Source organism: Schistocerca cancellata, chromosome 5 (genome assembly GCF_023864275.1).
Source record: "Schistocerca cancellata isolate TAMUIC-IGC-003103 chromosome 5, iqSchCanc2.1, whole genome shotgun sequence".
Classification (NCBI taxonomy): Eukaryota; Metazoa; Arthropoda; class Insecta; order Orthoptera; family Acrididae; genus Schistocerca; species Schistocerca cancellata.
In genome coordinates, this window is record NC_064630.1 from 234940196 (window position 1) to 235012284 (window position 72089).

Sequence of the window (72089 nt, forward strand, 5' to 3'; positions counted from 1 at the left end):
CAACATTCTGCCTCCATATCTGCCTAAGACTACGACTATCTGGTGCCAGTGGTAAACATCTGCTACATGTCTCGTCCATCCACAATTATCGCTTTTACTGTGTTGAGCAGTGAACACGACACCAGACGTTGGGGGAGGGGGGGGGGGTGGAATTAAAGCCCAACCTGTCTTTTGATTTGCTATATGGCCCCTACAGTACTATAGAAGAATGCAGCCTGCTTCACTGTATGAGACGATATCTAACGCCTGTGGTGTGATTGTAACTGCCTAGGCACATTTTCTATTTTGAGAATACTCGGTGTTGTCTAACAACATCTAGAGGCAGTTGAAAACAGGAGTAGTGGACCAGAGAGAGAGTGAGCACATTTTGTTAGTGCATGTTGCCTACATCAGGGGCAGGAATGCACTCAGGGGCAACCTATTGTTCGCCTTTGACCAACAGGTCCTTAACCTATTGTTCTCCTTTGATTGGCAGGTCCTTAACCTATTGTTCTGCTAAAATGATCCTTACTTTTGATTGACTTAACCTATTGTTCCCCATACCTCCCACTCCCCTCCCCCCTCAGGATATCACCCCTCACGCTGCTACTGGTACACTTTCAGGTCTGAGTTATTGGATATCCCCTCTCACACTTATCAATTTGATTGATTACTCATTTAAATTGATAAATTAATTAACTTCTCCCCCTATGGTGAACCCCCTCCCCTCGCCCCCCCCCCCGCCCCTCCCTCCCGGAAATTAGCGGGAAAAAGAGTCTGTTGATCGGAAATTTGGAGGGAATTCGATTGCATTGTATATAATATTGTTTAGTTATTTATGGCAGTGTATGGAATGTAGTTTATTTATTTACTTAAAGAAATTTTCAGGAAATCGATCACCACCCCCACCACCCCATCCCTGCACACCTCGACCCCTCCACTATTTTGAAATTGGCGGCTCTGTGGTGGAGAGGAAGGATCTCACAAAGGGAAATTGTAGGGTATATTATTCTTTTTTAACAAAAATCAATCTGTGGGTTCAAAAATGGTTCAAATGGCTCTGAGCACTATGGGACTCAACTGCTGTGGTTATAAGTCCCCTAGAACTTAGAACTACTTAAACCTAACTAACCTAAGGACATCACACACATCCATGCCCGAGGCAGGATTCGAACCTGCGACCGTAGCGGTCGTGCGGTTCCAGACTGTAGCGCCTTTAACCGCTCGGCCACTCCGGCCGGCCCAATCTGTGGGGCTTGGGTTTTACTTGTTCATCATTCTCCGCTGTTTGTAGAGATGCAGGTCTTGTGGGAAGTAATTACATCGATTGCATTTCTTTTTTTATTCTGACAGCGAAAGAAATACCGTCACGAAACACACATCACATGTATTTACAAACAGTTAAAAAGCTTTCGATCAAGAAACACGGACCGCCTCCCGTCTCCAGTCCGCTGGACCACACAGGACGCTACCGCACACGCTCCTAGGAGTAGGGAGGCACCCTGCGTGGCCGCTACGGTCGCAGGTTCGAATCCTGCCTCGGGCATGAATGTGTGTGATGTCCTTAGGTTAGTTAGGTTTATGTAGTTCTAAGTTCTAGGGGACTGATGACCACAGATGTTAAGTCCCATAGTGCTCAGAGCCATTTGCGCCATTTTTGGGGAGGCACCGGCGGCCCCAGCGAAGATACGACTCGGCCGTAAGGTGCCAAACCACGTGCAAGTCCTAGTTCAGGTCCTGCAAGGATGAGGCGGCGACATCACTTTGATACATGACACCTGAGAAATACCTGTCGAAATACGTGTTCACCTAGGCACCATTTCTGACGTGATGATGCAGAGCTGAGGGTCCAGCCCCGAGGGAGATGTAAAGGGCAGCCTACCCAGTCAGTCCCTTCCCAGAATTCGTAAAGCGCTGCAGAAATATTTAACCGTCGCCTTTGGAGGAGCTTTCGTGATGTCTCAGCTTGCCTGCATTGAAACTCTTGCCATAACAGGACCTGTTTACGAAAATAGCCCAGAATAACACCGAATGCATTCTTCCTGATGGCACTAACGAGACACCACGTGTTCCCTTCCTGAAAATCCTGACGTCCTGGTTTCAACATACGTCTCAGAAACGGTAAACGCTCTGAACGCTAAAAGCCCTCATCTTGTCTGTGCACGCTCGCGGAAACACCGTTAATCACACAAGCATTTATGTGATTTCAGTCTTTCTCGGCGTTTTCCGCTGATGAATTGTTCTCTGGTTATAAGCTGAGTGGTGGCGTCCTCTTGTCGTAACGTTTCAGTGAGTTTCGTACCCATCATCTTCTGGCGAAGCATTGTTGTTGTTTGGAAAGAGAGCACTGTCTAAGGACAGACGGGAAAATCGGAACAATTACGCAAACAGCAATCGAAGCCCTGTCCTACAGAAGAGGAAAATGGCTGGAATTTTCGGTGTCCTATAGCTACTGGTCTGGAGATGTCCTAATGGCACAGTGGCGGATGAGTGACGGCTTATCCACCAGGAATGGATGGTTTGCTTCAGCTTGTCTTTGAACACTTGGTTTCTCAGAACTTTCCATAGATACGCAGCATACATCTTCTTCGAATCAGTTTGGTGTAACTTCAATAAAATATTAGGAAAACTGCCACAGTCAGACACCTTGCAATGTACTGGAGAAAATACCATATGAAATTACACTTTAGAGACAGGAAAAAAAACCAAGTTTCTTGGTATGGTCCAAATTATGTCAGGGACGGCAAAGGGGGATCACAGATTAGTTTAACGGTGTGAATAGCATTTTGAAAAGAGATTACAAAACAGACAAAAATGCGAAACTAGCGTAATAAAATGTAGTCAAATCACATCAAGAGATGCTGAGGAGATCCTATCAGAAATAGTAAAGTGGTAGATGAGCTTTGCTAAATACATAATGAAGGGCGATGCAGAGAGGAAATCAAATGCAGAGTGGCATGGGCGAGGAAAGAGCTTCTGTTGCAATAGTCCGTGGTGTGTGACCCTGTGAAACCAATCAGAGTAATGGTTCTACCCAACTCTGTCATACTCCCATAGGACTCCATATTATGTATAAATTACACAAAGGAATCCATATCTTCAAATACACTAAGACAGTATCACAAGGGGGGGGGGGTGAAAATCTGAATTACTGTATAACTACTTATTCGGCTAATAGAGTAAATCGGTGAAATGAAAGGAACTACGTGCTTCTTCAAATAATGGAAATGAAAAATAAACAGATTATTTATTAGGTTAACCAGTCACAAGTTACTGGCATCAACATTCTACGAAAAAACAACGTTAACTACTGACAAAAATTAACAAGATAGGCAAACAGAGGGGTGGCTACCGTATCCTAGGTGCAAATTAAATCCTTACTCCAATACAACTCAACGATTAATATAGGAAGTCCAGTGGTGGACTGAATACCACAACATGCGATACTAAAGCATCAGGCGGGTATAGGGGAGTTATGGCACTGGTACGCTTTCTATGGGCCTATAGACATTAATCCCCATCTAGTGAGATGTGCTAATGTATGCATTCACCAACCTGCTCTGGCCGTAATTTGGGGGATCCTGGTGGTGTTGGAGGATCAGAATCTCGATCGTAAGGGTTTGGACACCTCCAAGCAGCACGACGTCTTCATCCACAATGTAGCCAAGAGTGTCCCTTTATCTTCGACCAGCTCCCGGCTCTGCAGCCTGAGCCAGTCTGGTCGCAAATGTCAATCAGGAAAAGTGTTATTCTTACCCGCCAATAGTGTGTCTATGCCACATTTAACAAATCCCCACCCCAGAATATCGTCAGACATGGGCCAGTAAGAGCACATGTGTTTAGCTAGTTTGTCCTAGAAATTCTTCTCTGACATCAGCCGACGATCGACGAATCAGAGCGTAGGAATTTTCTGTGGCGAAACCACATTCCAAGAGTTATACTTTCGCCATAAATTATGGTGTCCCAGCAATCACTCGAAACTGTTGTCCTCTGCCATCTCAAGAGGGAGTCGAACGATAAACCAGCAACCAGAACTTAGTCATAAACAGAGGAAAGAATGAAGCCATTTGTTCTGTACGTTGCTACTCAAGGAATATATAAAAGTGAAAACTCGGTGGAAGTGCGGCAGGATACTTGTAAAAAGTCATTTGGGATCATCTGAGCGCAAGATGCGGACCGGTAGGGTCCACAAGCTTCCGTTTGAGCGCCAATGACACACCTGCCGCATTCAGAGCCGTGTGCGGCCCCTGCATTTCTCACGTATCCGTAAACTGGAACTATTAGCCCCTTTAGTTACCACCACTGAAATTTTATAAAATACTTTTCCCCGCAATAAATCAACATAATGAGACTTTAAGTATATGCAACTGAAGTACCCTACCTATCGCCAGTCGTGACAAGAGGCACATAAATTATGAATGGAAGAAGGGAAGCCAGACAGCTTGTAACCTTCCACTATAAATGAGAAACGTTTTGAAACATAATACATACTTAAGAGTTCAGAAGTAACGTAAAACAAATTTGTCTTGAGTGCTGCATTGTACAGAAGTGCAACGTGGATGATAAACAGATCTACCAAGATGCTGCAGAACAATGCTGAAGACCAGACGGGTAAATCGGATAACTAATGAAGAGATACTAAAGTGAGGTTGAAGGAAAGAAATTTGTAGCACAACTAAACTAGAAGAAGTAATAGTTGATACGAGCCGTCCTGATGCGTCAAGGAATAATTTGATGGGTAATGTAGCAACATGTGCAAGGTTAAACGTTTTTGAGGGAAACTACGGCTTGATTACAGCAACAAGGTTCAAATGGCTGTTGATTGTAGAAGTTAATTAGAGATGACAGGACTTATTCAGAATAGAGTGTAGAGCAGCAGCAGATCAGTCTTCTTACTAAATAGCACAACAACGGCAACAACAAAAACAACGACTTTCATTCGTTTTGTTTCAGTGCCATTTGATTTACGTTACTCATTTGCTGCTTCTAGCTGCACCTGTGCATGTGCGAGTGTACGTAATTGTGGTCAAGGTAACATCGGCCGACTGTACATTTTGTATGACGAAGACAGGCTCAGGCTGCAGTGTTTGCAACCTATCTCCAACACTCGGCAGCCCTTTTCAGTAGCACCACTCGCGCTGTGGCTCCCTGGAGGGCACTCAAAGCTCTTTCTGCCCTTCCACAGGGAGTTTCCTCCCTCCATGTCCCGGACCGGCAGGCAGCTGATGCCGCCAAAAATACCGTGTAGCATCGTGTCATGTTGGCGATCGTGCAAGGAAGGCTCGTGTACCCGTTTCTGCTAGCTTGCCAGATAGTCCGATTTAATAGTTGATTTTCAGGCTTAACAGGTCGATTGCACGCATGACACCATAACTGATTGACGTGTGAAAACTGGAATCTCCTTCTGACGCAATCTAAACCAGCGTATTTTTACATTAGGTACACTGCATACATTTACACTTACATACATGTGAGTGTACCCAAAAGGCACCTCCAGTTTAAAGTGTTGTGCACGAATCATTTAACACAAACATTTATCGGAAGACACACAGAGATACAATAAACTTTTAGGAGATTACTTCGTTTCACTGACCCATCATCCATGATATATGGGGATTTTCATAAATTTTATTTGTATAAAATACAGTAAATGTGAGAGTGGTTATACTAGTGCAAACAACACAAGGTGCCAAAGCGTTTTATTACAGGCAACTGAATGCAAATTAAAAGTTGCCATTAAATTAATACTAATTAAATTAATGTATCTATATTAAATCATGAGACAGCTCACAAACATAATGACACATCAAGAGTCTAATACTAGAAGCAACCTTTACAAACGAAATGCAAATAGATAACAAGTATCAGCAAATTACATTTGCTGTTTTTCATTTTATGGAAATAAACTGCCTTTAAATGTTCCTTGCTGCAAACCCAAGTCAATCAAACAATCGAACTAATGATTCCAAAACAGACGTACTGACATGAAACATATTTTAAAATAGTATTCTATTTACTTTTGTTTTAGTCCAGTTTCACTCGAAATGTATTTCAATTCTTAACCGATCACGTAGTCAGTGCTGTCTTCATATAGAAGCGCTTCAGACGGAAGTGGCAGCTGTTGATGAACTCTCGAAAGAACCAGAACTATGTCTTCTGTCGATGGCGATAGGTTGTTTTTCTTATTGTTTTAGGTAAACAACATGTTAGTCATGCTGGCGTATGTTGTAGAAACAACGCTCTTATCTTTACGAAACAAGCATTTATGGACTTGATAGAGCTTCATCGTACAGATGACCACACAGTCAGATTGAGGACATTCCACTTTGAATAACATGAAATGTGTGTACGTATTGTCATTAATGTACAAACGTACACTACTGCTTTATAGTTGGAGCGATTGTTAGATATATTCCGGCATAAAAGTATTTCGGAACTGACAAAGCACTTCGACAGTCAGAAAAATGTAAATATCGGATACTCTCCTGACTACAGAGTCTTATTGCTGCCTGTTTACAGCAGCAAAATGCAGCAAGATCTGTACAGTATCGGCAGGTGGTGCGTGGATGGGCAGTTGATGCTCACTGTAAACAAATGTACTCTCGACGTACTACTGTCCCATTACACGAATGGCGACCAAATACAAGAAAACGTTACAACGTAAAATCCATACAATATCTAGCCAAACGAATTCAGAGTGTCCGAAGGAGAAATGAGACATAAAATTGGTTGTAAATAAAGATGAAATTCTTTGAATGATTCCTTAGGGAATGTAAATGATCCTCTTAGTCGAGGACTTCACAAGCAGGATTTGTCGACTAAGGAAAAATGTTCGACAGTGTAAAGTTGTGTAACATTTGGACTTCTCTGGAAAACAGGAGCACGTTGCACGTAAAGACGGTTAAATACGAGAAAGTAGAAGAGCCAAGATTGAACAGTAAAGATAGAAGAACAAGGAATAACGTAACAAGTTTTATGATTACAAAAGGCGTAGGGAAGGTATGCGGACTGTCTCTTCCACTGTTCAACTTTTACATCGAAAAAGTAACTAAAAGTAAAACAACGTTTCAGAAGAAGGATTCAAGTACGGAGTGAAAGAATCACATGACGTGTTGAATAAATGAACAGCCTGCACAGTTCGTAAAATGGCTCGTCAGGCTATCGAAGAAGGACAGAAATGTGGATGGGCAGGAGAAATGATACTAGCGTCCAGCTCGAGGCGCAATTTCGAAATAATGTCACCGATCAATTGAAGGTATAGTGTTCTGAGATGTGGCGTTGCAAAAGCATGTCGACAGTTAAATGGACTGACAGCAAAAGAAATGAATATGTGGAAAACAATGAATAGAAGAAGGGACTAAGTGATATGATATGTGTTAAAGCATAAGGAAATAACTGCCATGGCAGTAAATGGAGCCACGTATGGCAAAAACTCTAAGTGAATACAGAAAGCGAAATATATACAGAAAATAATCTAGGACATAATGTGTAAGAGCTACACTTACAGGTTCGTACAGGAGAGGAAGTCGTGAAGTGTGGCATCGAACCAGTCGGATAATTGGTAACACACAAAAAACAATCACATATTTAAAGCAACCCATCAGTTACAGACGTATGTTTAATTCATTTTAATTGATTCATCTGTGGGCTCTTCGTGAACACTGCACACTGTGTAAACTGAGAGTGCTGTACTGGAAAATGGGCTTACAAGCCATAAAAGTAGGTCATTCCAAAATAAAGTTTTGTAGAACAAGGCAAAAAAGTGTTTCGTTTAATGTATACATATGTATTGTTTACAGTTTTAGCTTTTCTTCAAGCCAAATATCTTCAACCCTAAAGCTAGAGTTTAATCAACTAAGCAATATCACATAACTATACGAAAGTCAGCATGCCGAAACGGTCTGAACACAACCGCAGCGTGACTTCATCTTTTTCTATTTTAATACCGTCGTACTTCAAAGAGATTTAGCGGAAAAGAAATATCCTTCCGATGCATTACACTTGCCACTTCTTTCCTCCTTGTTTAGATCCCTTGAATATCTTCTCGAAAGGCTTCTTTCAGAGCCAGTGAAGGCTTTGCGTTATCCGAAAACTTTCTGCTGGCGTGGCGAAAGAATGGAGGGCTTTCTTTCTTTCGTTTCTAACTTCAAGTGTCACAGGAATTTCTGTCGACCCCCCACATAGAGGTCTAATGCACCAATTTTCTGGAAATGTCATTCATACATTAATGCATGAACATCCTCAACACGAGACGGAGAGGAGGAGGTTTACGGGGGAGTATATGCACACCACCCCCTAAAACTTGAAGTATGGCCTTTTAATTATTTACAGAACTCTAGAAATGACTGACTATGATTCCTCTAAACCGCAGGTTTAGTCGATTTAAGGAGTACCATCACGTAGGTGACGACAATACTACGGCTTGGTCAGTAGCTGCACAGCTTACGTTTCTTCGTTTGTCACGCTGATCACGGCAAAACTACGCCGTTTCTTCAGGCGCAGAAGAGGTTTTGTTTTCAGCTACACTCTTGGCAAACGTGAACCTTTGCAAAACAATGCTGTAGCTAGACACACACTCTGCGCGTGGAAAACTTTAGTTTTACAAAGCACATGGTTGGACTTGTCCCCAAGGATGTTAAACAATAAGTGGATTTCTTTCAGCGCAAAATCGTCACTCGCATGAAAGCTATGTTTTTTTTCTGAAATACATGTTTTTACACAGCCGATAGGCCACACTGTGTGTGACACTGTCGATTTTTATGAAATCTTTTTCGAAGTTTACAGAAAATTACGTTAACTGAACTTTTTTGTCAACTGTTTATTACAATTTTCTAGCTTTTTCCAAGAGCAGTACCAATTGTTTTTTGCATTTCATTTAGCCATTAACACAAGCCAGTGAGAGAACCAGGATGGTTAAAAAATGTTCAAATGTGTGTGAAATCTTATGGGACTTAACTGCTAAGGTCGTAAGTCCCTAAGCTTACACACTACTTAACCTAAATTATCCTAAGGACGAACACACACACCCATGCCCGAGGGAGGACTCGAACCTCCGCCGGGACCAGCTGCACAGTCCGTGACTGCAGCGCCAGGATGGCCCCTGGGGTTAGATTTCCCTGTTATTTTTCACTTACGTACCAAATGAACATTTATTCCTTAATCTCATTTTAAGAACAATAAATGGGACTGAGACAATTTCGACAAAAAAGTGTTTCTTGGACAGTATGTGGCATCTGCAAAGAAAATCGTACACTCGGCGCTACTGACACCATTTCTAGAAATCGTTTTCAGCATTTGGAGTCTTTGTGAAGAATACGCGACCGTAGGTGGCGAACGGATTCAGGGAAGCGTTACTAGGATCGTCACAGGCTGGTATAGGGCATGCAAAGTGTAACGAAAATGGCCACGGAACACAGAAGTCGTTGGAAGAAAGCAAAATATAGTTAACGAGAATCTCTTTAGGTAAATGTAGATTATAATTATTCGAGGAAGATGGTGTGACAGTTTTTCTACCACTATAGTATGTCTTGCGGAGATAATCATTATCATAGGACAAGTGAGGCCGCATATAGTGACATACTGATCGTCATTTTTCTCTCAGTAATAACTGGGGCGAACGACATTCTGCCACACAGTCAACAGTGGCTTGCAGAGTGTACAGTGTGGATCGTTATTAACAGTGAGCACTGAGCTGGTGAAAGAATACTCTGGTAGAGACAGAAACATTTCAATACACATGGCTCCGCAAACGAACAGTTTCTGAAATAATGGATTGGATTGGATTTGACTGTTTGGGGGAAGAGACCAAACAACGAGGTCATCGGTCTCATCGGATTAGGGAAGGACGGGGAAGGAAGTCGGCCGTGCCCTTTCAAAGGAACCATCCCAGCATTCGCCTGGAGCGATTTAGGGAATCAGACGCGGGATTGAACAGTCGTCCTCCCGAATGCGAGTCCAGTGTGCTAACCACTGCGCCACATCGCTCGGTCCTGAAATAATGCTGCGAGCTGCCGCTCATCAGAATGTATATTATTATCCTAGTTAGTACACATGTATTTGAAACGTAAAGTTTTCGAATATATCCTCATGTAACTGAGCTGAAACTTCATTTTAAACGCATGACTGGCGAATGTATTTCACGCAATTGCGGCACCGGCACATATTGCTGCTTATGTAAGACGTTATCTAATGCGTCATTTTGCTCCACCGTGGAAGGATCTTGTGGGGCCTGTAAGTTGGCCCCCAAGATAACCTGATGTCAGTCCCCTGGATATTTGTGTCTGGAGTCGTCTTTGACAGTGTACTGCACTCCCGTCGATACTGTTGAAAAGCTGGAGCACCAAACTGTACGGACTTGCCAAGACGTATGAAATGATGCGGGCGGCGTTTGAAATAATTCGTCACTTACTGCATAGGCGAGGTCAGTATTTCATCCAAAAGCGAAGACAGCACTTCCCTCGTTTGACGGGTTCCGGTACGTAGGTAATCGTAATATCTAACGTGCTGAACAAGTGGTGAACTTCAGGTTAAGGTAGGCCATGTGTGAAATTTGAACCTTTACATGGAGACTTAATAGAAACGTTTACATTTAATGTGTTTTTGTACAAAGTGAACAACATAATAGAGTCGTGTTGTCGCTCGCGTTGGTGCTGTTTGTAGGTTTCCACCCTCTGTTGGAGGTCAGACGGTATCGTTTAGTTGGCATGGTTGCGGTTGTTTGTCTTGTTCTCGTGTTGACTGGCACCACTCGGTTTCGAAGCGTTGCCTGTCCTCTAGTGGCAGCAGCGGCGGTTATCGATATGTAGTAACAGTTGCCCTATCTTTGTGGCGACGTCGTTGTTTTTCCTGATCGTGTGAGTGGGTCAGTTCGGTTAAGGACTCAGGACAAGGTCCGCACTGTGCCAGAACACGCCGGGACCGCTGGCGGCACGTATGGACAGCCAGATGGAAGGGCTGTGGTCACGAGTGTGCACGACCTCGTCGTAAATCGGATCCAGCAAGCTTTATGATGAGTGTATTTCAATTGAAGTAGAGAAACCTCCACCATTGTGATATCTCGCTATTTTCCTGTGACTTAGGTTCGTGTTCCTGCTCGTAGTGTCAGCGAGGCGAAGAGCAGCGAGTGGAGTGCTTTCTACTCTGGTCGTAGTGGTTTCTATCTCGTTCCGGGCGCCCTAAATATAGTATTTTGGGGACGTAGTGCAGACCGCCGGTTCCAGCTTTGGTGTATTGTTCCATAGTTGCATTTGGTTTACCGGACGTCAGGTAGCTTCAGCATGGTTATCATTAGTCATCTGTTGGACTGCCACTAGTCTGAGTTACTATCTTGTGAAGTGAATTCAACTCTTGGCTGCCTATGTCATCGCTCGCGAAAGTGTTTGTTGCCGGACGTTCTCACAGGTCGATTTTTGGAGCACCGTCTGTGGCCCCTTGTGTTACAAAGTTTACCATCATCTTATTTCACCCGTTTGGTTATCAGTTGCTTGTTTTTTTAATTAACTTTTGCTACTGTATTTGCTGTTTTACCGCAGGTTTCTCAATTTTTGACAGTATTGCCGTTCCTGGAGTGTAAGGCCTTCAGCCGTGACTGTGGTCATTTGCCTTAATATTCTAATTTGGTATTTGTATTTTAGCAGTAAGCCTTAAAACCTTATTTACTGCCATTCCTGGCGTCTGGTGCCTTCTGCTGTGTTTGTGGTAACTTACATTTACTATTTAAATGCCTGTAAGTTGTAAATTGCAGCGAGTGCTTAAACAATTCTTAATTTATTGCCATTCTTGGCGTGTAAGGCCTTCAGCCGTGATTGTGGTAACTTGCCTTAAAATCCTAATTTGGTATTTGTATTTACGCAGTAAGCCTTTAAAATCTTATTTGTTGCCATTCCTGGCGTGAATGGCCTTCTGCCCAGATCACAGTGGCTTGTTTTTAAGACATTATCTGTTGCATCTGTATTTGATGGTGATTTGCTAAATTGTACCTCATTGAAAACACTATTATTTATACAGTTGTTTATTCCTTCATTAATAACGTGTGGTATGTTATTTATTGTTGATTTTGGAATTACTAGTTTAAAATAAATTGTGTGTAGCTGTAAAAGGCAACCAATAGTAACTGATTACGGCCCCCTCCACAATCGTAGCCGAATCCTGCCATCCCTTGACTACCAGGTCTCAATAATATTTTATATTGACGTCAGTGACGCCACGTAACCACACATTAACAGTTACCTCGCAAACGACTCGCTTATGGAACTGCTGCTTACACTTAAATATTACACTCTCCAGTCACATTAATGGAACCATGTGTCAAAAGCCTGAATAACCACCTTTTAGAGCCCGAGACGAGCAGGAAGACAGTCAATGATGTTCTGTAAGCTACTAACAGGGATGCATCCATGCTGACCCCAGTGTCGTAGCCGGCAGTGCTTTGTTCCTCGGTTGAGGATCCATGGCACGTACAGCCCAGTCGAGGTTGTCTCAAAGATTGTCCACTATGTTTAAATGCAGGGAGTTTGGTGGCCAGAAGAGTACAGTAAAATCAACTTGGTGGTCTTCGAATCAAGCATGTACAATGCGAGCTGTGCTGAGGGAGCAAATTCCATCGTTCCTCACCGAAGGAAAGCAATCAGCGTGAGTGCAGAGGCCCATACTCACCAAAGTTACCTGAATGGTCGCTGAGGAGACTCTGTTCGTAGCTTCTTGGTTCACCTTGGCGGTCAGTTGCTCGAACGTTGCACGACTGTTCGCCCTACACATGTCTGCAGTCGTCGTTAACCCCTGTTATCTATGGCCGGTCGTGTACCACTGTCGCCCCGGCGCCGGTTTTGGATACAATCCTTTTGCCATCACGGCAGCACGCGAACAGTTAACAGATTTTGCCGTTTCTGACATGTTTCCATCCCTGCCCTGAAAGCCAATCATGACGGACTTTTTGACGTCAGATAAATCTCTCCGTTTTCGCTTTACGCAACGACTGCATTGCGTCCCACGACATGCCTCCTACAGTGAAGCGCCAAAGAAACTGGTATAGGCATGTGCATTTAAGTACAGAGATATGTAAACAGGCAGAATACAGCACTGCGGTCGGCAACATATGTATAAGACAAACAAGTGCCTGACGCAGTTGTTAGACCAGTTACTGTTGCTACAATGGCAGCTTATCAAGACTGAGTCTGAATGTGATACTACGATCGGCGCAAGAGCGATGGCACACAGCATTTCGATGCACCGATGAAGTGGTAATTTTCCCTTATGACCGTTTCGTGAGTGTACTGTGAATATCAGGAATCCGGTAAAACATCAAATCTCGGACATCGCCGCGGCCGGGAAAGATCCTGCAAGAGCGAGACGCCGGCCGAGGTGGCCGAGCGGTTCTAGGCGCTACATTCTGGAACCGCGCGACCGCTACGGTCGCCGGTTCGAATCCTGCCTCGGGCATGGATGTGTGTGATGTCATTAGGTTAGTTAGGTTTAATTACTTCTAAGTTCTAGGGGACTGATGACCTTAGAAGTTAAGTCCCATAGTGCTCAGAGCCATTTGAACCACTTGAAGAGAGTGGGACCAACTACAACTGAACAGAGTTGTCCAACTTGACAGAAGTGCAACCCTTCCGCAAATTGTTGCAGATTTCACTGATGGACCATCAACAAGTGTCACTGTGTGAACAATTCAACGAAACATCATCGGTATGGGCTTCGAAGCCGAAGGCCCACTCTTGTATCCTTGATGACTACATGACACAATGCGTTACGCCTTGCCTGGGCCTGGCAACATCGGCAGTGGACTGTTGGTGACTGGAAACACGTTGCATGGTCGGACGGGTCTCGTTTCAAATTGTATCGAGCAGATTAACGTGTACGAGTATGGAGATCGCCTCACGAATCCGTGGACCCTGCATGTCAGCAGGGGACTTTTCAAGTTGGTGGAGGCTCTGCAATGATTTGGGGCGTGTGCAGTTGAAGTAATACGGGCCCCTGATGCGTCTAGATACAACTCTGACCGGTTACACGTATGTAAGCATTCACTATGATCATCTGTATTCATTCATCTCCATTATGCATTCCGACGGACTTGGGAAATTCCAGCAGGACATTGCGACACCTCACACATCCATAATCGCTACAGAGTGGCGCGAGGAACACTCTTCTGAGGTTAAACACTTCCGCAGGCCACCAAACTTTCCAGACATGAACATTATTGAGCATAACTGGGATGCCTTGCCCCGTGCTTTGCAGACGACATCTCCACCCCCTCGATCTCTTATGGATTTATGGACAGCCCTGCAGTGTTCGTGGTGTCAATTCCCTCCAGCACTACTTCAGACGTTAGTCGAGTCCATGCCACGTCGTGTTGCGGCACTTCTGCGGGCTCACGGAAGCCCTACACGATATTAGGCTGTTGTTTCATTTTCTTTTGCTCTTCAGTGTATACCCTCCACTGTTAATGCTGCCACCAGCAGTCTGGGCGCGCTTATTGTATGTCATGGCCGGTTGTCACATTAATGTGACTGAAGCGTGTGCCACCAAACAACTGAAGCCTGACTCAAATTCCACGACAATGTCGACCTACGACAATTTACACGTACTACAAGTTCTAACGTATAAAATTTAGCTCACACAATACGTATCAGTTCGTGTCATCACTTCTGATTGAGCTATCATAAAAGTCCTATATGCAAGCACATCACATAATTTTAGCGATATCAACATTAATATTGTACGGCAGCTTCACATCTAAAAACAGTCTTGTAAACAGTGGGACGCCAGCGAAACACACAATGGACATGGTGGCGAGGCATGTCGTCGAACGAATAGACAGTGCTACTAATTATATGGCTACGCGCCGACTAAATGAAATCAGTTATTGGTAATATTAGAGATGTTGCTAAAATCACTGATGCTTTATGTGGTCAGACTGTTTTTCATAGTGAACGATGGGATCAGCATTAACTGATTTTCAAGTTGTTCCTGGTCAAGCACGGCTGCAATTAATTTTGCTCGTGTTGTTTCTGCTCTACGATCTTTGGCTACAAGTCTGAAAAGTTTCCCACCTCGTAATATGTTACCGTGTAGGACTTTAATAATAGCTCAATCATCACTGATGACACAAACCTTTTACCGTAGCATGCACTGTTATTTTACAAATTCGATGAATTATTACGAAACATACGTTCTTACGTTGAAATACAGGGAATCAGGTGCGCAAGTGACGGGTCGGAGCGGATACAGCCAGCGAGCGAGCGAGCGGAATGGATAGATGAAAGTGCAAAGCTCCTCCAACAGTCGTAGATAATATGACGAGATAGACGCTGATCACCGCAATGAATTCTCTGACAAGATAATTACTCTTTTGAATTAAATGTAATATGTGTACTTGTAAATTTTAAGATGGTGTGAAGCTGTGTAATAGAAAGACGTGTACTGAATTTTTGGAGGTTTAGGCGCATTATTGGGCACTATTAGAAAAGAATTTCTAATTTGATGGAATAGCTAATACATAATGAAATTATTGTCAAGTGTATCCTGTTTAGGGATCACTAAATGAAGACCGAAATTATCCTCAATCTAAGACGGTTGGTGAAAATAAATATTTTCATGCATTTTACCAGATTGTATTAGATACTGTGATTTTATAGTAGAGATACAGTCATGTGTGCTTTCATTGGACGGAAAAGCCTGCATATATTTACGCAGTATGAAGTTAAATGTTCAGTTCGATAATTTGTGAAAATTTTACTTTCACGCGACTCCGCCGCAGCGAAATCCTACATAGCAGGTCGTCATTGCATCACAATGACCTCCAGTGTCATGAATCCCGTAAGAATAATTATAACAAAATAAAATAAACAATAGAACATTACAGGACTCGCCGAAGGTCATAAAAGGAGAAGTAAGGTGATTGATCTACCACAAGTAAGTGATTGTCAGTTTGTTTATATGAAAGGGAGAGGATCTTCCTGGTGGTAAAACCTTGGAAGTGAGTGTGTAATTACTGGTGTGAAGCGAGTGTTTCAATCTATACAGTTTAAATTAATCTCTTGAAGGTTACTTAAATTGCTGGTGTATACTTTATTGCATCAACAGCCACGATATTTACTAACGACGACATTCTAAAATTTATTTTGTGGGGAAATTGAAAGTATCATTTCAGATCAAGCGAACTATGACTGTGTATATGAGTGTGTGGATTGGAGATGTATCAACGTTATGCACAACGTACAACAAAATTATTCACTACAATTGTCTACTGGAGAGACCTTCTGTGCACCGTTTGATGACCAAAACTACGCGGCCGTGTAGTAATTATACATGGACACACAACTAATAACTTAATGCTAATACATTAGATGTAGATGTCGTGTGACTAGGGCATCCCGCCGGGTAGACCGTCCGCCGGGTGCAAGTCTTTCGATTTGACGCCACTTCAGCGACTTGCGCGTCAATGGGGATGAAATGATGATGATTAGGACAACACAGCACCCAGTCCCTGAGCGGAGTACATCTCCGTTGCAGTCGGGAATCGAGCCCGGGCCCTTGGGATTGGCATTCTGTCGCGCTGACCAATCAGCTACCAGGGGCGGACGCTTATACATTACAACGTACACATTGAATACCATTTTGTATACAAATCTTCATACACTATAGCTTGTCATACGTGTAAATAGTCGAAAGATGACTTTGTATAATAGTATTTAATCGTAGTACAACTGTGACCTGTAGAAGTAAGGGATGTAACATATTTTTAAATAAACTACACGCTGACGTCGTCGAAAGCCCAGAAGCGATTTCTTCTTTACGTTAGTAGCCCACCTGGGCTCTGACCCCAGTGTCCTGTCCTCCGTGTTTCTCCATCAATACGGAGTTTCAGTTGGTAGGTATCATGCCTTTGTATAATAGTATTTAAGTTTAGTGCAACCGTGAAAATAGGGTGTAATAAATTTTTCAATAAATCTCACACTGATCTCATCTACCGCCGAAAACAGACTTCTTCTTTTCTTTAGTGGCCCTCCTGATATCTCACCCTATAACACTCCTACCTGCTGCCACTGTACCATAACCTCAATGCTAGAAGCAGGTTGTAACATAAAACAATTTTGTAAAAGCAACTATGGCACAAAGCAACAGAGCAGTGTTACCCTCTGAGAGGAATTTTGTTAGTTTGACCGTGTTGTTCCTAACGGAAGTGGCTTATCGGATATGAAAGTCAGAATTACGTAAATATTGGAATAGTGACAAACAAAATTTTGCCTAGCTATACTGTTTATAGAATAAGGGAAACGGTCGCCAGCCTAATTAGGCAAGAGAAAGATTAACATTCTCGTTTATGAAAGTAGGTATAAGTAACTATAATGGACAAACACAACTTAGACTTAGCCACACTCGAGTGCAATGAACTCTGACACACATATGTTTTAAGATTGAAGCTAACAGTTAGAGCAGCAGGAACTATTTTCAAAATTATAACAGATACCGAAACACAATATTACTTTCAGGGTTTACACAAAGTGAATGGTCTTTATAACATTATTATTAATGTGCACTTCTAATACACAAGAGAGACAAACACTTAGCAAACATGAATATATACTGTTTCACAACTGCAGCTTTCTCACTTTTACTACAGCGAAACACAATACTGACCAAATTGCAAGAAACTGACTCACCTTTTAGAATTTAACAACAGGCAGTAGTGTGATTATTTACTAAGCAAAACTCTATAAGCCACTGTCTTGAGAAATTTTAATTTGAAGTTGGCAGTAGCACTTTAATAAGCAGTTTTACTAGGAAAATTATTTCAGCAAGCATCATTAACTTTAACTTTCTCTTTACTATGTTCAAAGGCATTAATTAAAAAAAGAAAACACTGGTTTTTAATGTTCTTTCAGTAGGGTCACTCGGTAATCACTTTAGTTCAAAAGGAGAGGAACCTGAGAGGTGTTATGATAAGGAAAAAATTAAGGTAGGTACATAAATTCCGATATAAATTACCTTATATTTGAGCACACTAACACATCCATTAGGCTGATCCTTCACTGTACATCAATGTAGTATTCCGATACAATGATTGCGCAATGTGGTGGCAACTGCATGTTGGTAGGTGGAATTGCAGGTAGAATTGCTGAACTCTGTCATTTCTTGGTGGCGATGATAGATACAAACTCCTGAATAGTTCCAGCTATTTATCCACCCATCCGAGGCATTGGAAAGTAGCAGAAAAAGCCTCCCTCGGAATCATCACAATATGCCTCTGTTACTTGGCAGTCCCCGACTGCTGGCTCCTCTCCGACTGCTGGCTCGTCCCCGACTGATTATCAGTTCCACCTTTTCCACCTAGGCCAACCACAATTTGCGCGCGCTACACAGTTCCGTTCCTGAGGGGAACCACTACACCTTTTACATACGAATTAACTAAGAACCCTAAGTGAAGGTCAGCAGTTTACATAACAGCAAACAAATGCATTAAATAAAACAGAACATTTTCACATATTGACACTTCTACAAAAAAATTATTCACACAAAATTACAATCATATACATAAGTTTTGTTCTCTCCAAATGGGACAAAGAATATAAATTGCAGATACACTACTTTACATAGTATCAAATCACGACATCAAAGGTTTGACAAAGAAAAGAGTACACAATTTTATGTTACCGATTCAAACACATTCACAGACGATCAACAATGTAACATTAAATAAAGCAAAAGCAAAATAAATCCATACAGCATAAGAGCTGTGGTGTTACAACCCTAGTATCGTGTCCTCCGTGTTTCTCTGCGAACTCAATGCTACATTTTCACCCGTGTAAGTTTTCGCTGTTGTTTGTGTACAGTATATACCGATATGTGTGGATGTGGTCGTGCACGACTGAGTGTCAGCTACGTGACTTCTGCAGGCGGGGCGTGTCACTGTGTCTGGTTCTCGTTAAGCCCGCAGAGCGCCGCCGGCTGCCGGCGCGGCCCTGCCAGCCTGTGACGCGGCCGCCGGTGTTTTTACGGGCGCGTGGCCGCGGGCACTCCTCGCGTGGGCTAATGACCAGCCAGCGTACTGGCCACCCCCAGAAAAACCCACGGCTGGACTCGGCTGCCCTGGTCTGCTGCGGTGGCGGCGGGGGTGAGGCACTGCCCCCTGGAGGCGGCCGCCCCCATCAATCACTGCCGCCCCCGTACAGGGTCCAGAGGCACTGCCCCTGCCCTCCCACTAATGGCGGCTCCCCCACACTACGCACGTACCTCTGCGCTCTTCTCTCTTTTTAATCAGTTTCCGCTGTGACAGCGATTCCCTACGTGGCGGTGCTGCTGCAAAAGCTGAACACAGGTACTGTTACAGCTGCGCGTGCTACTTCGCTATAAACGAGGGCCGTGCCTTGACTCACAATAACGGATTACGGTTGGACCTTGTAACAGGTTAATCTGTGAGAGCCTTTACGTGGTATAGCTTTATGCTTGTTGGTGGCTACGAGAAACCATTAGCCATCCGAAGCCGTCTGCCGTCTAGATGTGATTGTTATAAAACTATATAAACATTATGCATATTCATTATCTGTCGACTTCTAATGGAAAATTTTTATACAGTTTTAATTGTACAGCTTTGGTATGCACCCTACTGGCCATTAAAATTTCTACACCACGAAGATGATGTGCTACAGACGCGAACTTTAACCAACAGGAAGAAGACGCTGTGATATGCAAATGATTAGCTTTTCAGAGCATTCACACAAGGCTGGCGCCGGTGGCGACACCTACATCGTGCTGACATTAGGAAAGTTTCCAATCGATTTCTCATACACAAACAGCAGTTTACCGGCGTTGCCTGGTGTAACGTTGTTGTGATGCCTCGTGTAAGGGGGAGAAATGAGTACGTTTCCGACTTTGATAAAGGTCGGATTGTAGCCTATCGCGATTGCTGTTTATCGTATCGCGACATTGCTGCTCGCGTTGGTCGAGATCCAAGGATTGTTAGCAGAATATGGATTCGGTGGGTTCAAGAGGGTAATACAGAACGCCGTGCTGGATCCCAACGGCCTCGTATCACTAGCAGTCGAGATGACAGGCATCTCATCATCCGCATGGCTGTAACGGATCGTGCTGCCATGTCTCGACCCCTGAGTCAACAGATGGGGACGTTTGCAAGACAACAACCGTCTGCACGAGCAGTTCGACGACGTTTGCAGCAACATGGACTATCAGGTCGGAGGCCATGGCTGCGGTTACCCTTGACGCTGCATCACAGACAGGAGCGTCTACGATTGTGTACTTAAAGACGAACCTGGGTGCACGAATGGCAAAACGTCATTTTTTCGGATGTATCCAGGTTCTGTTTACAGCATCATGATGGTTGCATCCATGTTTGGCGACATCGCGGTGAACGCACATTGGATGCGCGTATTCGTTATCGTCATACTGGAGTACCAACCGGCGTGATGGTATGGGGTGCCATTGGTTACACGTCTCGGTCACCTCTTGTTCGCATTGACGGCACATTGAACAGTGGACATTACATTTCAGATGTGTTACGACCCGTGGCTCTACCCTTCATTCGATCCTTGCGAAACCCTACATTTCAGTAGGATAATGCACGACCGCATGTTTCAGGTCCTGTACGGGCATTTCTGGATACAGAAAATGTTCGACTGCTGCCCTGGCCAGCACATTCTCCAGATCTCTCACCAACAGAAAATGTCTGGTCAATGGTGGCCGAACAACTGCCTCGTCATAATACACCAGTCACTATTCTTGATGAACTGTGGTATCGTGTTGAAGCTGCATGGGCAGCTGTACCTGTAGACGCCATCCAAGCTGTGTTTGACTCAATGCACAGGCGTATCAAGGCCGTTATTACAGCCAGAGGTGGTTGTTTGGGGTACTGAATTCTCAGGATCTATGCACCCAAATTGCGTGAAAATGTAATCACATGTCAGTTCTAGCATAATATATTTGTCCAATGCATACCCGTTTATATATATATACCAGTTTATATATATATATATATATATATATATATATATATATTCGCCTTCCACACCTTTTGCAAAGCGACTACGTCGCATAATTAGAAATAATTCAAGCGATCTCTCTCAGGCCGCATTTACTTAGTCTGTGACCTAAATCATATTCTTTGCGTTTGCCCTCGTGTAGTTTGTGACACTTCGTGCGCAGACGTCTCCGTAAATGCATTTGTGAAGATAACGATTCTGGGGTGTCTATTGGAGAGTGCAAAATATTACGTAGTTAGAAATCAGCGGCTACTTATATAGGAGTTCAAGAGAAAAAAATTAGGAATATCAACTACTCTGTAAAAAAGCGCTTCCAGGAAACCTTAATACACATTCCTAGTAGTTAATTGGTACGACGCAAAAACCGCATGTGTGTTGTCAGCACTGAGCAAGTTGGGGAAATTATTTCCCCCCTCCCGTTCCTCACCCCTGTGGCAGTCAGCAGTGTTCGTTAACAAGTGAAGAAGCTACAGCGGTACGCCGAACTTTCGAAAAATATCATGTAGCACGCAGTGAAAAAAGGTCTAACAGCCCTTGTTCTGGATGGTCCGTTTCTCTGTGGTTAGATTTCATGTGACGCAAAAGCGTAATTACGACCCTCGATCAACAGATTCTGCCACGCACTAGCGGCACGTACTGGAATAACTGCTAATAACAGAACAGCAGTTATTAGAAGAATTCTTATATAAGTAGCATCTGATTTCTAACTACGTAATACACAACTGGCCGTTAAAATTCCTACACCAAGAAGAAATGCAGACGATAAACGGGTATTCATTGGACAAATATATTATTCTAGAACGGACATGTGATTACATTTTCACGCAATTTGGGTGGATAAATCCTGAGAAATCAGTACCCAGAACAACCACCTCTGGCCGTAATAACGGCCTTGATACGCCTGGGCTTTGAGTCAAACAGAGCTTGGATGGCGTGTACAGGTACAGCTGCCTGTGCAGCTTCAACACGATACCACAGTTCATCAAGAGTAGTGACTGGCGTATTGTAACGAGCCAGTAGCTCGGCCACCATTGACCAGACGTTTCCATTGGTGAGAGAACTGGAGAATGTGCTGACCAGGGCAGCAGTCGAACATTTTTTGTATCCAGAAAGGCCCGTACAGGACCTGCAACACGCGGTCGTGTATTATCCCGCTGAAATATAGGGTTTCGTAGGGATCGAATGAAGGTAGAGCCACAGGTCCTAACACAACTGAAATGTAACGTCCACTGTTCAAAGTGCCGTCAATGCGAACAAGAGGTGACCGAGACGTGTACCCAATGGCACCCCATACCATCACGCCGGGTGATCCACCAGTATGGCGATAACGAATATAAGCTTCCAATGCACGTTCACCGCGATGTCGCCAAACACGGATGCGACCATCATGATGCTGTAAACAGAACCTGGATTCATCTAAAATGTCATCTCGACTGCTAGTGATATGAGGCCCTCCTGAACCCAACGATTCCATATTCTGCTAACAGTCATTGGATCTCGACCAACGCGAGCAGCATTGTCGCAATTCGACACACCGTATTCGCCATAGGCTACCATCCGACCTTTATCAAAGTCGGAAACGTGATGGTACACATTTCTCCTCCATACACGAGGCATCACAACAACGTTTCACCGGGTATCGCCGGTCAACTGCTGTTTGTGATTGAGAAATCGGTTGGTAACTTTCCTCATGTCAGCACGTTTTAGGTGTCGCCACCTGCACCAACCTTGTGTGAATGCACTGAAAAGCTAATTATATGCATATCACAACATCGTCTTCCTGTCGGTTAAATTTCGCGTCTGTAGCACGTCATCTTCGCGGTGTAGCAATTTTAATGGTCAGTAGTGTATTTTACACTCTCCAATAGACACCCCAGAATAGTTATCTTCACAAATGCATTTACGGAGACGACCGCGCACGAAGTGTCACGAACCACACGAGAGCAAACGCAAACAATAAGATTTAGGCCACAGACTAAGTAAATGCGGCCTGCGAGAGATCGCTTGAATTATTTCTAATTATGCGACGTGGTCGCTTTGCAAAAGGTGTGGGAGGCGAATACACACAGGATGTGGCAGAGTGGTGGGGGGAGGGGGGGGCCATGGCGTGGTGGGCGGAAAAACAAATTAATCGGATTACCGTGGTGTGAGGCTGCGGGTGCTGTACCGGCAGGAGTGGGCGGTGGGGTGGCGATGGGGCTGCAGTGGCGGCGCTGGGGCTGTCCACGCCATGCAGATAGCGACGCGACGCGGGCGACGAAATTCGATACGCACGAGAGCGGTCCGCAATTTAGTTTTTTATTATGTTTGTTCCTAAATTGCGTTTTTCTACTTTCCCAGTGCGGCCATAACTGACATTCGGGCCGAATTAAATTATCCTGTTTGTCGACGAGGACTGTTTGCCTCACACGCAACTGTTTCGGTCCTCACGACTCTGTGTGCGTGTGTGTGTGTGTGTGTGTGTGTGTGTGTGTGTGTGTGTGTGTGTATGAGAGTATGTGTGTGTGTGTGTGTGTGAGTGTGTGTGTGTGTGTGTGTGTGTGTGTGTGAGAGAGAGAGAGAGAGAGAGAGAGAGAGAGAGAGAAAGTGTGTGTGTGTGTGAGAGAGAGAGAGAGAGAGAGAGAGAGAGAGAGAGAGAGAGAGAATGAGCCCAGAGAGCAGACAGAGTAAACGAAACATGGGAGGAATTTTCACACTTTCAGAGGAACGCCTTGTGTTATCGAGTTAAATTAAACAAATTTTTCGGCAACAAAGGACGGCGACGAAGAGGCGAATAAATATATCCGTACTGACGTATCGCGTTGAGCCTCTTGCATCATCCGATTGCATCACACTCGGTCCCCTTTGGTTATTCGCATACACTAATCGGCCAACTCGTATTTACGAATGACGAACAATCGACATCGGCTAGGTACTTCAAATGTCGTTAGCTGGAGCTCCAGATGGAATAATTGCCACATTGCGCGTGTTTTAAATAGTGTCTGACAGTTACAATAGAGACTGCCGTGTATTCGGAAGACTGTTATGGAAGCCACTGTTTAGAATTGAGTACGTGTACGTTACCGTTCCACGCTGTAAAGTTAATAAAAACTCTTAAAAGCGCCATTGGTGGTGAATTTGTATCAGTTACCACAAGGCCGCAACGGTAAAGTTGGCAGACTGCATAAAAACTGCACGGCAAGCGCAATAAATTTTCCGCTAAAGTGTAAGAAATGACTCATGCTTACAGCACTGGAATAATTTTTGGCTTTTATCATTTCCCTTCATCTAATATGTCAGTGGTCACAGGAGGGCAACTTTCGGAACAGCTGCTACTTTATCTTATTTATTATCTATCTATCCGAGGAAGACCCTCTCAAATCAGACCATTTTTTAATCAGCGCTCAGTATGAAACATAATGTTATATGATATATCTAACTTGGGAGCGAGGTGATGCAGTAGGTAGCACATTAGACTCAAATTCAGGTGGACCACGGTTCAAATCCGCGTCCGACCATCCTGATTTAGGTTTTCTGTAATATCCCTAAATATCTCCAGGAAAATGTCGGGATGGTTTCTGCGAGAGGGTACGGCCGATTGTCTTCCTCATCTTTGAAACAGTTTGACCTCGTGTTCCGTCTATGGAGACCAAGCTATCGAAGGTGCATTAAACCATAATTCCCCTTCCTTCATTTTCCAAATGCGAACCTAACACTTAGGAATAGTTTCCAGGTGAGTCGTGAAAAATTAATACCCACAGAAGGAAAAAACATACCTTGTATTCGTTCCCGAAAAGTAGAACAACAGGGAAGCGAGTCGGGTGCAGCTCTTGTTGCTCTTTATTTTGACTGTTGTGCAGTCAGCAATACTATGTGCCTAACCTCCTTGATAGCCTGATAACGCTTTACAAGGTATCCCATTTATATCGAGAGTCCGAAATACAATTTGTCCAGAAACAAAATAAACAAATTGAAATGCGCTAGTGAGTTGGGGTTGAGTGGAAAGGTACTGAGTCATAAGGAATCTATTAACGTTTCTAAACACACTAAAGAATTTATTTTTAAAAGCAAACATCCAAGAATAACAGGAAGTGAAAAGGCTAAATTTCAATAACCAAATGATGGTAAACACCTCAAAAGGGCAACAGTATAAAACCATTTCCTTTTTGTAAGAATATTAAATGAAGGAAAAAAATTTACATTACAAACAGCGAAACATATGAGGCGACACCAGTAGCAATAAATCCTCCTTCTCTACTAACATAGGCCGGCGGTTGCCGCTACCACAGTATTAAGAAGCTTCATTAAAAATTTCAGGCATGGTACTCAGGTATCTTTAATGGTTCAAATTCCTCTAAGCACTATGGGACTTAACATCTGAGGTCATCAGTCCCCTAGACTTAGAACTACTTAAACCTAACTAACTTAAGGACATCACATACATCCATGCCCGAGGCAGGATTCGAACCTGCGACCGTAGCGGCCGGGAAGTAAAGTTCCACGCGCTCTTGCGGCCAGAGGGATTCCAAATCCACGGGAATTACGCGAAACTAACGCACGGCACAAAAATGTATCAAGCAAATGTTGTTTATCTACCACGAATACTTTATCCAGAATGATTTACTTTCTTTCAACTTTGTTCGTTTCGAAGATTATAAAAGCAGTACCTCCTTGTTATATAGCACCGTACATTTCTAATGCGATAAACTACTTACTTTCCTCGAGATAAGTACATAGATATATACTGAGGTGACAAAAGTCATGGGAAAACAATATGCACATATACAGCTCAGTATCGCGTGCATTAGTTACAAAATGGCAGTGCATTGGAGGAGCTGTCATTTGTATGTGTACTCAGGGGATTCTTGTGAAAAGGTTTCATACGCGATTATGGCCGTACGATAAGAATTAACGGACTTCGAACGCCGAATGGTTGTTGCAGCTAGACGCATGGGACATTTCATTTCGGAAATCCTTGGGGAATTCATTATTCCGAGATCCACAATGTCCAGAACGTACCGAGAATACCAGATGTCAAGCATTAACTGTCACCATGGACCACGCAACGACCGACGGCCGTCACGTAACGATCGAGAGCAGCGGTGTTAGTGTAGAGTTGTCAGCGCTAACAGACAAGCAACTCTGCATCAGGTAATCATAGAAATGAATGTGGGACGTAAGACTAGGGTGTCCGCTAAGAGAGCCAGGCAAAATTTGCTGTTAATGGGCTATTGCAGCAGTTGACCGACGCGAGTGCCTTTGCTAAGAGCACGACATCACCAGCAGCGCCCATCCTGCGCTCGCGACCGTATCGGTTGCACCTTAGATCACTCGAGAAGCGATGACTGGTCAGATGAGTGCCGATTTCAGTTGGTAAGAGCTGCTGGTAGGGTTCGAGTGTGGCGCCAACCCCACGAAGCCATGGAGCTTCAGTCTGGAACCGCGCGACTGCTACGGTCGCAGGTTCGAATCCTACCTCGGGCATGAATGTGTGTGATGTCCTTAGGTTAGTTAGGTTTCAGTGTTTCTAAGTTCTAGGGGACTGATGACCTCAGATGTTGAGTCCCATAGCGCTCAGGGCCATTTGAACCATTTTTGAAGGCATGGACCCAGGTTGTCAACAAGGCACTGAGTAATCTGGTGGTGGCTCCATAATGCCACTGAGCTGTGTTTATATGGAGTGGACTGGGTCTTCTGGTTGTGCTCGGGTACTCTGATACCATTTGCAGCCATTCAATTAAGGAATTTTTATGGATGACAATGCACCGTGTTACCGGGCGACAACTGTTCGCGATTGGTTTGAAGATCATTCTGGATAATTGACCTAATTATTTGGCCACCAAGATCGAAGAACATGAATCCCAATGAACATTTATGGAACATAATCTAGAGGTCAGTTAGTGCACAAAATCCTGGACCGATAATACTTTCGCTTCTGCACGGGACTTCCAACGACCTGATGAGCCCATGCCACGTCGAGTTGCTATACTACACTAAGTAGACGGAGAACCGACACGACATTAGAAGGTATCCCATGACTTCTGTCATATCAGAGTATAATAGTGGCCATTAACGTAACCATCACGTTATGAAACATAATACAAAATTGACAATGACTCTTCTGTCTACCATCCATCTTTCTTAGTGACTATGAGGAAGAGATTAGGGAGATTCTCGACTTATGCGGTTCAGTTTGCCCTCACCCCACTGGATAATGGAAGAAGATGGAAATTATCCAGTACGGTTACAATCTTTCAAACTCCGCCCCCGCCCCTCCTGAATTCCATGAGTACCACAGCTTCTTGGGGGTACCTACGTCTACGCTCAACGAACCAGTGTGAACAGCATGGCAGGGGTAGTTTTACGCTATACCACGTATTATATTTTTTCTCCAATTCCATTCGTGAGCGGTACGTGGGAAGAATGATTGCTTAAACGCCTCTTGGCTTCATGTCTTCGCATTCCTTGCGGAAGCGATATACGCACATCAAAAATGTTTACCATCACCCCGGTTCTCAGAATTCCTGAAGACAGACGTTTACTGTGGATACATCACAGACATTGTCCTTTTACTCTTCAGAGATGTCACTAAACCCGCCCAAAGATGTGAAGAACCATGCATGAGCAGCGCCTATTAGACGGAGGGGATCCGATAGTCGATCAGTTCCAGGCATTCCACCAGGAAGGAGGTACACGGCTCGTGTTGTCTGTAGTCAAACCATGCCTAGACTGTTAATACCGCGGTTCGATCGTGTCCGATTTGTTACTTTGTGCCAGGAAGGACTCTCAATAACGGAAGTGTCAAGTCTCGGAGTGAACCAAAGCGAGATACAGAGAGACAGGGACTGTCGATGACATGCCTCGCTCAGGCCGCCCAGGGGCTACTGCTGCAGTGGATGACCGCTACCTACGAATTATGGCTCGGAGGAACCCTGACAGCAGCGCCACCGTGTTGAATAATGGTTTTCGTGCAGCCACAGGGCGTCGTGTTACGACTTACTGTGCGCAATAGGCCGCATGATGCGCAACTTCACTCCCGACGTCCATAGAGAGGTCCATCTTTGCAATCTCGAGACCACGCAGCGCTGTACAGGTGGGCCCAACAACATGATGAATGGACCGCTCAGTATTGGCATCACGTTCTCTTCACCTATGAGTGTCGCATATGCCTTCAACGAGACAATCGTCGGAGACGCGTTTGGAGGCAACCCGGTCAGGGTTAACTGCCTTAGACACACTATCCTGCGAGTGCAGCAAGATGGAGATTGCCTGCTGTATTGCGGTTGCATTACTTGGGGCCGACGTACGCCGCTGGTGGTCATGGAAGGCGCCGTAACGGCTGGACGATAATTGAATGACATCCTCCGACCGATAGTGCAACCCTATCGGCAGAATTTTGGCGAGGCTTACGTCTTCATGGGGCAACGGCATTGCCGCAGTGGATACACCGGTTCCCCTTCAGATCACCGAAGTTAAGCGCTGTCGGGAGTGGCCGGCACTTGGATGTGTGACCATCCTGGTTGCCATGCGCTGTTGCCATTTTTCGGGCTGCACTCAGCTTCGTGATGCAAATTGAGGAGCTACTCGACCGCATAGTAGAGGCTCCGGTCAAAGAAAACCATCGTATCGACCACGAGAGCGGTGCGCTGACCACACGCCTCTCCTATCCGCATCCTCAGCTAAGGATGACACAGCAGTCAGATGGTCCCGATGGGCCACTTGTGGCCTGATCACGGAGTACTACGTCTTCATGGACGACAACTCGCGCCCCCATCGTGCACATCTTGTGAATGACTTCCTTCAGGATAACGACTTCACTCGACTAGGGTGGCCAGTATATTCTCCTGACATGAATCCTATGTAATATGCCTGGGATAGATTGAAGAGGTCTGTTTATGGACAACGTGACCCACCAACCACTCTGAGGGAATCAAGCCGAATCGCCGTTGGGGAGTGGGACAATCTGGACCGATAGCGCCTTGATGACCTTGTGGATAGTATGCCACGATGAATACAGTTATGCATCAAAATGGCTCTCAGCACTATGGGACTTAACATCTGAGGTCATCAGTCCCCTAGAACTTAGAACTACTTAAACCTAACCAACCTAAGGACATCACACACATCCTTTACCGAGGCAGGATTCGAACCTGCGACCGTAGCGGTCGCGCGGTTCCAGACTGAGGCGCCTAGAATCGCTCGACACTTATGCATCAGTTCATGAGGACGTGATAGTGGGTGTTCGAGGTGCCAGTGTGTACAGCTGTCTGGACCACCACCTCTGAAGGTCTCTCTCTTTGGTGGTACATCATACGATGTGTTTATGTTGATCTCTATTCCAAGTTTCGGTGAGGGTTCCAGAACTCTAGGAACCAAGGTGATGCAAAACCTTTTTTTATGTGTGTGTAAAGGATTGTAGTACATTCCAAGATACCTCTCTTAATACTGATGAAATTTTGAAATTGTTAAGCATACTTTAGGGTCTGTGACTTCATGTGTTTCAGCACCTCCGTTACGCTCTCCTACGGGTCAGTCGTAACCGTGACTATACGTGGTTACATGCTGCCGTTCTTTGTAAGCGTTAAGTATCCACTGTTTGTGCTATTTTCGGTGGCGCACACTTGAGCAATAGCTCAGAAAGAGTCATACCAGTGAACTGAAGTATGCTACCTACTTTACCTGCTATTGTACCCATTCCAATTCATATGCTAACAAGTTTTTACACTCAGATGTGTTGAGAAATTGAAACTGCAACCCAGTGATATTTTAGTCAGTGGATACCACAGTACGATTTGTAAATTTTTCACTGTGAACAGTTAATGCACGTTTATAATCTTTGTATCATTTTTAAAATGTGACCAATACGTGACTGAATATTTATGCAGCTTTTTGCAGATGGTATAGACAACCGCATTACATGTAAATAGAGTCTAACGTTACCTTTAACACAGGTTTTTTTAAGTACTTCCAGGAATTCCGATGACGATTGCGCGAAAAAAACAATACATATAGAAAATAAGAGCATATCAGTGGAAACAGCAATTTTCTCCAAGTTTTGATTCGTAATGCGATTTCTTCGGACTCCTAGAGAATGATTCGCAAACTGTTTTCACTTTATCTACTAACGGCGCGTCCAGCCTAGTTTCTTCACCGCACATAAGCAGCCAGTCAGCCAGTCTGGCGGAACGTGTTGCTCCACACGTGGACTGTTTGTTCAGTTGTAGCTTCTTCCTCATCATTGGTGCGAAATACTCACCCGCCACAACCGACTCACATTCAGCGAATTTGAGGATACAAAAGGCACTCATGTGGCCGATGTGGCCGAGCGGTTCTAGGCGCGTCAGTCTGGAACCGCGCTCCTGCTGCGGTCGTTGTTTCGAATCCAGCCTCGGGCATTGATGTGTGTGATGTCCTTAGGTTAGTTAGGTTTAATTAGTTCTAAGTCTAGGGGACTTAAGTCCCATAGTGCTCAGCGGTATTTGAGCCATACTCTGACACGACTGCCCCCTAGTGCTCTGCAACTACTTCGTGATGCGTATTACGAATCTAAATACGGAGAAATGTGTCATTCTTCTGTAATTCTTCTAAAACCCCGAAAGTGCTTTTAAACAAGACTGTATTGTCAGCCAGGCCATTAATGTACAATAATAACAGCAAGGGTCCCTACACTTCGTACATGCGAAATAGATCACATCTGGGAACAGAAGTGACTTCGGTCAAATGGTATAAGAAGTCCTACGTCCACACATCTGCAGAAGATCCAAAAAACATTTAGTGTTCATCCAAGCATTTGACATCGGGGCAAAGTGGCGAATCTGCCATGGTAATGGCATGTAGACGAAGCTGTGTCATGTGCTTCCCATTAACAACCAGATACCAGGTCGCAAGGGCGTTCGTTTTGAGGAGGACATGGTGTACAGAACGCCAGACCACAGATCATGTGACCTTAGGATACCAGCTTTTCTCACATTCCAGGCGTGATAGTTCATCATCATGCGACAAACATTGCGTGCCCTTCGATTTCTGGTACACAGCAAGTCTCCATAAACATGACTTTATTCGATGAAGAAAGTCCTCATACGTGAGAGGAGGGTTAGAAATACGCGTTATCGAGACGGGCGGCACTCTGGAGGGAATGTTCACCATTCAGAGTTCTCGTTAGTGTGGTCCGGTGGCAAGTCCACAATGTAATCACTGTACTTACATACAGGGCAGCCGCTCTTGCATGCACGTCGACAATACCAAGGCCGCTGTCTTGAGAAGTAAGAGTTTGCATGTCGTATCAGACTTTGATGATAAGACCCCCGCTTACAAAATAGCGAAATGCTGCCTGCAGTCTGTATGCTGTGGCCTTTGGCATCGGTAAAATCTGTACCAAGTGGGGTAGTCGTGACTCCAGATCAATGTTGACAATATCAACCCGTTGTATCATGTCTAATGCTTGAAGGAGATTGCCACGAACGTTCGTGCAGACCATATGAAGCAGGTCTTTATACACTCCTGGAACTTGAAATAAGAACGCCGTGAATTCATTGTCCCAGGAAGGGGAAACTTTATTGACACATTCCTGGGGTCAGATACATCACATGATCACACTGACAGAACCACAGGCACATAGACACAGGCAACAGAGCATGCACAATGTAGGCACTAGTACAGTGTATATCCACCTTTCGCAGCAATGCAGGCTGCTATTCTCCCATGGAGACGATCGTAGAGATGCTGGATGTAGTCCTGTGGAACGGCTTGACATGCCATTTCCACCTGGCGCCTCAGTTGGACCAGCGTTCGTGCAGGACGTGCAAACCGCGTGAGACGACGCTTCATCCAGTCCCAAACATGCTCAATGGGGGACAGATCCGGAGATCTTGCTGGCCAGGGTAGTTGACTTACACCTTCTAGAGTACGTTGGGTGGCACGGGATACATGCGGACGTGCTTTGTCCTGTTGGAACAGCACGTTCCCTTGCCGGTCTAGGAATGGTAGAACGATGGGTTCGATGACGGTTTGGATGTACCGTGCACTATTCAGTGTCCTCTCGACGATCACCAGTGGTGTACGGCCAGTGTAGGAGATCGCTCCCCACACCATGATGCCGGGTGTTGGCCCTGTGTGCCTCGGTCGTATGCAGTCCTGATTGTGGCGCTCACCTGCACGGCGCCAAACACGCATACGACCATCATTGGCACCAAGGCAGAAGCGACTCTCATCGCTGAAGACGACACGTCTCCATTCGTCCCTCCATTCACGCCTGTCGCGACACCACTGGAGGCGGGCTGCACGATGTTGGGGCGTGAGCGGAAGACGGCCTAACGGTGTGCGGGACCGTAGCCCAGCTTCATGGAGACGGTTGCGAATGGTCCTCGCCGATACCCCAGGAGCAACAGTGTCCCTAATTTGCTGGGAAGTGGCGGTGCGGTCCCCTACGGCACTGCGTAGGATCCTACGGTCTTGGCGTGCATCCGTGCGTCGCTGCGGTCCGGTCCCAGGTCGACGGGCACGTGCACCTTCCGCCGACCACTGGCGACAACATCGATGTACTGTGGAGACCTCACGCCCCACGTGTTGAGCAATTCGGCGGTACGTCCACCCGGCCTCCCGCATGCCCACTATACGCCCTCGCTCAGAGTCCGTCAACTGCACATACGGTTCACGTCCACGCTGTCGCGGCATGCTACCAGTGTTAAAGACTGCGATGGAGCTCCGTATGCCACGGCAAACTGGCTGACACTGACGGCGGCGGTGCACAAATGCTGCGCAGCTAGCGCCATTCGACGGCCAACACCACGATTCCTGGTGTGTCCGCTGTGCCGTGCGTGTGATCATTGCTTGTACAGCCCTCTCGCAGTGTCCGGAGCAAGTATGGTGGGTCTGACACACCGGTGTCAATGTGTTCTTTTTTCCATTTCCAGGAGTGTAGTTAAGTGAGGCAGTTCGCTAGGTGTCGTATTGAGCTTATCCAGTAATGACAATGGGTCACATTCCCTGCTAGAAGACCTCTACAACGATCATAACACCAAACTGTCAGGTTCACACAGTTGTCCGCAACAGTCCGGGTTTGTGTGGTCCATTCCAGCGCCACATGCTCTTCATCCTCCGTTCGAACCAAGAATACCAAGGCATCTGCGTGTGCACTACAGATGAAAGCACGCACCTTCATTGTGATCCCTCTCAGCTGGCTCCACAAACATTGGTTCAGGGACGACATCGTAAAGAAGCATCGACAGTAGACATCCAAGACAGACCGACAGTAACAGGACAAGCCGCACTGCATTGAGTAGCACCCGCGACGTGATATCTCAGAGGTGTAGCAAGAAGATTGTGTGGGGGAAGGCAATCCGTCGCAGCACTGTTTGAAGAACTTCATGACACTATCAAAGCCATAGCCGAAATCACCATTATAAAGGCAATGCGAATGCGGCTGGCTGGTGACAATTACTGAGTGCCATCTGGTTGTTTCTAACACTACAAATTCACATTTCATCCATAGAAATTACTTAGAAGCCGGGCAGAAAGGATACGCCTAAAAATCTTGAAGTCACAATTTAACATTGTCAGTGGCCAATAATGTCCTAACTCCTGATCCCTGGATGGCTTGGGGGTAGAGAAAAGCAGACCTACAAATTACGCTGGGCTAGGGAAAGTCAGAGTGCATCAGTTCTTGATACACCCCACTCCAGGGCGAAACGATGAGGTTGTGGAATGTGTGGTAAAAAGGAAACCTATCCAGGCTCAGGGACTTGTTTGCCACTCCCTTATGAAGAGAGTCAGTGAATCATCAGCTGTGCCACGCGGAGTAGCCGTGCGGTCTAGGCGTGTTGTCACAGTTCGCGCGACTCCCCCGGTCGGAGGTATGAGTCCTCGCTCAGGCATGGGTGTGTGTGTTTTCATTAGTGTAATTTAGTTTAAGTTAAGTGAAGTGTGCGTAAGCCTAGGGACCAATGACCTCAACAGTTTGTTCCCCTAGTCCTATACACAAATTTCCAAATGATTCATCAGCTCTAAGGATCTCTGTAGCCACTCCATTAAGGGTTCGCACCAATGAGTTGAGGACATCATCCACTGCTGTGATGTCCTGGTCCTCTGGTGCATAGAACTCTTTGTGGTGGTCCGCAAAGACGCCTGCGATATCATTCTGGGATGTCAGTCAGCGAACATCTGGCATGTCGAGGGGATGGACTGTTCTCCTACACTGCTGCTTCTCTTGGCTAGTATAAGACATGGCTGGGGTGCTCCTTGTACCTGGTCTTCACATCCCGCACATAGAAATTATCTACACCTTTATGTTGAAGGCCAGCCTGTCGTTGAATCGAGGGGGGAGAGCTCACAGAGAATCGTGAAATAATATCCGTGGTATGTCGATGCTACTGTCTTTTGTCACTACCAGAATTCATCATCAAGCAACACAGTCGAGCCACCACCGGCTCTTCGAAGGATAAATTGAGAGGCATCTCACGCAATTATTCTAAGTCGTCTCATTGAGCTGCCTTCATTCCAGATCCTGGATATGTGTGACATTCTGCATCCATGTTCTCCAATTGCAATACACTGCTTGCCACTGGAGGGAAACAGTACAAATCTAGGTGATATGGTCAGAGAAGACTCTAGACCATAACTCAGCGTCAGGTATGGCAGTTGGAGTCCTTGGCAAATATAGACACAGTGAAGACGAATCGCTGAATTGTTGCTGACATAAATCCAGGCCGATCACTATACACCTAACCCAAAGTAATGAAACGGTTCCATTCGTGAACTAGCAACTTGAGTTCCTGGAATGAGGTAAAATAGGGACATTGGTCCTTCTAGGATACCATACAAATGAAGTCGCCACAGCCCACAAACAACGTGGCGACTTTTTCCAAATACAGTCGCCACCATTCCCGTTACTTGGCTGTGCCCGAGGGAGCGTAAACATTGGTCATTCAGACACCATAGAAGGTTGCAGCAAGGTCCTCTAGCTGATGGTATGTAAGCCACTTCGTCAACTTCGATGTCTTATTGTAAAACTATAGCCTTCCCATCATTTTTACCACACGGTATTAGCTAGCCAAATAGCTACAGTTATCCAGAAGCATCTCTAATCGAACTTCTTGCAGGTGATTTACATCAAGGTCCGACTTCCTCAACATTTTGTGGAGCATTTGTAACTTGACAGGCGTGCCAATTGATATTGAGCCAATCCTGCAACCGTATCGTGCGATTGTGACTGCTGCGCCACTTACTGAGGCAAGAAGAGCACAAGCATACAGGACAGTCGCCCCAGCAGACTCCTAGGGGCCCTGACGATCAGGCACGAAAGCATGGTGGGGCACGACCACTGAGTCAAGGTTCATCATATTTGCTGGAGATTACTCACCACAGCACAAAATAGGTGATACAGAAGTGGACAAAGGCCTAGGAGTCGTTCCGTTCACAACACACTGAATTAGCTATAGAGATAGCGATAATCCAATGGTACTAGCCAGGATCGTGATTGTTTTGGAGAAACTCAACAAACGTCAGCGGGGGCATCATCATCACAGTCACAAACAGCTTTCCCCCTGGCAGCAAATTCGTGATTCTACGTTGTATACAGATGGAGAGGAGGTGTCTTTCTTGGACATAACCGGTGCACTTATCATCTGGCCATTATAAATTGTAATGGTATGGCATTAGTCAATATATGTGTAAGATGACACATGTTTTGTTAGTTTGATGCAGATCTGTTGTGCTCTGTTGAGAAATGACTACATCGTAAATTGGGCCCACTTTTCCCCACAGTCTTAAGTCCCACACAGTACACAATTTTTAGTCGCAAGTATAATTCTTTCACATACTTAATCATTAAGTGGTTTCATGTACGCCACACTGCCCACTATAGACAGGTGGATTATAACAAGATTGTTATAATCAATCTATATTTCATGTCCGATACACTGTTCGAGTTCAAGTCAGTCAAAAAGATGATTTTCAGTGTCCATTTGCGATGGGCATTGAGCGTTCTCCTTCTAAGAAAATGTAGCATGCTAAGACGGCTAGATTACACAAACAACAAGGTGTGCAAGCTGTGCGTTGAGAACATGATCAAGACGTACGTGTCGCTACACGGCCTAAGACAGACTGAACCGCCTCAGACATCCAAGCATGCCTCCCGTCCGGAAATTCCCACATTCGGTACATTACAAAAGTAGTGCCCTCCATCTGTTATCCGCTGTTTGCTTGCAGCTGTTCAGCAGAGTCCTGCAAGATTTTGGGCAAATGAGTCCATCCTCACAGTAACACCACTTCGCCGTACATATATGGCGTCTGTTCTAACAGAGCCCGCATCTCGTGGTCGTGCGGTAGCGTTCTCGCTTCCCACGCCTGGGTTCCCGGGTTCGATTCCCGGCGGGGTCAGGGATTTTCTCTGCCTCGTGATGGCTGGGTGTTGTGTGATGTCCTTAGGTTTAACTAGTTCTAAGTTCTAGGGGACTGATGACCATAGATGTTAAGTCCCATAGTGCTCAGAGCCATCTGAACCATTTGTTCTAACAGACATGTCAGAAAAATAGGACAACACTCATATAAATATGTATAATTGTCAAAACTGAGGACACAGTGATCATTAAGCTAACACATAGTGTTTATTTACATTCATTACCTTCCTACAGGGCTGGCCGGAGTGCCCGAGCGGTTCTAGGCGCTTCAGTCTGGAACCGCGCTACCGCTACTGCCCCTGGGCATGGATGTGTGTGATGTCCTTAGGTTAGTTAGGTTTAAGTAGTTCTAAGTTATAAGGGACTGATGACCTCAGCTGTTAAATCCCATAGTGCTCAGAGCCGTTTGAACCATTTTTGAACCTTCCTACAGATAATATTCTAGGCCCTATTGTAACTGTTAACTTAGACAAAAAGTATTCATTGCACATGATAAAGAAATTAAAATTTAGTGTTGGGTTCATACTTGCATATCTTGGAGGCATTTATTATGGAATTGTGAATATTAACCCCTAGTTCAGAAGTAAATTTATTCAGCCATTCTGCCTCACTCCCAGCATACTGGAGTGTTTGACTCAAAAGAAAAATGTTTGTTCTACAAGGTGCGAACCGAGTTGTATGGAGCAGGGAATGAATGATGTGCAAAAACGGAACTCATAAAATTTGTTGGCAGCAATCCATTGCATTTCTTTTAAGAGCAATGAAAATATTCATCAATACAATACTAGACAGACAAGTGAATTGGTTTTCACACCGTTGAATTTCACTTTCACGTCCAAAGGAGTGGATGTCTCACCTGTTAAAGCCTTTAGTAATACGTTCATTGACATAAATCGTCAGACAGAGAGCAGAAGTGTTTCGTAATGTAGACTGAAGTTATTTCTAACAACCTCTTCCATTCCATACAGAAATTCTCGAATAGATGAAAATAAACCGTGAGTTTCAAATCTGTAAATGGGCAGTATACATTCTAACTGACTCACCAATCGTTTCTTGAACTGGGAAGTTCTGCATAATTTTAACAATGAAAGTGATCTCTAGACTAACCAACAAACATCTGTTGATCACTACCCATCCAAGAAAGTATGCTGCGTCCTGTCCACGAAGAAATTAGTTGTAGAACGTTCATGACTGTTCAAAAAGTCTCTTAGTCACGTAATCAGTGCAAGGAGCTGAGTATTTTACATACATGGAGGCTTGCTTAGATATTCGCATAACTAAAAGAATGCTACTGTATTCCTCATAAATAAATAAATTCCACTGTCAGGTCCATTACTCTTCAATAACGATCGGAGGTGATGATTTGGGGCTTAACACAAAAGAGCGTATCAGGATCTGTGGTTTAGTAGTGGCAAAACTGACGCGAACGATGGGTTTTGCGAATTCGCTCTCAGCAAGAGTCCCTAACAGTAAATCGCGGCCCCATGGAACGGCCGCACTGGATCGGCGGATTACGGCCAGGGAGCTGTGTAAACGGCTTAATTCCGCCTGTAACGCGGATGGGAAACGACGTTGGAAACCCAGCGTGTTAGCGGAAAGTTTACGGCAAACGCTCGCGGTGGATGCTTATACATTGGAGCACGAATAACACACCAAATGGAAGGTTTCGAAGCCCTGGTGGAATGTTCAGAGCTGGAAGAACATTGTATTTTTCACCTTGTGTCAGCTGATATAGCGTAGACTGATGCATTATATCAACAACTGAAACGATAATTACATGTCTTACAGATTAAAACAAGGGGAAAAAATTAAATTTTGAGTTTCAGAAAATGAACACTATTAATACTGCAAAAAATATGTCATAATACAAACTGCACCATCAAAATTAAACACAAAGAACCGAAGAAAATAAGTATGTGGGAGAAATCGTCATGCCTAAAGGGAGGGACGAGGGATCAGTTAGTAGACAATTAGAAAAGTCGTACTTAGTATTCATTTCAAAGAAAGATTTTTGTAATAAAAGAGGAGTCGCACTCCACAAATACAAAAATTCATACTTTCAGTATGGCCGAAATTCTGCTATTCTCTACACTAGTATTAGCATCGATAAGTGAAAACGAAGAAATCAGGGGGAAAAAAGAAGACCATAGTGCTGAAGATATCGGGACGTAGCTTTGTTTAAGAAGTAATTGAGAAGCACACAAGCCTGTACTAAAAAAATACAAATGAAATTAGGAAAAGACGTGTAACGTTCTGTCAGTAGATCTGAAGAATGAGTTCTAACAGAGTGAAGAGAAAAACTGTACCACGTTTAAAAAACATAAGACGTAAACCCAACTGACTAAGGTAACGACGTGAAGATCTAGAAGTAATTGCCGTAAATTAACAAAAAATGGAAAACAGACCAGGAATTATCAATAAAATTTTATTTTTGAACGTCTTCAAGACAAAAAGCTTGTGAAAATGAAGGGAAGTAAATCGACAGCAAGAGATAGGGAAGAATAAAGTGATCAGATGAAGGATTATTGGAGAAATCCTAAAGTTAACTTAGCGGTGTAAACACAGTTCTTAGTTAACAGAAGAAGCATAAATTGTAATTACTGACAGGTATAAGATAAGGCTAGAAATGGCAGCACGTTCAAACTTGAGTCGATATAATGCTCAAGATACCTCAGCAGCGCAAAATGAAGGTATATTTGGGCAGGACATGCACTGCAGTTAAATAAATCAGTGGAATGCTAAAAAGTCAGTGGCTAGTGCCAGTTAAACATTTCTGCGAATATTTTGGCTGATACATCGACCTAGGAGCGACTCTCCTGAAAAAGGGGCAAAACGATGTTCAGTGTCGCAACACAAAGTTGCAGCAACAGTTCGAGTGGGCACAACATTTGCGCAAATCCAGTGGTAGGCAATGTCATACTGCTACCTAAGCATCTGGCACTTCGCAGGACGTGTTACCGCTGGCCGTCCTGCTCCACATGCAATGCCTGGGACAGAGCTTTCTAGGAGTATGTGATACCAAGTCTTGTACAACACCGGTCTCCAAGCCCAGCTGAAGGTCATTTCTCTGGGCACTTGTCCCTCGGCACCCTGCGTCAGACTTGTCTGGTTCTCGCGTGAATCGCCTGTTCCGTGCAGTGCTTCTGTCCTGTCTTCACCTCCACCTCAGCGCCAGCCGGCTGTCTCCACAGACTGTACCGCTATTACACGTAGCCATGGGTCTGATAGCACTAGATAGCCTCGTGCTCTCGGGCATCCAACTAGGTCCACTCCGGTGGTCAATCCCGCGTCCGGCCATCCTGATTTAGGTTTTCCGTGATTTCCCTAAATCGCTCCAGGCAAATGCTGGGATGGTTCCTTTGAAAGGGCACGGCCGACTTCCTTCCCCATCCTCCCCTAATTCGATGAGACCGATGACCTCGCTGTTTGGTCTCCTCCCCCAAACAAACCAAAACCAAACCACTCCGGTGGAGCCGTTCAGTGCACTGCAGCACCTAGCATTCCATCATCTCTGGGAATCATGGGTTCGTCCCGGGCCACGCCGAGTACGGCCTGCCTTCTCGCAGCCGTGCGGCAGCCCTTGCTGTTTCTCTGTGGCAGGCTGTGCTGACACCGACTACTCAGCAAGGCCACCACAGTCAGCTTCCACCAGCACTGCCCACATACCCGCTGCAGCTTCATCTGTATCTGACTACGGGCACTAGCCAAATTTGCTGTAAAGACTGAGCTGCAATTAAAAGCTTCTACAATGCCTACGCAGTCGCACATGCGGAATATGGTATCTGACAGATTTCGCGCAAACGTATCTGCCCACTACGACTCGTGTTAAAAAATAATATCGTGCGAAGATCTCCAGTCTTGCTAGTGGGGACGCTGAGTGTGAAAGTATCAGTGTTGTATTTTACGGACGTCGTCCTTAAAATTAATGCCTCCATATTTTTATGCGAAAACTCGTAAAGTTTTTAATAAAACATTTTATTAAAATTCTACCTCTTCACTCTTCATGTCTATATATTTATTTCTCAACAGTGTCACCTTACTTCTGCTTGCCACGCTTCATCACCATGAAAGTGAGGTCCTCGAAGAGCATCCTTAAGTTTTCGAAACAGATGAAAATTGCATGGTGTCAAGTATGGACTGTATGGGCGACGATCGATAAAAGAGAGCACAAGGCGTCGGATTGTTGCAGAAGTCATAACTTTCGTGTGTGGTCTGGCGTTGTAACTCTGAAGGAGTAGATGCTCCATGTGTGGACAAACTCTTCCAGTTCAAAAGTCGATTACAGCGCGCCTTTTCAACGTACCGACATAATTACGTTACACACCACCACGTTAAACGCTACAATTCGGAGCCATGTAGCGGCATAGGGCTGCTGATATGTAGACATGAAAAATTAAGATGTAGAATGTTAATAAGGTTTGTTTTATTTAAACGTCTTTAAGAGTTTTCGCATAAGAAATTCCCAGGCATTACCTTCCCTTTTACATCACTCCCTCTTGTACCTCTACGATTATCGAGATCAAATCGGCCTGGCGGCTGCTCTAGCCCCAGGGGTTTAGACTACTCCTCTCACACACCTTTAGGAGCTAAAGCACCCACGACGCAGAGTTGTAGTCAAAGTTCCTGGCATATACCTCCGTTAAAGTGCCCAAAAAGTTGTACAGGTGGCACCGAGGTTGTTGCCGAACCCGGGGGACTCATAAGGACCATTCGCCGTTTTATTCACGCACATGTTAATGTTGCATTACCATGTGATCATGCCACAAGAGGGCTGAAGAAGCATAAGTAACCTTTGACGCTTCGGATCACGTTCAGATTTTGACGAATGGTTCTGAACGGTCCCTAGTGGTTCCAGTCTCTATACGAGTGCAAAAGTTGCCCTCACGCTGCTCTGCAAAGGTGAGCCATCACGTTCTGTGCGGACGCAGCCGCACGATGTCCTTAGAGAAGGACTGGAACATCCGAAAAGTGTCATCAGTGTCAGAGATTGCCAAGGACATCTGCCTGTTGCTCATCGTACAGCGATCTGTCGTTTTCGGCTTCAGAATTTGTAGGATGGGTTGTAGCTTTGGCGCCCTTCCTGTCATCCCCCTGAGGCCTTTTCGTGTCGGTTCTGAGCAACAGCATTCTTGAAATGCTTTACTCGGCCACCCACACTAAAACCGCACGATTTTAGCGCTAGGGGTCGCGGCACTGATCTCCATTGCAGAGCCTTGAAATGAAGCGGTGAAATGAGTGTAAGCGGGGCTGTGACACTTTCCCACCTGGTGCCACGTCACGGTGGCGTTAGGCAGAATTGTGGTGACCTTTAGTGTCAACATGAAATCATTAACCCATCTTACAGATCACGTGAACATTTGATTTGGTTTTTTTTTCGGATGACTCGTCACCTGGTTGTTTGAATCGTCGTCAAGTATAAGGGTCATGTTGCAGAGCCCCACTATTCTGCACCCTTACAGAGAACAGTTGCAGGCACCTTCGAACCAGATTTCAAACTTATGCGTCAGAATGGGAGGCAGTTACGCGGTTTCGAGAAAATGATCCTTTAATTGTGTTGCGCAGTGTAGGTGCCTGCAGCATGTACCAGTGTGACCCCTAAACATATACTTAATCACTTTCCTTCATACAGTGAATACTCTCAGTCTAAGGGAAGCGAGAGCCTAAAATATAATTGCATAGAATATCAATGAATAAAAACGTACTAAATTACAAATTCCTATGTACTCCAAGCAGATAATTATTCTTACCACTAAAGTAATTAATTCTTAACTTTTTTATTGGTGTAGTACGTTTTCTTTTCCTGGTTACTTTTCTCAATATCCACGCCGAGGCACTTGAAAGTTTCTAGCTGCTCTTTATTATCATTTGTTGATGCGCTATACCAATAGGAAGAACTTTTCTCCTTGGTACAAAACTGGTTGTGCAGGATTTTCTTAGAGTTTGGAGGCAGTCCATTTGTGAGAAACCCGTTAATAATCTTAAAAAAAATTATATACTCTTTTTTCCTATTAAGAGTTTTCCTAATCTAGACTTAAAAACTGACAGGTTGCAGTTCATTCGCGTCAGTGCTGTACACGACTTCATCTGAGTCTGCGATTTTTGTAGGCCAATTACCGTTAACTGTACATTTTGCAGCGCATTGGAAAGATTCGCTCTGGAGGTGAAAAGCCTGTCTAGTTACATTCAGCATAAAAATTCTGCCCACTAGCTTAAAACATATTTAAATGAGATCGTTTGTAAATATAGCGGTGTAATTTCGTAAATGAATTCAAATCTGTGCAATTCTGTAGGTCAGTGCGGTTGTCAGGACTTTTCTGCCGTAAGTGCAAGTTTTTTGACGGCAGACTGTAACTAGAGAACACAACCCCATTTATCGCTTCGCTCTCTGAAAAGTTTCGTTGCTTCTCCTTGACAGCAGACAGCTCACTCCGACGAAATTAATTTCTCCCGTCCGAACTTTTTTCGCCTGCGCGTCAGGTCAGAGGGGAGAAATAAAGTGTTTAACGGTGAGAGATGTTTGCAGCCACTCTTTAACTCCACGACGCAGCAAGTTTGCGCAAACTGACGAGGAATTTTCTAGCATTCCACCGCATGAAATCTCGTTATGAGTTCTGGGGAGCCGATCGTATATTCGCGGAGTTGCTTCCACGATAGGGAGCGAGAAAGTAGCACCTGATTTCTCAAAACTTTTAACATCCCGGTAGGAGTTTGGGATGTGGAATATTTCCGTCACCTAGAAGGGCGAAAGGGAAGTCGGAAACCAATAGCAGAGAGTCTGCCGGGAGCTGCTGGAGGTGTGAGGCTTCACACATGTTACCACCGATACGGCTGCGGTTTTCTTGGGCGTGACAAGCTGCAAATTTCGACACCTAACTTAATGAAGAAAGCAGATCAACAGAAAAATCAGTTATTTTCCTAATTCCACGTTCTGTATATCATACTCAATTATGCGTTATGATATGAAATAGGTCAGTTTAGCGAAACATGGCAAAAAATTAATATAGGTACATTCACTCCTGGAAATTGAAATAAGAACACCGTGAATTCATTGTCCCAGGAAGGGGAAACTTTATTGACACATTCCTGGGGTCAGATACATCACATGATCACACTGACAGAACCACAGACACATAGACACAGGCAACAAAGCATGCACAATGTCGGCACTAGTACAGTGTATATCCACCTTTCGCAGCAATGCAGGCTGCTATTCTCCCATGGAGACGATCGTAGAGATGCTGGATGTAGTCCTGTGGAACGGCTTGCCATGCCATTTCCACCTGGCGCCTCAGTTGGACCAGCGTTCGTGCTGGACGTGCAGACCGCGTGAGACGACGCTTCATCCAGTCCCAAACATGCTCAATGGGGGACAGATCCGGAGATCTTGCTGGCCAGGGTAGTTGACTTACACCTTCTAGAGCACGTTGGGTGGCACGGGATACATGTGGACGTGCATTGTCCTGTTGGAACAGCAAGTTCCCTTGCCGGTCTAGGAATGGTAGAACGATGGGTTCGATGACGGTTTGGATGTACCGTGCACTATTCAGTGTCCCCTCGACGATCACCAGTGGTGTACGGCCAGTGTAGGAGATCGCTCCCCACACCATGATGCCGGGTGTTGGCCCTGTGTGCCTCGGTCGTATGCAGTCCTGATTGTGGCGCTCACCTGCACGGCGCCAAACACGCATACGACCATCATTGGCACCAAGGCAGAAGCGACTCTCATCGCTGAAGACGACACGTCTCCATTCGTCCCTCCATTCACGCCTGTCGCGACACCACTGGAGGCGGGCTGCACGATGTTGGGGCGTGAGCGGAAGACGGCCTAACGGTGTGCGGGACCGTAGCCCAGCTTCATGGAGACGGTTGCGAATGGTCCTCGCCGATACCCCAGGAGCAACAGTGTCCCTAATTTGTGGGAAGTGGCGGTGCGGTCCCCTACGGCACTGCGTAGGATCCTACGGTCTTGGCGTGCATCCGTGCGTCGCTGCGGTATGGTCCCAGGTCGACGGGCACGTGCACCTTCCGTCGACCACTGGCGACAACATCGATGTACTGTGGAGACCTCACGCCCCACGTGTTGAGCAATTCGGCGGTACGTCCACCCGGCCTCCCGCATGCCCACTATACGCCCTCGCTCAAAGTCCGTCAACTGCACATACGGTTCACGTCCACGCTGTCGCGGCATGCTACCAGTGTTAAAGACTGCGATGGAGCTCCGTATGCCACAGCAAACTGGCTGACACTGACGGCGGCGGTGCACAAATGCTGCGCAGCTAGCGCCATTCGAAGGCCAACACCGCGGTTCCTGGTGTGTCCGCTGTGCCGTGCGTGTGATCATTGCTTGTACAGCCCTCTCGCAGTGTCCGGAGCAATTATGGTGGGTCTGACACACCGGTGTCAATGTGTTGTTTTTTCCATTTCCAGGAGTGTATGAGTAATTGCAGGTTTCTAACGAGCTGACATCTTCTGTTCCAGAATTCACCTATGGTATAGAAGGGACTATCAATGACCCGCCAGGGTAGCCGAGAGCGCTAACGCGCTGCTTCCTGGACTCGGGTAGGCGCGCCGGCCCCAGATAGAATCCGCCTGGCGGATTAACGTCGAGGGCCGATGTGCCGGCCAGCCTGGATGTGGTTTTTCGGCGGTTTTCCACATCGCGCTAGGTGAATACCGGGCTGGTCACCATGTTCCGCCTCAGTTACATGGCTCGCAGACATCTGAACACTTTCGCACTATTCCATGGATTACACTCGATGCAGACAGTTTGGGTACACTAATTCCCTCCCAGTGGGAATGGGGTGGAGGCAGGAAGGGCATCCGACCACCCCTTAACCATTAACTTGCCAAAACCGATTAACGATGGCTGACTCTGCGAAACTGCAGGACAAGGCTCAAGCGATAGGATAAAAGGAACTATCAATGAGAAACAACTTTAAACTGCATCTGCTGTCCGTCAGACATTTTAATCCAACGATTACTGAATCATTTCATAGGAGACAATTACACTCCTATCTGTTCTAAAGTTATCATTCATTTCTATGTGCAGGTTGTATTCACTCGAAGGAAGGGCAAACAGTTTTTCTTTTACTATTGTAGTGGTGAATACTTCCACTACTCTCAAACTGCAGCGGATTGCTGAGTCCAATTTTCTTAGTGAATAAATGTGCTGTGAGAACGTAGGTAATAATCTTTTATGTTTTAACAGATGCCCGAAAGATGTAAGTGTGTGAACTTGTGATTATCCCGTCAATGCTCGACGAGATACCAATATGCCGCCACGACTGGACTGAGTTCAGCACCACAGATTCGATGTTATCTAAGAGGGGACTAACATAACTATCTGTGTTCCCGACGATCTCCTCGAAGTCTGAGGTATATAGCTTGTTTTTCCAAGTTTGAAACACCAATTTTGCTGTATATTTAGGTGATGGGTGTAAAAAAAGGAAAGCAGCTGTTTAAGCTCCGTGGGTTGGAATTTAAAAAAAATTTTTTTCTTTATTTTGGAATTGTGTTTCTGAATTTAACACCATATTCATTATCAATTCAGCATGGCGAACAAAGTATGCTCTACTTCTTTGGTGCCAAGATAATGCTAAACTCTCAACTCCGTCTGCACAAAAACCCCCGCTTATGAGTCATGGACCTTGCCGTCGGTGGGGAGGCTTGCGTGCCTCAGCGATACAGAGAGCCGTCCCGTAGGTGCAACCACAACGGAGGGGTATCTGTTGAGAGGCCAGACAAACGTGTGGTTCCTCAAGAGGGGCAGCAGCCTTTTCAGTAGTTGCGTGAGCGGGGCGAGGCTACTCAGGAGCATGTCATCGTCAGGAGAAACAAAGAGAGGGGACGAAAAACAATGTGCACTCCGTGTGCATACCGGGGGGAGTCATTCCAGATGTGGAAAGAGTCCTTCCGGGTGCCATGAAGGGTACAGGGTTCACCCATCTGCGGGTGGTCGCTCATGTCGGCACCAATGATGTGTGTCGCTATGGATCGGAGGAAATCCTCTCTGGCTTCCGGCGGCTATCTGATTTGGTGAAGACTGCCAGTCTCGCTAGCGGGATGAAAGCAGAGCTCACCATCTGCAACATCGTCGACGGGACTGACTGCGGACCTTTGGTACAGAGCCGAGTGGAGAGTCTCAATCAGAGGCTGAGACGGTTCTGCGACCGTGTGGGCTGCAGATTCCTCGACTTGCGCCATAGGGTGGTGGGGTTTCGGTTTCCGCTGGATAGGTCAGGAGTCCACTACATGCAGCAAGCGGCTACACGGGTAGCAGGGGTTGTGTGGCGTGGACTTGGAGGTTTTTTTAGGTTAGATGGCCACGGGCAATTACAGAAAGGGCAACAGCCTTTGGGTGCGGGGCAAAGTCAGGACATGCGAGGACCAAGCAGCAATCGGTATTGTAATTGTAAACTGTCGAAGCTGCACTGGTAAAGTACCGGAACGCGCTGATAGAAAGCACCGAAGCTGAAATCGTTATAGGTACAGAAAGCTGGCTGAAGCCAGAGATAAATTCTGCCGAAATTTTTACAAAGGCACAGACTGTTTTTAGATAAGATAGATTGCATGCAACCGGTGGTGGCGTGTTTGTCGCTGTTAGTAGTAGTTTATCCTGTAGTGAAGTAGAAGTGGATAGTTCCTGTGAATTATTATGGCTGGAGGATGTTACACTCAACAACCGAGCTAGGTTAATAATTGACTCCTTTTACCGACCTCCCGACTCAGCAGCATTAGTGGCAGAACAACTGAGAGAAAATTTCGAATACATTTCACATAAATTTTCTCATAATGTTATAGTCCTAGGTGGAGATTTCAATTTACCAGATATAGACTGGGACACTCAGATGTTTAGGACGGGTGGTAGGGACAGAGGATCGAGTGACATTATACTGAGTGCGAGAAACGACTCGTGGAGGTAACACCTTGGACCTACTGATAAGAAACAGACCCGAAATTTTCAACTCTGTAAGTGCAGAACAGGGAATCAGTGATCATACGGCTGTTGCAGCATCCCTGAATATGGAAGTTAATAGGAATATAAAAAAAGGGAGGAAGGTTTATCTGTTTAGCAAGAGTAATAGAAGGCAGATTTCAGACTACCTAACAGATCAAAACGAATATTTCAGTTCCGACGCTGACAATGTTGAGTGTTTATGGAAATAGTTCAAGGCAATCGTAAAATGCGTTTTAGACAGATACGTGCCGAGTAAAACTGTGAGGGACGGGAGAAACCCACCGTGGTTCAACAACAAAGTTAGGAAACTACTGCGAAAGCAAAGAGATCTTCACTCCTAGTTTAAACGCAGCCAAATCCTCTCAGACCAACAGAAGCTAAACGATGTCAAAGTTAGCGTAAGGAGGGCTATGCGTGAAGCGTTCAGTGATTCGAAAGTAAAATTCTATGTACCGACTTTACAGAAAATCCTAGGAAGTTCTGTTCTTACGTTAAATCAGTAAGTGGCTCGAAACAGCATATCCAGACACTCCGGGATGATGATGGCATTGAAAAAGAGGATGGCACGCGTAAAGCTGAAATACTAAACACCTTTTTCCAAAGCTGTTTCACAGAGGAAGACGCACTGCACTTCCTTCTCTAAATCCTCGCACCAACGAAAAAATGGCTGACATCGAAATAAGTGTCCAAGGAATAGAAAAGCAACTGGAATCACTCAACAGAGGAAAGTCCACTGGACCTGACGGGATACCAATTCGATTCTACACAGAGTACGCGAAAGAACTTGCCCCCCTTCTAACAGCCGTGTACCGCAAGTCTCTAGAGGAACGGAAGGTTCCAAATGATTGGAAAAGAGCACAGGTAGTGCCAGTCTTCAAGAAGGGTCGTCGAGCAGATGCGCAAAACTATAGACCTATATCTCTGACGTCGATCTGTTGTAGAATTTTAGAACATGTTTTTTGCTCGAGTATCATGTCGTTTTTGGAAATCCAGAATCTACTCTGTAGGAATCAACATGGATTCCGGAAACAGCGATCGTGTGAGACCCAACTCGCTTTATTTGTTCATGAGACCCAGAAAATATTAGATAAAGACTCCCAAGTAGATGCTGTTTTCCTTGACTTCCGGAAGGCGTTCGATACAGTTCCGCACTGTCACCTGATAAACACAGTAAGAACCTACGGAGTATCAGACCAGCTGTGTGGCTGGATTGAAGAGTTTTTAGCAAACAGAACACAGCATTTTGTTATCAATGGAGAGACGTCTACAGACGTTAAAGTAACCTCTGGCGTGCCGCAGGGGAGTGTTATGGGTCCATTGCTTTTCACAATATATATAAATGACCTAGTAGATAGTGTCGGAAGTTCCATGCAGCTTTTCGCGGATGATGCTGTAGTATACAGAGCAGTTGCAGCATTAGAAAATTGTAGCGAAATGCAGGAAGATCTGCAGCGGATAGGTACTTGGTGCAGGGAGTGGCAACTGACCCTTAAGATAGACAAATGTAATTTATTGCGTATACATAAAAAGAAGGATCCTTTATTGTATGATTATATGATAGCGGAACAAACACTGGTAGCAGTTACTTCTGTAAAATATCTGGGAGTATGCATGCAGAACGAATTGGAAGTGGAATGATCATATAAAATTAATTGTTGGTATGGTGGGTACCAGGTTGAGATTCATTGGGAGAGTCCTTAGAAAATGTAGTCCATCATCAAAGGAGGTGGCTTACAAAACACTCGTTCGACCTATACTTGAGTATTGCTCATCAGTGTGGGATCCGTACCAGATCGGGTTGACGGAGGAGATAGAGAAGATCCAAAGAAGAGCGGCGCGTTTCGTCACAGGGTTATTTGGTAACCGTGATAGCGTTACGGAGATGTTTAGCAAACTCAAGTGGCAGACTCTGCAAGAGAGGCGCTCTGCATCGCGGTGTAGCTTGCTCGCCAGGTTTCGAGAGGGTGCGTATCTGGATGAGGTACCGAATATATTGCTTTCCCCTACTTATACCTCCCGAGGAGATCACGAGTGTAAAATTAAAGAGATTCGAGCGCGCACGGAGGCTTTTAGACAGTCGTTCTTCCCGCGAACCATACGCGACTGGAACAGGAAAGGGAGGTAATGACAGTGGCACGTAAAGTGCCCTCCGCCACACACCGTTGGTTGGCTTGCGGAGTATAAATGTAGATGTAGATGTAGATGTAGAAATCAGGTGTTCTATGGATCCGGGCGTGGAATGTTGGATCCCTCAATCGGGTAGGTAGGTTAGAAAATTTAAAAAGGGAAATGGGTAGGCTGATGTTAGATATAGTGGGAATAATGAAATTCGACAGCAGCGGGAACAGGACTTTCGGTCAGTTGAATACAGGGCTATACCAAATAAAAAATTAAGTTGGAATAATGCAGGGGTGGGTTTAATAATGAAAAATAGGAATGCGGGTAAGCCACGGTGAACATCATAGTTAAAGAATTATCGTAGCCAAGATAGAAACGAGGCCCACGTCTACCACAACAGCACAAGTTTACATACCATCTGGCTCTGTAAATGGTGAAGAGATTGAAGAAATGGATGATGAGGTCAAAGAAATTTTCCAAATAGTTAAGGGAGACGAAAATTTGGTTGTGATGACTGATCAGAATTCGGTGGTAGGAAAAGAAAGAGAAAGGAAACTAGTAAGTGAATATGGACTCGAGGAAACGAATCAAAGAGGAAACCGTCAGGTAGAATTTTACACAGAGCATAATTTAATCATCGCTAATAATTGGCTTAAGTACCATAAAAGAAGGTTGTATACGTGGAAGAGACCTGGAGACACCGGAAGGTGTCATGTATTGGTTAGACAGAGATTTAAGAACCAGACATTTCCAGAGGCAGATGTCGATTCTGATCACAATTTGTTAGTTACGAACTGTAGATGAAAACTTAAGTAATAGGAAAAAGTTAGGAAATTAAGGAGATGGGTCGTGAATAAGTTGAAAGAACCAGACGTTGTTGAGAAAGAGCAGTAGAAAATGGTTGACTAGAACAGGGAAAAGTAATACAGTAGGAGACGAATCGGTAACTTAAAGAGATGAAATAGTGAAGGCAACACAGGGTCAAATAAGTAAAACGACAAGGCCTATTAGAAATCCTTGGATAACACAAGATATATTGAATTTAATTGATGAAGGAAGAAATTATAAAAATGGACCAAATGAAACATGTGAAACGGAATACAACTGTAAAACATGAGACTGCCAGGAGGTGGAAAATGGCTAATATAAGGATTTAGAAGCATGTTTCCCTAGGGGTTCAAAAATGGCTCTAAATAGTATGGGACTTAACATCTGAAGTCATCAGTCCCCTAGACGTAGAACTACTTAAACCTAACTAACCTAAGGACATCACTCACATCCAAGCACGAGACAGGATTCGAACCTACGACCGCAGCAGCAGCGCGGTTCAAGACTGAAGCGCCTAGAACCGCTCGGCCACAGCTGCCGGCTTCACTAGGGGAAAGGTAGATATCGCCTATAGAAAAATTAAATGCGCCTTTGGGGAGAAGCGAATCAGCTATATGAATATCGAGAGCTCAGATCGAAAACCAGTCCTCAGCAAAGAAGGGAAAGGTGAAAGGCGGAAGGAGCAAATAGAGGGTCTGTACAAGGGAGATAAACTAGAACGCAAGATTACAGAAAGGGAATTGGACGTCGATGAAGTTGAGATGGGAGCTATGATACTGCGAGAGCAACTACCGATGGTCTTGGAAGAGACAGCCATGAGAAAACTCTTCCATCTGGTGTGCAAGATGTATGAGAGATGTAAAATGCTCCCAGACTTTTAGACGAATGTAATAATTCCAATCCCAAACAAAGCAGTTTCTCACAGTTGTGAAAATTACCGAAATATTTTAATACGTGTTGGTTGCAAATTATTAACAGTAGTTTTTTCCATGAGAATGGAAATACTGGTAGAAGCCGACCTCGGAGAAGATCAGTTTGGATTCCGGAGAAATGAAGGGACACACGAGGCAATACTGCCGCTACAACTTACGTCAGAAGATAGGTTAAGGAAAGGCAAACCTACGTTTATAGCATATCTAATCTTACAAAAAGCTTTTGACAATCATGATTTTCTAACGAAATTCTATCTTTGATTTTCTAACGAAATTCTATCTTTGAAAATTTGAAGGTAGCAGGGACAAAATAGGAGCGAAAGGCTGTTTACAACTTACACAGAAACCAGACGTCAGTTACAAGAATCAAGGGGCATGAAACTGAAGCATTGGTTGAGAAGGGAGTGAGACAGGGTTGTAGACTCTCCGATGGTATTCAATTTGTACATTGAACAAGCAGTAAAGGCAACCAAAGAAAAATTTGGAGTAGGAATTAAAGTTTAGGGAGAAGAAATATAAACTTGCCGATGATTAAAATTCTGTAATGGACGGCAGAGGACTTCGAAGACCAGCTGAACGGAATGCACATTATGTTGAAAGGAGTATATAAGATGAACATCAACAAAAGTAAAATAAGGATAATGGAATGTAGTCGAATTAAATTAAGTGAAGCTGAGGCTATTAGGTTATAAATCAAGTTAGGAAGTCTTACTGAAAGTTTTTGAAGTGTAGCCATACATGGAAATGAAAGGTGGATGATGAATAGTACTGGAGGGAACCGGGGTGGGGGGGAGGGGGGGTGGAATTTTCAGGGAGACAAAGAGAAGAGATTCAGAAGGATGTAGGTTGCAGCAGTAAGAAGAGGCTCGCACATGGTAGAGCAATAAGGAGAGCTACATCAAACCAGTCTTAGGACTGAAGACCACAACATCAGCTTGCGATTGACTCACAACTTTCTTTGCGGCACAACATGTTGCACGTAAATGAATTTAGAATACTTAGTTATCAAGTGTCAATGACTTTGCTATCAACTTAATTGGTAGTCATCTAAATGTTAGAAGAACTGCACAAAAACTTTAGTAGCTTAACACCATTTTCACTGTTTCTTTAGAATGATTATTGTTGTTTAAATTTAATGTTGCTTTTCATATTTCAGTGGTTCCAGTAATTTAACTTTTTGCTTGTTACTGAAGTCTTTGAAGTCGTCATTATAAATTAATGTGTTTCCACTTTCGAACGTGTTATTTTTAGTTTTACGAATTGTTTCTGCGTTACAAAAAATTCAAAAGTGAAGGCAATACTATTATTTGTGCGAATTGAGAGTGTCTCGAAAATTCTAATACTCAGTACCATTATTTTAGACTTGGATTTTCAGGCGGCTTAAAGCCTTTAACAGAACCAATAAAGCATTTAGTAATCTCTTCACACCAAACTTTGCGTTGGAATATTGTGAAAAGATGCCACTTTTTATAAAAGGTGTAATTTTAAACCACTTGTTTCACAAAATATTGCGTGTATTTTCAGTGGTTCCCATTCAGCAAAGGCGGGTAGGTCGGGTACCCTTGGGCCTCGAAGTAGTCGTGGCTTGAAAATCAAAGCAAGGATCTGAAACTCCTGCAGAATTTCGCCTCCTTGCCAATTATAAGGAGAAATAAATTTTTGGTCCTGAAAATTCATCTGCCTCCACAAGACGACTGTTCACCGTTTAGGCAAGTCCACCGTGGTCTCTGGTTAATGCATAAATGTCTTTTACTCAGCAATTAATTTCATCGACTTTTCGATTAATAATTTGAGTAACCCTAGATCTGTATCATTCGATTCGTAATTTAGGAGCAGTCTGGATCTGCGACCACAAACGCCAGGACGGTGGACAGGGCTGCAGTCGTTGGTTGCGGACGGCTTGTTGTAGGTCAGAGGACAGCCCCTCCTCCGCCACTTACTATGTACTTACATGTGTAATTGACGTTGATACCTGCATCAGAATATTTTATGACCTGAAGATGGCAGTAGCCGAAACCGGTAATAGTGAATTGTACACGTTTGTGTGATCAAGACGGACTTGTAAAATAAAGTCCCTCCTCTACGCCAATAACAATCAGCATTTTAGGATATTTTCCGTGCAGTCGCCTATTCGTTCGGATATTCGATAAGCAATTTTGGCAAGTGATGGTTTAAAACTATATTGATGGCTCTCTGGAAGTCAACAAACACGACATTCACCTGAGTCCCACTATGTACTGCATTCTGGATTTCATGAACGAACCGAGGGAGATGGATTTCAGGCTCTCAGTGCTTGCAGAAACGGTTTTTCTCGCTGTACACGTGCCATTTTTTTTATCATCACCTAGGATTAATTCGGGTTGAAAAGCGCCAGCCACCTCCCAGCGATTTTTGTAACTCGGCAAAACCGAAGATTTAAAACGTAACTAGAATTTCCCGCTGCGCCGGCATCAATAAACGTGACAATGGGGGACCAACGTGATGCGATGGCCACGGGCGTGGGATGAAGTAATGACCGTGTGTGTGTGTGTGTGTGTGTGTGTGTGTGTGTGTGTGTGTGTGTGTGTGTGTGTGTTAAGCAGCTATAGTGCAACTGTACGTTGCAGCTGCCAGCAGTTGAAAACATGACGTCGTAGCCACGGAGTCTACCGACTTGAGCCGATTGTGCATCGAGCAGAATTAGGGAGCAAAGTGACACTGCTATAGTGACAGACCGTAGTATCTATTGTGTATATTCAATCTTGCAGTTTTACTGTTGTGGTTATAGGAAATGGTGTTTTAAAAACGTGAATTTCAGGACAATACTTTATAAAAAATTATTTCTCATTATAAATTTTATCAAAAGTTTTCAGATCTCGAAAAGGTTGGTGAGGTGCCTACCGGCACGTAAAACTTTATAAATTAAACACTCATCTTAACAAACTTAAATGTTTAGAAACTAAACAAAGAAATACACTAATGGCTTTTAAAATTGCTACACCACGAACATGACGTGCTACAGAAGCGAAATTTAACCGACAGGAAGAAGATGCTGTGATATGCAAATTATAAGCTTTTCAGAGAATTCACTCAAGGTTGGCGCCGGTGGCGACACCTACAATGTGCTGAGATGAGGAAAGTTTCCAACTGATTTCTCATACACAAACAGCAGTTGACCTGCGTTGCCTGGTGAAACATTGTTGTGATGCCTCGTGTAAGGAGAAGAAATGCGAACCATCACGTTTCCGATTTTGATAAATGTCGTAATGTAGCCTATCGCGATTGCGGTTTATCGTATCGCAACACTGGTGCTCCGTTGGTCGAGATCCGATGACTGTTAGCAGAACATGGAATTGGTGCGTTCAGGAGGGTAATACGGAACGCCGTGTTGGATCCCAACGGCCTCGTCTCACTAGCAGTCGAGATGACAGGCATCTTATCCGCATGGCTGTAACGGATCGTGCAGCCACGTCTCGATCCCTGAGTCAACAGACGGGGACGTTTGCAAGGCAACAACCATCTGCACGAACAATTCGACGACGTTTGCAGCACCATGGACTATCAGCTCGAAGACCATGGCTGCGCTTACCCTTGACGCTGCATCACAGATTGGAGCGCCTGCGATGGTGTACTCAACGACGAACCTGGGTGCACGAATGACTAAACGCCATTTTTTTGGATGAATCCAGGTTCTGTTTACAGCATCATGATGGTCGCATCCATGTTTGGCGACACCGCGTTGAACACACATTGGAAGCGTGTATTCGTCATCGCCATACTGACGTATCACCCGGCGTGATGGTATGGGGTGCCATTGGTTACACGTCTCGGTCACCTCTTGTTCGCATTGACAGCACTTTGAACAGTGGACGTTACATTTCTGATGTGTTACGACCCGTGGCTCTACCCTTCATTCGATCCCTGCGAAAGCCTACATTTCAGCAGGATAATGCACGATCGCATGTTGCAGGTCCTGTACGGGCCTCTCTGGATACAGAAAATGTTCGACTGCTTTCCTGGCCAGCACATTCTCCAGATGTCTCACCAACTGAAATCGTCTGGTCAATGGTGGCCGAGCAACTGACTCGTCACAATACTCTTGATGAACTGTGGTATCGTGTTGAAGCTACATGGGCAGCTGTACCTGTACACGCCATCCAAACACTGTTTGAGTCAATTCCCAGGCGTATCAAGGCCGTTATTACGGCCAGAGGTGGTTCTTCTGCGTACTGATTTCTCAGGATCTATGCACCCAAATTTCGTGAAAATGTAATCACATGTCAGTTCTAGTATAATATATTTGTCCAATGAATACCCGTTTATCATCTGCATTTCTTCTTGGTGTAGCAATTTTAATGGCCAGTAGTGTGTTAAATTAGGTACTGTGTTCGGAAATGGTGCTCAGTGGGCCTTGTGACATTACAGGAAACGGGCTCAAGGTGGACAGTGGTGAGTATTCACACAGCTCGCGGCGGCTGACCGACCGAGTGAGGTACGCGACGAACACGCTCAGCGTTGAATATGGGTTTTTTCGTAGCCCGGAGCATGTGCGCTTGACTGGAACGGCGGAGACACAGTGGCGGCTAAGGCCGTCGAAATGAAAGATAAATATTACATTTTCAACCAAATTACATTAAAGGTCCTAAAAACGTGATACGGAAAAAGAAATTACACCAGAAAAATGACGGAGATGAGACTCGTTCCTTGCGACTTCATGCCTGATTCTAGAACTAATATCAAGAAATCTCAAACTGTTTTAATTATGACAGATAATAAAATGAATAACTATCGAAACACTAGAAAAATACGATCGAACGACGCATCGAGTGAAAGCTGCACAACATGCTTATTTTCAAATCATCCATTTGCATAAAAAATCACAGACAAGCTTATGAGAACTTTGTATGCAGTTGTGGCAATACCATAAATCCTCCAAAGTTGCGCGTAATATGATTGCAGCATGAATTAGCCAGATCCATTCTAGCAGGTCAGTACCCAAAATTTACTATTTCATTTGTATTTCTATATCTATGTCAATTTTGTCACGTTGTAAAAACAGGATGTATGCATGTTTCTTGAACGTTGTTAATAATTTGTTTAATATAGTGCTGTTATTTTCACAAGAGCCTGTAAAATGACAACATTAATTTCCACTATTTTCTAATATCTAATATGTATGTGCCATTAGCTTTAAATATGAATGATGGGTACTACTTAATGTCTAGATTGTATTCTCTAGTATATGAAGTCACAGAAAGTAGGAAGTGCATGGTCTTCTGTCATTGTTTTTGTGTATTGATCAATTGCTGATGGTGCCCGTGATTCTGTAAAGCGGCTGTCCTACTTTACGTTGTACTTGGAATAATTTTGTGAGTGTGAGCTACCCACTTTAACTTTTCGCTGGATATTGATTGTTTAATTGATTTTGTGCTACTTTAAGAATTGTAATTATCTTTATAGGATTTGAAACAACTGTGAACCGTAATTATTTGCTGCACCTGATATTTATTTCGTCTGTGATGGACTTGTTGCATTTTTCTTACATTGATCGTTGAGGATAACAAACTAGTTTACGCCACGACCCTGTTTGAAATTTTGGGATTGATTCTCGTAAATTATTGTGCAGTTAAAGGAAATATCCTTGTACATGTTTCTGCATTTGATGCTCTCCTCGCGTTACGTACACTATTATTTAACAGTTTATTTTTCATTTTGTACCTGTAATTCGTGACAGGGCATCATTTACATATGCGCGACTATTATTTAACACAACTTTATTTGGTTTCAAATTTGATGTCTACATTTACGTACAAACTGCGCAAGCCACCGTAACGTGCATGGTGGATAGTACTTTCTACCACCATCTGTCACCCTTTCCTATACCATTGTTAAGCGAAGCCAGGGAAAATCGATGCTTTAGAAGCCCCAAGATGAGCCCTTATGTCTCTTATCTCGTCTTCGAGGTTCTTACGCGAAATGTATGTTTGCTGCAGCAGAATCGCTCTGCAACCAGTTCTAATACCTGTTCTCAAAAATTTCTCAGCAACCTTATCCGAAACGAACGTCGTTTACCTTCTAGGAATTTCCATTTGAGTCCACATGGCATCTGTGTAACAAACGCTTGTTGATCGAACAGGTCGACAACAAATCTAACAACACGCTTTTGAACTGTTTCGATGTTTTAATTTTAATCCGATCTGGTGACCGGTGTTAGTCCCAAAAGTGTTTTGTAGGCGGTCTCCTTTGTAGGAGTCCCTGTCCCTCAGGTTTCGTCAACATAATTAATTCTATAAGTTGTATCGTAGCATTTCACGTATTTTTGTATAGTTCGCTTACAAATGGATTGTGGGGTCTAACTCTTTCCTAAATGAATGAGATTTAAAGCGGCGGTATTTGACCGATCATTTCGATAAGGGAAAATGAAGCCAAGAAATTAGATCGTGCATTGCCCAAACCGACAGTGGAAAATAAAACTTTCGGTGCGTTTGTAACATCCTTATTGTATTACTCGTTTCCATCCAAACGTTTCCATCCAAGAGAACATAATCACGTCGCAAAACATCAATTTAACCCATTGTTGCAGAATCATGATTTCTATAGAGACCCTTGTGTCTCTGTCTGATATTTAATCTGTGATAAAATGGTCATTACCAAACTCCATGATTTGTGACGTATTGGTGAATACAGTGGTAAAGACAATTAGATTTTAAGCTCAGACGTTTCTAGCAACGGTAACGGTGACATGTTCACATTGCTCTTTGCCAGTTTCGTACATTTGACGACAGCAGAGAAACATGTGAAAAGATATGGTGAGGTACATTCGATTAAGTGTCTTAGTAGTTTCTACACTATGTTAACCGTAGTTGTTTCTGTGCGACGACTGACTTCACAGGTGCTAGATTTTCAAATTAAGCTCTTTACTGACATTTATTACATACGATCAACAAAATATTTTGTTCGTATCTGACACTTTTAAGACATAAATTTAGCCGATTTTAAGTTACCTGTTCATTGGAGTACACGGAGCAGCAAGTATTTTTATAAAGTTAGGTGCCAACTTTTCTCTCTAACTACTGAAATGTATTTGTGATGAGGACTTGAACCACAGCGTTAACGTAATTACTTGATGAAGTTATTTCGCAGATCGCTGTTAAAAATATTATTGCGCTTGCAAATTTGACAGTTTGCCTTTCTCGAGCATAGTGGGACGTTAAAACAAAGATGTAAGCCAACCACGATATTCACAATACGAGACATTGAATTAGATGTAGAGAGTGGTCGGAGTTTTTATTTTTCTTCAAGCTAGTTGAAGTTACTGCGCTTTCCACATGGCTCTGTTCACATGGTGTGGGGAAGCGTGGGAGTGCTTAAACCACCATGCTGCTCGGTATTATGCGCCAGCATGCTCTTTGGAACGGTACATTGTCTGCTGTAACACCCCATTATGTTTCACAACTACGTATTGTTAAAATAGCGATCACAATAACAGCCAGATGTGGCATGACTACTTTTATACTAAAAAGTAGATGATTGTTTATACTTAAACCTTGTGATTAATTTAAAAACAATATGTAAGCTTTACGAAGAATTGTTACTACCCAAGTAATGTCTGTATGTATTCAATTTTTAGTGACCCATGATCATGGGTTACGTGCACATCAGCAGTCACGTGATATAATGACAATGACAGATTCTGAGAGGCAAGAGCGACAGCCAGAGTTTGACAGTCTGTTAAGTTTAGTGGAGGTGGCAGATGAGTGAGCAAAGACGAGCTGAACATACCGAGAGTCTGTCTGTCTGTCCGGTACGGTAGGAATAATAACTTTAAACATAAGGGCAGGCGTAGAGAGGCTAGTTTATGATCATAAATACTGATACTCGTTAAATGGTCTGTAACATGTGTGAAATGTGTTGCCTCGATGTAAAGAACTATGCTATTCGTCCACCGGCGATTATGAACTAATTACAGTTAAGTCTGATGAAAAAACTGAACTGCACTATAGCGCCAGGTGACGACCTCTTGCATCTCATCGTCATATCTAAAGGCGAGCTGTAAGGTTCCATTACTAAAATTCGTGTAGCCGAGCGGTCTAGGGTGCTGCAGTCATGGACTGTGCGGCTGGTCCCAGCGGAGGTTCGAGTCCTCCCTCGGGCATGGGTGTGTGTGTGTGTTTGTCCTTAGGATAATTTAAGTTAAGTAGTGTTTAAGCTTAGGGACTGATGACCTTAGCAGTTAAGTCCCATAAGATTTCACACACATTTGAACATTTTTTGAACTAAAATTCGTGGACAAGTTGTAACCTCCCCCTCACTTATCGACCTTAATGACAGTGAAAAATTAAACCGCGTGTACCTAATGGAAATTTGAGAAAAGCAATCGTCACCGAAGTTAATCTGTCAGTAAAGAGGGAGGAAAGGGTTACATCTAAATGAAAGGAAACATGCAAATGAAATTGGTGGAAACTAATTTTGAGAAAAGGGTAAAATTAATAAAGAAAGTAAATGTGTGGTCGTCAAGTTAACAATTGATTGGCGTTAATTAGATATTTGAGATTTGGGGAAAATTACGGTCGCCAGTCCTATGGACAACTACTATAATAACTGAAAAAGACAGGTTATTGCACATATAATTAGCACTAAAAGCGTGGCAACTGAAGGTTGACACATGTTGTGTAAAAACTGAAAGTTTGTCAGAAGTAATAAATTTCGCTACACTCTGACTTAATTTAGCAAAAGAATGAATAAAACCGGAAAATTGAAAGTTAATTTAGTGACTGAACTTAATAGTGAGATCTGTTTCTGAAGCACTACGGAATTCAGTAAAATAAGGTTAGTCTTGGGCAACCTCAACAATCATTTCAAAAGCTACTTGAATCTACGCAATTTAGAAATAAGAGATTTAACTTTGAACTTGAATTAAATGATTGTGGACAATTAACAATAGTAACATTTAGTACGTACCAAGCTGAGCTGCAGTCACAGGTAAGCTAAAATATGCTAAGAAAACTCGCACTCTTAATTTGTGCTTGTGTAATCTAAATATTGTAGCCAGCTATGAATACCTTAACTGAACTTTGAAATTAAAGCAGTGAAATGGAATAATATTACTTTAATGCTGGCGTGTGAATTTCAACGACACTCGGGTTCATTTCGGAAAAGGAAGGGACCCCCCTACTTGGTAATGCAATTGGGACAATGAGCAACAAAGTTTCATGCTAAGTTGCTGTAATTTTGTGATGCAACAATTTTAAAAGCTGAAGTCTGCTATACAGTTCTAAAACTTTACGTGCTTACAGTCTTCCTTGTTGGTTGATTGAAGGTTTGAAGTCCTCGGTCGAGGAGGTGGCGACAGTCACTCATTGTCGGCCGTCGTTGTTGCAGAAGCTGGATGTTGGCGCGCCTTCTTCTCGACACTATCACCAGGCGAAACGGGCTCTTGATGTGCGCCAGCTAATGCTTCCCGTCAGCGACACCGTGTCAGAAACTATCATAGCAAGTCGAGCGCAATTACACGCTGCCAAACCCCGAAAGCGCGGCAACTCGCGGGAGCGTCACCTGCTCCACCGCCCTACCCCAGCCAGACTCCCTCTGCCCGCGCTCCACGCGGCAGAGTTAACGCTACCAAAGATCCTAAACACTTTGGTTCTCCACATGACCTATCGATATATTCGTTCGATAGCATAGTTTTTCCTAGGCAAGACCTAGCGTAAAAATATAAATAATATTTACAAAACAAACCAATTATACATCGACATAAATGTAGTAAAACAATTACAATATGTAAAGACACAGAAATGTCATATCTTGAGGTAACAAAAGAAGGAAAAAAATAGTACAATAGATGGAAATAAGAGGATATGCATTTCCGGCGTTACAAAGTGAAGTTATTAATAGCGCAATATGATCCTGTACCTGGTCTTTAATTAATCTTCCTAAGCGGAATGTGCGTCTGCTGGTCAGATTCTGCTAAGATGAGGCCTGGTCGCATTGTCAATCGCGTTCGCACGACACTTTAGAGAAATATACACTGATGAGGCGAAATATTCTCACTACCTGTGTTATAGCGTGCTGTTTCACTTTTAGAAAGCAATACGCCAGCGGCCGGCCGAAGTGGCCGAGCGGTTCTAGGCGCTATAGTCTGAAACCGCGCGACCGCTACGGTCGTAGGTTCGAATCCTGCCTCGTGCAGGGATGAGTGTGTCCTTAGGTTAGTTAGGTTTAAGTAGTTCTAAATTCTAGAGGACTGATGACCTCAGAAGTTAAGTCCCACAGTGCTCAGAGCCATTTGAGCCAATACCCCAGCGATTCTGAGTGACATGTTCTAGTCCTTGGTAGGTTTCTGGAGATATGTGGCACCAGATGTTTACACACTGCTCATGCTGTTCTTGTAAATTATGGGGAGAATTTGGAGGATGCAGGGTTCGTAAATAGAAATAGATTTCACCCTAACCAAACAGTTACACAAAGTCGAAACCATCTTATTGCAATGTGGTTCATGACAATCAAAAATACGGAAAACGAAAATCAAATACGAAAATCACTCACGTGAGACTCTGACTGACATCATTAGGAAGACTGAACGCAAATCAAATTTTTAAATTATCAAGAGAAATAATCCAATTTTCTCTGCACCCAAGATGCACAAACTATCAGATAAATGCTAACTGCTCCAAGATATGGAACTAAAACATCATGCTATAGAAGAAAGTGACACGTACCCCAGTGTAAAGGCAACAGCATGTTTATGGCCAATCTAAAGAACGAGAAAGTTCCTCGAAGCATGAAAACAGAGGGGGACTTACCAGTAGTTTCCCTGATATACTGTACAAATACGCTTAAACAGTCTTCACAAGCTGTGACATGGTCGCGGATTGAATAGTGACCCGAAAATAGAATAAATTTCCTTCACGTCTATGGTCACAAATTTTTATGTCACTATGGCTCCAGCATATTAGGACAAGTTTTTATAAAACATATCTGAAGATGGTCATTATAGGACGAAACAGGTAGTCATAAAAAACATAAAACATAAAAATTAGTCATAATAGATGTGAAGTAAAGGAAATTATCGTAAACGGTCTGTTACGTTCATACGTAGTTTGAATTGCCTAGGTTGAAGTGGCATATATACCGGCTAGTACGGGAGACGATGCACTGCACTGGACGACCAGAAACACTATTGAGATGGTACTAAATTTCTCGTGTTTAATGGGAATGGTAAGATGGGATTCTAGTTGATACCCATGTTGAATAAATGCTTGCTGCATCTCAAGTGGGCACGTCGGGGTAAGACATCGTTGCGGCCGCCAGTAACATATTAACCCTGGGAAGTCGTGAATTCAGAACGGCGAGAAGGCCCTGGGAACCTCCGCGGAATGCCCCCGAAGTCTTGAGGCAAGCTTTCCTGCTACAACTCCACAATACATACATGATGTCCCGGACTCTGCTTTCTTACATGAGAACCTTTCAGCCACCATCCACCACTACTGACTGCTTTAACTTAAGAAATGAAAGTAATTGAACTGATTCAGTAACATGAAGCAGTATATACCCGTCAGGTGGTCTGCAATAATTCGTAGGCCACAAGTTTCATGCTGCAATTGAATGCGAGCACAAGTTCCATGGCATAATACTGCCCTCTCTATCCTGTGTCCGCGGCGCAGTGCATGTTTCGAGCAGGCATTCTCCTGGATGGTAGTGTATCCAGACACTACCTTCGATTTTGTGTAACAACAAACGCGATTCATCCGACCGGCTGACACGTTTCCAGTGATCCACACTCCTTTCTCGATGATACCGAGCCTACCGCAATCATAGTTTACTATTTCGGTGCATCAGCATTGGAACACGTAAGGTCGTTTGCTGCGTAACCCCACGTTCACCGCTGGAAGTCAAACAGTTTGATCCGAAACACTTGTACCTGCACCGGCATCAGTCTCCAGATCTGCCACCGATCGTCGCCTAACCTGTTTTTCAGAGAGGGCAGGCCTCTCACCTCCACGTTCTAAGGCGAGGACGTTCAGAAGCATGTCGCCTACTATTGATTTCATCGTCATTCAACCTCTTTCCACAGATACTTAGGACAACAGCAAATAAGCTGCAGACCACCTTCGCCATTTCCGAAATGCTCATTCACAGGCGCTGACCCATAAAAGTTTACTCTTTTTCAAGGTCGTTTTACCCATCTGCAGTCCATATACTTCTTAGAATGAGTCCATATCCGTCTCAGCTCCGCATTTGTACGTTACCTACCGTCATGAGCCCCCAACTGCAACCGGTGGCATTAAATCTTGCGCTGCCTAACTGATTTAATGTTTTGGCTGTTCACTGCTGTCATCATTTTCCAAAATTTTCGAGAAGGCGATGTATTCTAAGAGTAGTATCTCACCTTAACAACAATAATGTAATCATAATTTTTGGTGTCAAAAGAGCTGCTCTATTGGGAACGCTATTTACACTATGTGATCAAAAGTATCCGCACACCCCCAAAAACATACGTTTTCAATATTACGTGCATTCAGCTGCCATCTGCTGCCAGGTACTCCATATCAGCGACCTCAATAGCCATTAGACATCGTGAGACAGCAGAATGGAGCGCTCCGCCGAACTCACGGACTTCGAACGTGATCAGGTGATCGGGTGTCACTACTCTCATACGTCTGTACGCGAGATATCCACACTCCTAAACATCCCTAAGTCCACTGTTTCCTATATGATAGTGAAGTGGAAACGTGAAGGGACACGTACAGCACAAGAGCGTACACGCCGACCTCGTCTGTTAAATAAATGTCGTTTGATTAAGGCCTCCCGTCAAGTAGGCCGTTCGCAGGGTGCTAGTCTTTCGATCTGACGCCACTTCGGTGACTTGCGCGTCGATGAGGATGAAATGATGGTGACTAGGACAATACAAAATCCTATACCTAAGCGGATAAAATCTCCGACCTAGTTGGGAATCGAACCCGGGCCCTAGGATTGACATTCTGTCGCGCTGAACACTCAGCTACAGGGGGCGGACACCTCGTCTTTTGATTGACAGAGACGGCCGACAGTTGAAGAGGGTCGTAATGTGTAATAGGCAGACATCTATCCAGACCATCACACAGGAATTCCAAACTGCATCAGAATCCACTGCAAGTACTATGTCAGTTAAGCTGGAGGTGAGAAAACTTGGATATTATGGTCGAGCGGCTGCTCATAAGCCACGTATCACACCGGTAGATGCCAAACGACGCCTCGCTCGGTTTAGGGAGCGTAAACATTGGACGATTGAACAGTGGAAGAACGTTGTGAGGAGTGACGAATCACGGTACACGATGTGGCGATCCCATGGCAGGGTGTGGGTATGGCGAATGCCCGGTGAAAGTCATCTGCTAACGTGTGTAGTGCCAATAGTAAAATTGGGAGGCGGTGGTGTTATGATGTTGTGTTTTCCGTGGAGGAGGCTTGTACCCCTTGTCGTTTTGCATGGCACTATCACAGCACAGGCCTACATTGATGTTTTAAGCACCTTCTTGCTTCCCACTGTTGAAGAGCAATTCGGGGATGGTGACTGCATCTTTCAACACGTCCGAGCACCTGTTAATAATGCACGGCCTATGGTGGAGTGGTTATACGACAGTAACATCCCTGTCATGGACTAGCCCGCACAGACTCCTGACCTGAATCCTATAGAACACCTCTGGGATGTCTTGGAACGCCTACTTCGGCCAGGCCTCAGCGACCGACATCTATACCTCTCCTCAGTGCAGCACTCCGTGAAGAATGGGCTGCCATTCCCCAAGGAACCTTCCAGCACCTGATTCAATGCATGCCTGTGAGAGAGGAAGCTGTCATCAAGGGTAAGGATGCACCAACACCATACTGAAATCCAGCATTACCGATGGAGAGCGCCACGAACTTGGACGTCATTTTCAGATAGGTGTCCGGATACTTTTGGTCACATAGTGTATATGTTCACTCACAAAATTTTACAAACTAAATAATGTAAGAGTCCCGATTATATTTTCCACCATCTAACTAAGGCATTTGACTGTGTGAATCACAGCATTCTTCAAGATAAAGTTTTATGGGATTGATGGCATAACCAAGGAATTAATGATGACATATATAGCCCAAAGAATTCAGAAAGCTGTATTTAGTAACTCAGCCAATATAGTTCGCGGATGTAATACTGAATGAGGAGAAATCATGCATGGAGGCTCCCCAAGGCTCAGTATGAGGTACATTGTTGTTCCTCATATACGTAAACGATTTTCCTTCCAATATACAACAAGCAGAATTATTTCCTTTTAGCAAATTGCAATACTATCGTAATAAATCCAAGTATACATACACTACCAGAAGAAATGGTAAACACTCTCTTAGGATATCATTGACTGGTTGCCTGCAAACGCTCTCACCCTCAATTTCAAAGGGACACAACGTACTCAGTTCTGCACATCTAGGGTTTCTACACCAGTGGTAAGTGTACCACACGTTGAGGAAACAATAAACATGGTGATACTTCAAAATTCTTAAGCGTCCTATCTGATGTGAATTTAAACTAGAAAACACACATTCTAAAACTCCAAAAAGAACTTAGTTCAGCCAAGTTCGCACTTAAAATCAGTGCAAATTCTCTCTTTCAGAAGGAAAGTCTCCGTTGCTCAAACACGTGCTGTAAGATTAATACGTGGTGCTCAGAAACGATCATCTCGTAGACATCTGCTTAAGGCGTTGGACATTCTGACAACTGTTTCATAGCGTATTTATTCTCTAATGAAATTTATTGTAAATAATTCCCGCAATTCAAAAGGAACAATGATGTACACAATTACAAAACCAGAATAAAAAATTCCATTAATTGCTCCACATTAAGGTTGTATTTCTCACAGAAAGGGGTGCACTACGCAGCAACAAAATACTTGGTCACTTACCCAGTGATATGAAGTGTCTGACAGACAGCAGAGTAAAACTAGGAAACAAACTGAACAAGTTTCTCCTTGAAAACTCCTTCTATTCCGCAGAAGAATTTCTGTTACAGTTATGTGCAAAACGTGATGGATACGAATTACCAACTAACATCTATATATTTAAAAAAAATCGTAGAAAGGCTCAGCATGTATCCATATTTCCAGATAAATTTGCAATGTGAATGTAAAATGACTCATTCCACATCATTACGATTTATCGCCCAAAATGGTCCATGGAAGATGAAACTAAGTAACATGTATACTGATACAATTTTGTACATATTATTGCTGTTAGACAGTTGTTATATACTACCACCACGTATAAATAAAATAACACTAATCATATGGTTTTGTGTTGTTTATAACTTTAAAAATGATGCAGTGACATACCACTTTTGCAAATCTCCACGTTAGGGGACCATCTGTACGCTCCGCGGCGGCCAAGGGTGCTCAGGTAAGTGTTAATAGTTGTGACGTAAAAACAAATACCACAGCATTTTAACTGCAGAAAAACATGGCGATAATAAAACGTTCTACAACACTAATACATTCTCTCATCCCACGTCATTGGCAATAGGCAATGATAAAATGTGAAAATGTTGAAGAACAGTTTACACAAATAGACGGCCACTGTGATTGCTAAAAACTAGATTAAGGGCAGCGGAACGTATGAAACACTTGTTTAACAGCAGATTTTAAAAAATTCCTTAAAAGAAATTATGTTACAAATCCTCATTGCTCCTTAAGAATGGCATCAGGATTTTCCTTTTTTTAAGAAACTTTTTTCTTCATTTTGAAGAATTTGTGACGTAACCTTTAGGAACAATTTTGAAAATATGTAAAATGTCGTCTGTACTAATAGCAGGATGATTTAAGACTCTTCAGGTGTAGCCCAACGAACTAACAGTTTTCGTCCCAATTGCACGCATTTGATCTCTATCTAGGATACTTCTTTCATTCTGGATGCTCTATTACTCCAGCAATCTGAACATATTATTAGGTATATACGCTACGACTGGACCGTTCTTTTAACTTGTTATGTCTCGCGAAAGCGACTTTTACGTACCTTTTCAAACTATTTCACTGTTTTATCTAAATAAATAACGCTAAAGTTGAAATTCTTGGCACAGTAGCAAACTTATTTCGTCTTCTTTCCTTCATTTCTAGCCGGCCGCGGTGGCCGAGAGGGTCTAGGCGCTTCAGTCCGGAACCGCGCGACTGCTACCGTCGCAGGTTCGAATCCTGCCTCGGGCAAGGATGTGTGTGATGTCCTTAGGTTTAAGCAGTTCTAAGTTCTAGGGGACTCATGACCTTAAATGTTAAGTCCCATAGTGCTCAGAGCCATTTGAACCTTCATTTCTAATTTGTATTTCATTAGAAAATTTTGTTTAAACTTCATTGTCATGTTCCTCCTTTTACATAGTTATCACACTGTTCGTGTTGTCACGTGTTAAGAATATCACTTCAGCCAGTTTCTGCCTGCTTATTCCAATAGCTTTCTGTTTGGCTTTCACGAGACTGAATGGAACATTTCGCCACTGAGCATTCCTAGACAATCACCGCGAAGCGAATCTATAACTTGGGTGATCACCGAGGCATCCAAGTAGCCCCCAGGCGCAGACCATGCTACGCTGGGGAGTTAGTAAAACTGAATAATGCGATTCCATTTCTTGTATCATAGAACGGAAATGAGTTCGAATTCCGTACACACTATTATCAAACGTTATTGGGCTTTCACAGTTATTTTAGTTATCTATTAGAAGAGAGGTCTGGTGCAGTTTTCGACACAGGTTTTCTCCTCACCAGTAGTGCATCCCTTTGAAACTGGTTATTGTGCTTAAGCACTGGCCTCCTTCAATTCTGACTCTCCTGTATTTCCCTCCATTGGCAAATAGACTATTCCTCGACGTTTCAGAATGTGACATATCAGTCTATCCTTTCTTTAAGTGAAGACGTGCGTTTAAGCTGGATTATCCCGGTTCACTTCCAAACGTCTTCATACGTTATCCGATGTACTCTTCGCCAACACCAAAATTTAAGAATTATTACTAATTTCTTGCCTGTACAGTTTATGGTCCATTTTTCATTTCCAAAATGTACTACAACTGAAGCTAAAATGAAAATTCGCTCTGCATGAACACTGCAGTCGTTACCAACTCGTCACCGACTAATAGAAACATATGTACCGCGACAGGCTAAGTCGGTATCGCACACCTGCGTATTCCAGAATTTGTTCTCTTCCTTAGTACTTCACCATTGATACAAGAGCTGCAGCCTGTTTCCTGCCTTTCAGTCCCATGGTGCCTATGGCTGTGGATGAAGCAACGATCTGCAGGCTTCGTTAAAGAGACGCTACGTCCTGCTAATTAAAAGTGCGCTTTACCATGGATATTTCGAACACTTAAAAATGTAATGTCTAAAAAAACCGGCGAATTACAACATGAATAAATCATGTCTTTCTGATGGCCTATACGAAGCGAAGCATTTCCCCGAGGAAATGGTCCCCGTTAACATTTTACGTTTATGCGTTCTTCCGGCAAGATTTCAGACTGTTAAAACCAAATGGAAGCAGCTACTCTGTCAACAAATGTAGGAAAACTTCCGCCGTACATAAATAAAGATCGAAGTAAAAAGTTACGATGTTTTCCATGAATCGGCAGCCGGAGGGTTTCTACGGACTGGTATCAATTCGTGAGACTCTGCTCGCGTTTCACAAGTGTTTCTGAAGTTTGCGCTTTATGACACTCGCTCGTGTACCGTTTTGATTCCAGTTTATAGATAATAAAGTGTATTCCATTCTGTAGATCTAGCAAAGCTGCGAAATAACTTAAGCTTCAGACTGAGATAAACCTGACGTTCATTGAGTTTTTCGGTGCCATTCATACTTACATCAATAAATTTACGATGTCCGTGGTTATGATTTTTAAGTTTTAAAATCTTCCGGCTTGTTGTCTGTTCTAGACGTGGGATTCCACGGTTGTGCCTAATTGTTTGAGGCTGACTATTTATCATGTCCCCAATACACTAAGTAAATGAAAATTTTGCAATATATTTTTTATTCATCTTTCTTGCGACAAACAGACTACAAAAGTAAAGAAAGCAGTACCGAATCTGCTATCGTTCGGCTCTGTCTTACGTTAGGTGACTTGTTCTAAAGTCGACCAACGGCATGCACGAATTTGCATGCATACTATACATACCATATACTAAGTTTTCGTAATACATCCAGGTGAGATACCACACAAGAAAGTCCTAAGCTAAAAGATTGGTCCATAAGATCGTAGCTCTGATCCGTAAGTTTAGTAAACACAACCTATACTCACAAGATAGACTTTAGTCATGAATAACACCTTCTCCTTCATTATTTACAACACTCTGCCAACGCTGGGGTAATTTTTCAATTCCACGACTGTAGAAATCACGTGGTTTTGAGGCGAAGAAGCGGTCAAGCCATGTTAGGAGCGCTTGTCCATCTGGACAGAAAATTCCTTGAAGATTGTTCGACAGAGAGCGGGAAAGGTGAAAATCTGAGGACCCAGGATCAATACAACTCCTGTAGAGTTTTTCTTCAGTCTAGCAGACAGCGGGCTGGCCTTATCATGGATTAGCATCACTTCACGCTGTCTTCGTGCTCATTCTTCTTGGACGGCGTCTGCAAGACGCCTTAGTTGTCGACAATATAGGTCAGCAGTTATGGCTACACCTCGGAGAGGCAATTCGTTGCGCACCACACCGTCGCTATTCCACCAGATGCATAACTTTATTTATGTGTAGCGCGGGCAGTTCTTTGTACGGGGAGTTACTGCTTTATTTGTGCTCAACCGTTCCTTTTTTTCCCTTTACGTTAGCATAAAGACACAATTTCTCGTCACCAGTTACGATACAGGATAGGAATCGTCGGTGTTGTTAATGAGCCAAATGAAGACGAGCAAGCAAGGATGCACATTCGGCCCCCCGAATGACTTTTGAACCTTCCCCATTGCATGCAAATGTCGCTCGATGGTGAAATGATTACAGTTCACCACATATGAAACTTCTCGAGTATACTAACCTGGGTCACTGTGGCGAAATGCGTTTAAAACGATCTTCATCAAACCCCAAAGGTCTAACTAGACGTGGAGAGTCACTAAAGTGAAAACAGTCCTCCTCAAAACGAAAAAAATACACTTTCTTTTCATGATCTGTTCCATGGTGTTATCCCCATACAGGGGATTCTGGCTGCCTACGCAGCGCTCACATTAACAATACGTAAACTCAAATAGCAACAGTGAACTTCATCTTTCGGTGCCCATTCGGTTGGGATGTTGGTGATCATGATGGCTAGTCTGCTCCTGTTGGTCGCAGCACGGGATAGTTCTGTTGAAAACATACTGAATCCAAATCTCTTCCAGAACCCCTTTTGCTGCTAGTTTTCCCTTGAAGTATTTTTTGTAGCAACGCATATTTATTTCTATTACGCATGGTATGTCGTAGATATTTCAACTTTTGGAATTTCACAATGTTGATAGTTTAGGCGCATGTGCGTTCTTCTCAAAACATCTAAGTTTGTCACAGTCTGGGTCAAAGGTATTCTCAGGATCTGCATGTAAAGCCACAATACAAAGGCTTCGCGCTTCTTCTCCGTTCTTTTATTTAAGGTCCATGTCTCTATTCCATATAGGAGGGCAGAATTGCGTAGCAGTGCAAAAGTCTGATTTTTGTCCTCAGAGTCAGGTTATAACGTTTGAAGACGGCACTCGTTTTCTGAAACACAATTCTTACTTTCCCGATGCGAATCCTGCTTTCTTGTGAGTTACCCTAATTTTCATTTATCGTGCTTCCAAGGTAAGTATATTGTATTACCCCTACTATAGCTCTTTGGCTGCTGACTAAATTTGCTAGTGTTTTTTTTTTCCTTACTTACTACCATGAGTTTTGTCTTTGTGATGTGTATTTCAAGCCCGTACTGACAACTGACTCTTACCTTTCTATCCTTTAACATTAGTAACGCTTGCACAGTGTCAGCAAATACAATGGTATCATCAGCATATCCAATGTTGTTTAATCTTATTCCAATTATCAAAATTCCTTCTTCTACTTCTTCCAGGGCTTCTTTAAATATGAATTCTGAGTATATACTAAATCGAAAGGGAGATATGATACATTCCTGTCTTATTCCTCTGAGGATTTTGACTGCTTCAGTCTGTTCTCCATCAATACGCAACAATACTGTTTGATTCCAGAACCGGTTCATGACGATTCGCAGATCTCTTCCCTCTACTCCAATATTTCTCAAAATCTCCATCAATTTATCGAGTTGTACTCTATCAAAAGCATCCTGATAATCTATTAAGTATGCAAATACATTTTTCTTTTCGTCTCTACATCTCTCCAACAATCCTTGTACAGTTAACAAGGCTTCTCTCGTACCCACGGTACTAACGAAACCAAACTGACTAGATGCTACCTCTTCCTCACATAGTCTACATATTCTTCTACGTGTCACCCTCAGAAAGTATTTTGAGTTGTGGCTCATAAGGCCTACCGTACGACAATCTCCGCATTGTTTTGAATTTGGATTTTTGGGCAGAGTAATGAATGATTTCAGCCACTTCAATGGAATGTTTCCAGACACATAAAGTTGATTGAAAATTTGGGTTAACCATTTTACATGATTTTCATATATTAGTCTTAAGAACTTTACTTTACTTTGTCTGGTCTCACAGCCTTTCTGTCCTTAATCTGACTGATGGCTGTTTGAAACTCTACCAATAGTATATCCGTGCCATTTATTTCATTTGTACTTCAAGTAAAAGCATATCTAGTTCCATGAGATAAATTTTCTAAGTACTTTATCTATGTCTTTTTCTTGTCTTCTCTTATTTCCAACTTCAATTTCCCTGCTTTATCCACTAGTTTTCCACTGATGCTCTTCCTGTATTTCCCTGTTATTTCTTTGACTTCCTTTTGTACATTGAAGCTATCGTATTTACTTT